Source organism: Erythrolamprus reginae, chromosome 3 (assembly GCF_031021105.1).
Source record: "Erythrolamprus reginae isolate rEryReg1 chromosome 3, rEryReg1.hap1, whole genome shotgun sequence".
Lineage (NCBI taxonomy): Eukaryota > Metazoa > Chordata > Lepidosauria > Squamata > Dipsadidae > Erythrolamprus > Erythrolamprus reginae.
In genome coordinates, this window is record NC_091952.1 from 200,829,508 (window position 1) to 200,901,596 (window position 72,089).

At 40.1% G+C, this 72,089-nt stretch overlaps 1 protein-coding gene across 1 annotated transcript; it reads right to left on the reverse strand.

Annotated features, from left to right (window-relative positions):
- Positions 1 to 31,695: 31,695 nt before the first annotated feature.
- ADCYAP1 (adenylate cyclase activating polypeptide 1) lies at positions 31,696 to 40,899 on the reverse strand. Its single transcript, XM_070749145.1, has 4 exons — positions 40,787 to 40,899; positions 35,499 to 35,633; positions 33,817 to 33,912; positions 31,696 to 32,002 (listed from the first exon to the last, which is right to left on the reverse strand). The coding sequence occupies exons 1-4, from the start codon at positions 40,897 to 40,899 to the stop codon at positions 31,819 to 31,821; spliced, it is 528 nt and encodes a 175-aa protein (XP_070605246.1). The 3' UTR covers positions 31,696 to 31,818.
- Between the last annotated feature and the right edge of the window lie 31,190 nt (positions 40,900 to 72,089).

The window sequence follows — 72,089 nt, forward strand, 5'->3', positions numbered from 1 at the left end:
GCATTGTCTGTCATTGACTGTCTCTGCCTGCTCTTTGCCTTGTCCTAGTAAACTCCTTCTCCTTTCTGGCCATTTTCCTTTCTGTTAGAGATACTAAAATAATCTGGACTATGCAAGGTTTCCTGCTGCGGCACGGAGTTGAAGTAGACGTCCTACGAGATATCTTCTAGCCCTAAATTGCTGTGCTATTTCAAAGTGTCTTATGAAGCCATGTCTAATGCCAGGTTTATGGTGTTTCCTTCCTCTTCTTTCTCTCTCTCTCTTTCTCTCTCTCTTCCTCTCCCTCTCTTCTTTTCTTGCTTCCTCTTTCTTTCTTTCTTTCTTTCTTTCTTTCTGTCTTTCTTTTTTATCTTTCTTATTCTTTCTCTTTATCTCTTTATCTCTTTTCTCTCTCTATCTCCCCTTCTTCCTCTTTTTATTTTTCTCTTTTTCTTTCTCTCTCTTTCTTTCTTCTCTCTCTCTCTCTCTCTGTCTTCTTTGGTAGCAGGAAGAAAAGCAAGATGTTTTGAACTGAAAACATGCCCATTGATCACCTGGCTTTCTTAGAGCTCCACTGTTTATTATCTTAGTCTCAGAAGGATAACTTAGCAGCCACTTACAATAAGCTCTCAACTCAAACTCTGTGCACATGGAGATCCCCAAACAGTGTGGATGATGTGTGAGTAAAAGATTTTACCCTTCCCTCCCTCCCTTTCTTCCTTCCTATGAAGAACCCCAGGAATGAAAAACTCCGTGCACATGGGGCTCTGCAAACAATGAGGGTTTCTTTCTTTCTTTCTTTCTCCCCTGAAGACCCCTTGTGTCCTATTTTGACCTAGAAAGCCCCATATAGTCCCCTGGGAGCCAAAGGGGTGAGGGGGGACCCTGGAAACAGGGGTGCTTCTAACTTATTTCACTGCCAGTTAGCTTCCTCCGCACCACATGAGGAAAAAACAAAGCTAAAAAACAGATGGTGACCTCATGCACAGTGCCAGAATTTGGCTTCTGTGCATGCTCGGAAGGGGAAAAGATTTTAAGTTTTTAAAAATCCAAAAAAAGATGGCAGCACCCGCAGACTGACGCTAACCTATCCGGTTTGGTGACATCATCATGACGTCACTAGCAGGTCGCTACAAGTTCAGGCAAGCTGATCCGAACTGGGAGGAACTCACCCCTGGTACACTTCTATATGTTTCCCCATTCTATTTAAAACTTGACAGCATTAATATACAGTGAATTCATTCCCAATATAGTCTTAATAAAGTTGTCATATAAAATGTGAAAAAAATCCTTCAAGGAATGACACTAAAATAAATGCTACAAAATCACAAGATCAATGTTACATGCATGGGAGGGATACCACTATAAAAGATAACCTTTTCAGGGTATTAAAATAAGTTATTTGTCAATAGAATGATGTACCACGGAGAATAGAACAAATAATGTAATTCTAATTAAATGTAATTGTTACATAACCATATTCCAAGCAACTTTATAATAAGATATCAGTGGACAATTTATTAGATCAGATTTTCTTTAACTTGAATATTGGACAGCTTTCTTATTTTGGAAATGTTGCTCAAGTCCTTTATAATACAGTGTTGTCCTTCTTACAATTATGATAACACTGCCCTTGCAATTTTTTGCAATATGAAACTATAATGAATAGAACTTGCATGCAAAGAGCTAAATTTACTCTATGGCGAAATATATAGTTTCATCTATGAAGGATTATATACTGGTGGAACTTTTTCTTCATCATCCTCTAACAGATTTTGCCATTTTTATTTTTATTTATTTATTTGTTTGTCTGTTTGTTTGTTTACTTATTTATTTATTTATTTTGTCCAATACACAATGAGGGTTTTAGTGGGTATATATCTATATACACATAGTAAAATACATGATGAAAGTTATAGAGGAGATACTCATAGTAAAATATATTTAAGAAATAATAGAAAAGAAGATATAGTAATAGAACATATCAATGAAAGAACAGAAGAAGAGATATGGGAATAGAAGAAGGGTATAGGAGATATAGGAGAGCAATAGGACAGGGGACGGAAGGCACTTGTACTTGTATTTGTGTTTAACTCTATTTTCCAAGCTTTCGTTTTCTGTTTTCCTAGCATTCCCTGAGAATGGAAGATTTGTTCCTCCCTTTGCTTTTTCTTCAGTCCTAAAACAAAATTTTAAGACCTTTATTTTTTTATCATATGACACCTTCCAATTGACAAATTGATGTTTTCTTGGTTTAGAATCCCGGGGACAACATTTGACCACTCGTGATCTTTATGTTGCTTCTCACCACCAACCCAAATTAACTCTGTGGGTAATCCAAGTTTTAGTTTATTATATATTAGTCATTTGTAAACTGTCAGCTTGAAGGCAGGCTTCCATAGCAACTATAACCAAAGCAGCTGGACTGTTTCATGCCAACTACATTGTAGTAAAATTGAACTTCTGTTAAATTACAACCCTATTTGGAGACCAGTCACAAAATGCAAACATCATCATAATAAATACAAAGGTTCTTCATGAAGGTCAATTCCCATGTAGCCTTATTTAGTTGTATCCAGACACTTCAAATTTATCCTCTTATTAGACAAAATGATTAAATCATGTCATGAATTTCTACATTCAGGAAACCGCTGTACCTATTCCTCTTGCATTCAATTTTTTTTAATGGATTACAGTATTTATTGGCCTTTTGTTTTTCCCCTTCATCCAAGACAATTGTCTGATTGTATATGCAAGCATTTTCTCTGCTACTTAGTTGACTGCTATCAAATGCCAAATAACAGAATGCAGAATAGATTTATGCACCATGAGACAGACGCTGCTGGGGTTTTGTATATGTGTGTTTTGATTCCAGTTAAACAATACCCAGAGGGCTGCCATACTAACAAGCTTTATAATGATTGACTTCACCAGCTACTTTGAGACCTTGGCTTCAGTTGAGTAGCTCAAAACCTCAATTAACATGAAATTTATGTCTGAGACAGGATTCTTGCTTTGAGCAGTTGATGCATGTCTTTGATTTTCCCCCACAAGATCTGGCTTTTCCTTATTTGGATATACTTTGTCTGCATTATCTACTCCCCAAAAAAAGAGTTAACATTGTGCATAAGTCAATAATTATGTTTAACTTTATTAGGTGATATCTATTATAAATAGTTTATAATGTGTAACTAGCCATTTTCATATAAAAGCTGAGATATTCACCATCTTTTTTACACTTTATATTTAATAATAAGTTATTTATTTATTTGTTGTATTTATATGCCGCTCACTCCAAACGGACTCTGAGTGGTTAACGATCGGAATAAATGCAACAACAATAAAAACAATGTAATCTAATAATAAAAATCAATAATAACAATAATATAAAAAACATGCATTACCTGCAATCAGCCTAATTCCAGGCCTACTGGAAAAGCCAGGTTTTAATGGCTTTCCGGAAGACCGGTAGGGTGGAGATAATGCGGATCTCTGGAGGCAGTTGGTTCCAAAGTGTCAGAGCCGCCACAGAGAAGGCTCTTCCCTGAGGTCCCGCCAGCTGACAATGCTTGGCGGACGGGACCTGAAGAAGACCGACTCTGTGGGACTTACTGGCTGCAGCGAGGTATGAGGGGGTTTCTCTTTCCTGATGCCAGTTCCTGAGATTGATGACCTGGTTTGGATAAGGACGTATCTGCATGCAGTGGTGGGCTACAAGCCGGAACGCTAAATTGCGCTTGCTGTCACGGCTCGTAAGTTCTTGCGGAACCAGCGCGATTTTACTGCTGCACCTGTGAAGGTAGCAAAATTGCGCACGGAGTCTCAGGTAAAACCTCGCCAAAACACGGGCGCAATTTTTCTACCTCCACAGGTATAGCAGCAAAATCACGCTGGTCCCACAAAAACTTAAGAGCTGCGACAGCGAGCGCAATTTAGCATTCCAGCTTATAGCCCATCGCTGGCTGCATGGGTAGGGGGACTGCCCAGAGTGTCAGCAGGGATTGCCATCATCCCCCTCTGCACCAGCCAGGGAATGGGAATTGCCAAAACCCTGTGGTCCAGAATCCGTGGATGTCGCCAGAAGATGCCATGGCAACACTTTTCTTGTGGCTATAGATGCTTATTCGAATTGGGTGGAAGTGGTCTGCATGAGTAGCACTATGGCAGAGTCCTTCACCATTTTTTTCCGCCCATGGGTTGCCGGACATAATAGTATCAGATAATGGACCCCAACTTGCATCAGCTCATTTCCAAGCTTTTTTAGCACCCCAAGCAATAGTAGGCTGCAGCTGGTACAGTCAGGTGCGCAGTCCCGGTTGGAAAAATGGAGCTGTGCATGCAACTCCAGCTGATCGGCAGGCACAGGAAGCCAAATCTCCACACCGTGCCTTTTAACCAACCTTAGCCCTGCTGAAATGTTAATGGGCTGGAAGATGAGGATAGTATTGGACGGAGTGCATCCTACCTACACCCCTGCAAGACCTATGCGCCTGCTCACTGGGGCCCATTATTTCAATGTGGGGGATGAGGTTTGGGGACGGAATTTTGAGAATGGCCCTAAATGGCTGCCAGGCACGATCACCCAAATGAAAGACGCCCGGTCGTGTATGGTAGAATTAAGGGATGGCCACCTGTGGCATAGGCTTAGGAGACGGCCCAGCCATGAGACACAGGAAGCTGGTAGGGAAACAGTGCTAGAGACAAACCCTCCTGTCATCGGAACAGATGATGAGATCATGGACAACCCCTCGCCTTACAACCTCACTGATCATTAAGAGTCCTGCATTGTCCCACCTACATCGACGATTACGTTTGTGCTGTCCAGGAGGAAGGAGTGTCACATCCCGCGAAACCACATGACATCAGAGAAGGCTGTGATTGGTCAGAGACCACCCCAGCCAAAGCGGGGACAATTCTGGCTGGCGATTGGTGGAGATGCTGACAGCTCAGGCTATATAAGAGCTGTCATGCTGAAGAGTTTTGCTCGTTCCCTCAGTTAGCTCAGAGAGAGCCTTGTTAGCTGGCCTGCAGCCCACAATAAAGAGTTGTTTCAGACCATAGCATCTCTCATTTAGCACTGATTAGCATATGCTTCAAAAGTGGCAGAAAAACAACCAAAAAATGAAACTATGAGAAAAAACTTGTGTGCTCCCTCTCAGGAATTTTATATAATATGTGCATTGGAAAATACTTTTTTTTTCTGCTTGCATTATTAATATTCCTTCCAGACTATAATGTTGTAAGTGGTCCTGAACACTTTCTGGAGTAACAGTTGGAAACATTCGTGTAAATGCAAGGAAGAAAATAACAGGATTTACATGGTGGTTTGGGAATTGCAGGATGTGTCAGTAGACAAAAGTGTTACTTTTGCAAGCTATTGCTCTCAGCTTCTGTCTCTAAAACAAGAAGCTCTTGAACTCCATTTCTCTCTTTGTCTTTAATTAAAGGGAAACAGAATAAAATCTTACCTGTTTGAAGATACAGAAAAAAGCTAGTTCTAATAGTACTACATTTACCATGATTACATAACGAACTGCAACTCCTTCAGTGTTAATAAGCTGTATTCCAAAGGTTTAATGAAGACTATCCAAACTGTTTATTTTATTTATTTTATTTATTCATTTGTCCAATAAACAAATACATAGGAAGAAAAATAGACATGTAGTAATATATATAAGGGTAAAGTGAACTTAGAGGAAAGGATATATGAAAGAAAGAAAATATATATGATAAGTGAGAGAAAGGAAAGATAATTGGACAGGGGACGAAAGGCACACCAGTGCACTTATGTAAGCCCCTTACTGGCCTCTTAGGAACCTGGAGAGGTCAATAGTGGAGAGTCTAAGGGAGAAATGTTGGGAGTTAGGGGTTGACACAATTGAGTCCGGCAATGAGTTCCACGCTTCGATAACTCGATTGTTGAAATCATATTTTTTACAGTCAAGTTTGGAGCGGTTCGTATTAAGTTTGAATCTGTTGCGTGCTCTTGTGTTGTTGCAGTTGAAGCTGATGTAGTCATTGACTGGTAGGACGTTGCAAAATATGATCTTGTGGGCAATACTCAAATCGTGTTTTAGGCGCCGTAGTTCTAGGCTTTTTAGGCCCAGGATTGTTAGTCTATTTTCGTAGGATATTCTGTTTCGAGTGGAGGAGTGAAGGGCTCTTCTGGTGAAATATCTTTGGACATTTTCAAGGGTGTTGATGTCTGAGATGTGGTATGGGTTCCAGACAGATGAGCAGTAGTCTAGGATGGGTCTGGCAAAACTGTCTTTTGCTCTGGTATAACTCACACTTTAAGCAAGCAGTTAGAATTCACCCAGACAGCAACATCCAATCAGCTAGTTTCCTACTTTAATATTAAATCAGAAAGAGGATTGTTTTTTTAAAAAAATAATATTTCTTATTGAGCGAAATCAGCAGTTATACAATCCCTTAGAACAGGAAATATTACATGGAGATAAGCAAATAAGTGTACATTACTACCTCCTGTTGCTAACCCCAGTCTTGAACATTTATTTCATCTTCCAATTTCATCCTTCCTTATACTGCCCATTCAATCTAAACTTGAAAAAAATGAGAAGATGCAACTTTCTTAGCCTTTGGGTACATACCAAAACATGGGCATGCCTAGAAGAAAAACTAAGTATGATTTAATTTACATCTAAATCTAATTCAATTACAATTAATATAATTTCATCTTGTATAATTAAATTTAGTTGAATAATACTGTACACTCTTTTAGCCTAATGGTGGCCTGCAGTGAATAACAACAGGGTTATGAGCCACGACTACAAATACTCCCCTCATAAACCGTTAACATTTTATATTATTTGCAACATGAAAACAATAAGCCAAAAGACAATTAAAAGTACATCGACAATAAAGATACCAACAATTAAAACCCAACAACAAATTAAGAATAGTTAATAGTTGCCTTTCGTAAACTCCTTAAAACCCACCTCTGTCGTCAAGCATGGGGGGACTGAGACATCTCCCCCCCACCTATGTAGTTTTTCTGCATGATATGACTGTATGTATGCTTTTTATATTGGGGTTCCTTGCTTTTTAGACTTTTTTAATGTCCTATTGTTATTTTAGATTCTAATTATCAGATTGGTCATTATGTATTGTTTTTATCACTGTTGCGAGCCTCCCCGAGTCTACGGCATACAAATCTAATAAATAATAATAATAATAATAATAATAATAATAATAATAATAATAATAATAATAACCATTTACCAGTGGCAAAGAACTGGTGGGATCATAAGCCCGAAAAAGTGGTCGAAAATGAGCAAGCAAAACTACTGTGGGACTCCCACTTCAGACTGACCGAATTCTGAAGCATAACACACCAGACATTGTGATCGTGGGAAAAAAGAAAGTATGGATCATTGACATCGCAATCCCAGGAGACAGCAGAATTGAGGAGAAGCAGCTAGAGAAATTAGTGAAATACGAAGATCTAAAAATCGAGCTGCAACGACTCTGGCATAAGCCAGTGAAAGTGGTCTCAGTGGTACTTGGCACACTGGGCACAGTACCAAAGGATCTCAGCGGACCTTTGAAAACCATCGGAATTGACAAAATCTCCATCTGTCAATTGCAAAAGGCCGCTTTACTGGGATCGGCAAACATAATTCGCCGCTACATCAGGCAGTCCTAGGTGCTTGGGAAGCACCCGACTGGTGATGAAATACGAAATCCAGCATAGTGATCTCGTTTGCTGTGTTGTACTGAAATAATAATAATAATAATAATAATAATAATAATAATAATAATAATAATAATAATAATAATAACAACAATAATAATAATAATAATATGAAAGAAAGCTATGCAGCAAAAATATTTCTTAAAATTGACCTGACCAACTGAGGGAAGGAATTCCACAATGTTCCACCACCAAACCGATTGTAGCTCTAGTTGATTTCATACAGTCAGGGGAGGGGGAGACACAGTGGGGTAGCGAAAATGGAGCTCCACCCTAGAGCACCCAATTTGCACTGAAAGATGTTGAAAGAAAATGCAGGGTGTCCTGCATAAGTCACGCCCACAGTATGGTAGTAAAAATTTTGGTAGCCCTTCAATGCATACAGTCATATGTTCAGAGCAGTGTACACAAAGGACTGCAGGTAGTCCTCAACCACAACCGAGCCCAAAATTTATGTTGCAAAGCAAGATATTTCTTTAGTGAGCTTTGCCCCCTTTAATGCCTTTTCTTGCCACAGTTGCAAAGTGAATCACTGCAGTTGTTTTATTTATTTGTTTATTTATTTGTTTGTTTGTTTGTTTTTCCAAAAACGTGTACAAGATAATAGGTATGGTATAAACATAAACAAAAACCAAATAGGTATAGGTAAATTTGAACAATAGGACAGTAGGGGAAGAGAGGAGTTTTTATGCATATGTTCTGGGAGTGTTCAGTAGTTCAGAAATTTTGGAAAGAAGTGCAAGATGAAATTAACAGAATGTTAAATATTAACTGGACAATCACAAAAGAAATGGCAGTACTAGTAAAAAAGGGAGATTTAAGAGAATTTAGAGAAATAAAAGTAGCAGCATTGGAAAACGCTCAAGCAGTAATTGTATTGGGTTGGAAAGAAGCAGCAAAATGGACGATACAGAATTGGTATCGGTACATGGTGGACCACATTCACTTTGAAATTATGGAAGCAAGGATGAATATATACAATGAAAATAAATTGAACAAAATGATGGAACGATGGGACATGGTGAGAGGTTATATGACAAGTAGAATTTGTGATCTAGCCCTAAAGAATAAATTAGAATCACTCTTTGATATGTAAATAAAATGCAGATCTTAGCTTAGAAGAATGTTAAAGATGTTGTACAGACCCTCCAATTGGTGGTGGGGTATGTATGTTGTTAGGTGGTGGGTGCACCCTCACAGGGCACTGTTTTATGTTGTATGATGTGCCATCTGTGTGTTTAACGTTTAAAAAACTAATAAAAGATTATTTTTTAAAAGGACAGTAGGACAGGGATGGAAGGCATGATGGTGCGCTTATGCACGCCCCTTAAGTTGTTAAGTATAACTAACTTAACTAGTATAAATCTGCATTTACTGTTGACTTTGCTTGTCAGAAGGGCACTAAAGGTGATCACACGAACCCTGGAATAATGTAACCATCATAAATATGAGTCAGTTGCCAAGCTTCTGAATTTTGATCATATGACCTTGGGAATGCTACAATGGTCATTAAGTGCTGTATGAAAAATGGTCATCACTCTCTTTTTTTCAGTGTCATTATAAATTTGAATGGTCACTAAATGAACTGTTATAAGTGAAAGATCATTTGCACAGCTGGGCAGCATTGCAGCAAGGAAACTTTACTTCACATAAAAGGTGCTTATATCATGAAGGGATTTACATCTGGTAAGAACAGATTATTGGATTTGGCTGAAAAGGTAACTGGAATGTAACTATAACAGCATGTAAAAAGAGGGGACAAGGTTTTAACTGCACAGCTTTGGCAAAGATCTTCACTTTTTTAACCCTCTCTGTGAATGTTCTTAAGGGCAGGTAATAATCCATAGTTACTTGAATAAAAAGGGTTTATTTATGTCAATGTATCCACAAAACTGCCTTATGTTTTAATGATGGCCAAACAATAAAAAAAAACATTATTGTCACGCTACAAAGTTCTCTTGCCATCCCAAATTTGAACCATCATAATGACTCGATCAATAGTTTAACCAGAGAGTCCCTGGAAACAGCCTTTGGGGAAAAGATCAAATTGATCCAAGTTGAATCACCATATTCTAAATCTTTAGACATCGCTCTCACAGGCAATATCTGTTCAATCAGAAATAATATTGTTGTAACCATTTGCTCTCTTCAAAGGTGGTAATTGATTCCACACTTCATCACAAAAACATTTGAAGCTCATAATTTTTAGCTTTCTGTTATTGATTCTCTTTCCCCCAGGTCCCAAACATATAGATTTTCTTTCAACTTTATGACACGTTGTTGCTGTGTGAATCCATTGAGACAGGTAACTAAATCTATAAAGGCGCAGTGACTGCCTACAACATCCTTTTGGTTCATTTAGAACATTTTCTTCTGAAGACAATTTATTTATTACTTATTTATTATTATTTATTTATTTATTACTTAGATTTGTATGCCGCCCCTCTCCGAAGACTCGGGGCGGATGACAATGCTAATAAGCAGGTGAAAATATAAAAAAATATATTAAGACAAACCTATTCAAGTCTGAATTGTAAATTTTAGAAGGCTCATTGAATTCCAAGAATGTATTCCCACATAAATTTTAAAAAACCCTTCCTTTTTGTTATTAGACTTTTCTGAGTATTTAAAGAGCATGCAGACTGTTTTCACGTGCCCCAATTTAAATTCTATATACTTCTGTGGTAATAAAGCAATCCAACAGAGTGCAGAACGCACAATCCTGAAAATCTCTTGATGTTCCTGAAGTAAAATTTTCAACACAACTTTGCTGATAACCATTTGCATCCAAAAAGCTTAGCCGCCACAATCAAAATAAAATATATCAATATCCCCTAGGTGTAAAGAAGCTGACAAAGACTTTGAGTCTATATCTACATGGTAAAAAGTTTAATATGACATATTTCTGCAAGTGTGAATGGATATGAGAATGCACATGGTCCTTCTTGTAAGGGTGATAGGCAATTTCTAAATTAAATAACAAATATTTACTGTTTTGATGCAATGTGTTACAGATTCAGACTAAAAAAGAAAAACAGAAAGTAGTGGGTACCTTACCAGTCACCTATAACACCTCATTAGACATAATACCCTCAAGCACCATGTCCTGTAGTACCTAAAATTAAGGGTGCACTGCTGGGGGTCAGGAGAACCTCTAGCTAAAATTCTGTGCTGGTCCCACCCTCCCCACCCCTCCCAGGAGTCCCCACGCGGCCTGTTTTGGATGCAGGTAAGTGCAGGGTGCCTGTGGAGGCTTGGGGAGAGCAAAGAACAGACCTATCAGAAATTGGAAAGGCTGGAAATGGGCCCATTTCCAGCCTCCAGAAGGCCTCCAGAGCCTGGGGAGGCCGTTTTCACCCTCCTGGAGGCTCGAGGATAGCCTCCAGAGCCTGGGAAGGGCAAAAACTCCCCCCCGCTATAGTGCAGGAGGCCAGCTATAGCCACACCCACCCACAAAACTGAACAGAGAATCTCTTGCTAAAATTTTTGAAGCCCACCCTGCCTAAGGATATCCTTCTAAAGTGGTACCTCTACTTACGAACTTAATTCGTTCCATGACCAGGTTCTATGACAATCATTAAGTGTTGTACCACATGATTCTTGACAAATGTATATTTTATTTTATGTACGTTGAGAGCATAGGCACCAAGACAAATTCCTTGTGTGTCCAATCACACTTGGCCAATAAAAATTCTATTCTATTCTATTCTATTAAGTAGAAACTTTCGTAAGTAGAAGCAATTTTCCCATAGGAGTCAAAGTAAAAGCAAATAATGCGTGCAAACCCTCGCTGCCTCGTCTCCACTCACCGCTTCTCCTTACTGCCCGTCTTCACTCCATTCACCTCAGCTTGTGGGGAGTTCCCCTTTGCCTCCCACCTTGCCCCCCCCCCCGGATTTTCTTTGTGCTTGCCGGAGCAGCTGGGATGCCCCGCCCCCAGACTTCCGGCAAGCACAAAATGAAGAGAATCCCAGCGGCCAACCCAAGCACAAAATGAAGAGAATAACAGCAGGGGGAAGCAAAGGGGTATTCCAACAGCCGGCCGGCAAGCATGAAATGAAGAGAATCCCAGCAAGGGATAGCAAAGGAGTATCCCAGCAGCCAGCCCAAGCACGATATGAAGAGAATCACAGCGGGGGGAAGCAAAGGAAAATCCCAGCGAGGCAATGATAGGCGCTTCAGCTAGCAACGGAAGTCTGGAGGCGGGGCATCCCAGTGGCGCTGGCTCAGGTTCGTAAGTAGAAAATGGTTCGTGAGTAGAGGCAAAAAAATCTTAAACATCTGGTTCGTATCTCAAAAAGTTCGTAAATAGAGGCGTTCGTAAGTAGATGTACCACTGTATTCTTGTTTAGCCATTAATAGTGTGCAGCAGCATTTGTTTTATATGACAATGTAATGAGAATAGGCATACAAAATTGTTTATTTAAAATAATATTTGTGTATTATGTTTATGAAAATACTAATAAAAAACATGTAGGGTATTCTTATTTCAATGAATCTTCATTTTTATGAGTTTTCTTTTTAAAAGTGCTGGAGTTTTGGCAACGAGCAATCTGAGCAAAATACTTAATTTAGCATGGGACTAATCCGAAGAACCATGTGCTGGATTGTAGCCAGAGTTTATTGATGTGCCTAAAATCTCCCATGATTCCCTAGTAATGCATTAATTATCTTAAATTAGGATACGTTCCAGTAAATTCACTGTTTTAAAAAGCTTATAGGTATAATCAAGTGCATGGTAGTCATTGCATTAAGAAGACTGCATTATAAAAGACTGTTAAAACACTTTAATGCATTATGTATGGTTGCATCAAATGATGGAAGCAAATACATGAGATCAATCAATAACATTAGCTTTACGTCATATCATTTTCTTGTCTGAACAAAAGAAAAGCAACCTTTTCACACATTAGGTTATTCCAACCTACAAATTTATTAAGCCAAATATCTCTTTTCAGACTTTTTTAAAAAAATAAGAAGTTGGCAAGCTTGGCGGCTTCATTTTCAAGAATGTGAAAGTTGCCTTGAACTGTGAGATCAACAGCAAATAAGCATGATAATAATTTTAAAAAATGATAATAATCATAATTTTCCAGCCATTCTCAGAAATTATCATGATCTTGAGTGCCTAAAACTGATCAAACTAAAAACAAAGATATAGAATATCCCGGAAGCTTAGAATACATATTAGGGAGCAGCTTGTTTTATTTTGATAAAATACTATTAGCAATAGCACTTACACTTATATATTGCTTTACAGCCCTCTCAAAGTGGTTTACAGAATCAGCATATTTCCACCAACAATGTGCTTCCACAGTTTACAAACCTCAGAAGGATGGAAGGCTGAGTCTATCTTGAGCCTGGCGAGATTCAAACTGGCAAATTGCGAGCAGTCAGCAGAAATACCCTGCAGTACTGCTTGCTAACCACTGCGCCACCACCTCTCTTAAGGACGTTTATGATTAGTTTGTGACTGATAATGACTTTATGAACAGGTAAGTCCATCTACAAAAAGTATTCTGTGAGAACATTCACAACGTTCTCCCAAATATCTCTACCACCCCAAATGAGGTATTATCATAAGTGCAATTTAAGTGGAGTTTGTTTTATGGCGTTATGGGGAATAGATATACCCTCCTACCAGTTTTACATAACCAAGTTTTCTTACAGTATTCATTGATAGTTAATCACACAGGAGTCCTCGGAAAGGGGCGGCATACAAATCTAATAAATAATAATTATTATTATTATTATTATTATTATTATTATTATTATTATTATTATGTCAATACAACACAGCAAACGAGATCACTATGCTGTATTTCGTATTTCATCACCAGTCGGGTGCTTCCCAAGCACCTAAGAGTGCGCGATGTAGCGGCGAATTGTTTGCCGATCCCAGTAAAGCGGCCTTTTGCAATTAACAGATGGAGATTTTGTCAATTCCGATGGTTTTCTAATGTCCGCTGAGATCCTTTGGCACTGCGCCCAGCGTGCCAAGTACCACTGGGACCACTTTCACTGGCTTCTGCCAGAGTCGTTGCAGCTCGATTTTTAGATCTTCGTATTTCACTAATTTCTCTAGCTGCTTCTCCTCAATTCTGCTGTCCCCTGGGATTGCGATGTCAATGATCCATACTTTCTTTTTCTCCACAATCAGGATGTCTGGTGTGTTATGCTATTATTAGTAGTAGTAGTAGTAGTAGTAGTAGTAGTAGTAGTAGTAGTATTTCAGATTTGTTCTTTCCTTGATTTCAATTGTTTTCCTAATCAGGACCTCAAAGTGTGCCTTCTCTGCCAAAGTGCCTGCATCTGGAACTAGATTCAAAAAATCGTCCCCTAATACTCAAAAGACCCTCTCTATATCACTGTTTCAAAGGGTCCTGAAAACTGGCTGTTGTCCAGGAATTTGGGAAGTTTGATTAAAGCCCCCTCTTTTCTCTTTTTATGTGGGTTAATTATCTTTACTAGCTTTGTGCTTTTTAATGCTGTCTTGTTTTAATTTTTTAAAAATATTTTGTAAACCACTAAGAATTACTTGGAGTCAGCATAAAAATTACATGAATAAATCTTTACTATTTTCTTGTTGTCCTTTTTTAAAATTAAAAATAAAGGCCTAAATTATATTGAATGCTATATCCTTTGCCCCTCTTATTCTGAACTGTTTACATTAAACATGTATTTGGATTCAACTTTTATTCAACTGGAAACTGAGCTTACGTTACTGCTTTAGGGATACTCAGAAACAAAGATTTTTTAAAAATAGGGAAATGCTATTCATTACTATGCTATTAAACACCATCAATCCCTTGAATTAATTTGGTGAGCAACCACTTAAATTGTTCCATAGTATATTTTTAAATATATCACCAACAAACTAACCAAATTAACACAAATCCCAGGAATTTATCAATGTACCTTGTTGTACTTATAGCTAATAATTAATAAGCCCAAACTCTTTAAATTAAACCTCAGCTTGTATTTGTTTAGGACATCTTAATTCTTGGAAGGTACAGTTATAAGAGCTCTTTGTATCTGCTACATATTTTCATTCATCCATGTTTGTGTGTGTGTTTCATTATAAACATACATTTTAAATTATTTACTGGTTCTTATTGTCCATATTTTAGCAGAAATTATTGTATTGTAAATTGTCTTTATTTACAAATAAGTATTTTTAACAGGGCATTTTATCTCTTCTGGTGTGGCAATAACATATCCACTAAAGTCTGATTTTTCTTTCTCCTAGCAAATTTGATGTTCCTCTCCCATATCTAACAAGCAGGAGTGATTACAGATTTCTCCATAGGTGAGTTCATTGTTTCTGTATATCTGTTGATGCCTATAAATATGCAGGCTGTGAACCTTCCCTAATCAAGATTAGATGACAGGAAGATGGTCCTCTTGTTTGTTTGTTTGATTATTTATTCAGTATTTTACCCAAGTGGAAAATAAGATAAGATTGATTTAACAGTTCCACGCTTTGCATTACAGACAAGGTGATTTTCTTTGTTTTTTATTGTTTTTCACATAACAACTATTATGTGCAAGCTACAAACATATACAGGTCATTTCTCAGATGTGAGTTAGGTCTAAAGTCCTTACAATTAATCTTAATGTCATACATCTTATACATATGCATTTACTGTATGTGTAAATAAAATTTGTTCTGCTGGCGTGTTTCAACTGCCCGTAATTACAGGGTAATTAGTCCAAGAAAACACACACCACACGATAAAAGGAAAACCGAAAAGTTTTTATAAACAGAAAAACAGAAACAGCTCCCTTTTTAAATGTCAAAGGGATTTTCTGGTACACATAAGGCACAGGTTAAATGCAATCCAATTGCTCACCCAATAACTGGGAAATTGAGTCCAATTCTAAAGTCCAGAGAGTCCACACACAATCTTGAACAGCACAAAAACCACGATCTTGACGAAACAATGAATCAGATAAACTGCCATGAAGCTAAAACACCAGGTTGCACTTTTATCTGTAGCACTAATTACAGAAGCCCCACCCAACCACAGATGGTCTCATTTTCTCTTGTAATAATCCTTCAGTTGTTGTCTCCTATGCATCACTCTACACATGCGTGGATGTGTCATTAATTCTTGTTCAGAATCCAAGGATGATACAGATGATTGATCTCCTCCTGGTCTGTCTGCCAAACTCCCCTCTTCTCTGTCACTCACGCTTCCTTGGTCAGAGGAAGCTTCGGCGGCAGATTCCATTAGGAGCAAAACAGGCATGCGGCATGTGGATGTTTCCCCCACATCCACCTGCACATTCCTTGGGGCAGGAGCTGGGGCAGAGCTAACCACAACAAAATTAATATTTTCTCTGCTTCTCATATGCTTAGGTTCCACTTGTTCATGGACTGTAATTCCCATTGTCTCTAACCAATGGCCATGACAAAAGCTAATACAGACTGAAATTCAGTAGTACCTGAAGAGCCATACCCAGTGAAGGGCTACCAAATTTTACTACCACACTGTGGGCGTAGCTTATGCAGGATGCCCGGCATTTTCTTTCAACATCTTTCAGTGCAAATTGGGTGCTCTAGGGTGGAGCTCCATTTTCGCTACCCCACTGCGTGTGTCCCCCATCCAGGTAGTAGCCCACCCCTGGCCATACCTTATCCACCAATATATTAGGATCTGCTGTTCGTTTTATGTTTTTGTTGAATTAATGTAATGGAAAAAATATATAGTACAGTGTGTTATATATACAAACATTATTGCACAGCTTGATGGGAGTAGAGTTATAACAAATGGCTTGTACTTTACTTTCTGCATAGCTTGCAAATTAGCATCTTAATAGTTTCTTCATCATGAGTATGTCAGACGTGCCCCAATAGAAAATTGTACAATTACTTATATTAAGTATCATTAGATATCTGACAGTCATGAGTCTGTCAATATGAATGATCTTATTCTTCTTCAGTTCTGAATAAAATCCAATGTTTTCTTCAAGCTAGCTGTTTTCTTCTTGATATCCCCACTATCAGAGATCTACTTTTGTTTATAAGAGATGGCAAATCTATTTTTATAATTAAAGCAAAGAGACGTAAATACCTTTTGTGGGGCAGACGAACCCACCACCATATAAATTTTATAGAATAAATTTTATAGAATTTTATAGAATATAAATTTTATAGAATAAATAAATTTTATAAATTTTATAGAATAACTTTCTCTCCCCCCCCCCAAAAAAAGAACACATCAAGAAACTGAAATTAATGTAAAATATTTTGTTCTTTTCTGAATTCTCTCAACTTTGACTTACAATATCAGTTCTCCAACATAGAGCAAACTTGGAAATCATAAACTCTGGAGCTAGTGCTTCTTTTATTATAAGATTATAGCAGCTGAAATCTTGTAAGCCTGAATGCACCTGCTCTCTTTCCCTTTACCCTCATGAGCACGGGGGCGGGTCGTGCCTGGAACACTTTCTCAAATAACATTTCTGCTTGGACTCAGATTTCTTTTATCCGACCATTGTCTTCCTTCTGTACCTCATTTACATTTACAAAAAACCTGAAGAGAAAGCAGAACCCATACCACATCTCGGACATCAACACCCTAGAAAACGTCCAAAGGTACTTCACCAGAAGAGCCCTTCATTCCTCCTCTCAAAACAGAATACCCTACGAAAATAGACTAACAATCCTGGATCTAGAAAGCTTAGAACTACGACACCTAAAACACAATCTAAGTATTGCCCACAAGATCATATGCTGCAACATCCTGCCTGTCAATGACTACTTCAGCTTCAACCGCAACAACACAAGAGCACGCAACAGATTCAAACTTAATATTAACCGCTCCAAACTTGACTGTAAAAAATATGACTTTAGCAACCGAGTTGTCGAAGCATGGAACTCATTACCGGACTCAGTAGTGTCAACCCCTAACCCCCAACATTTCTCCCTTAGACTATCCACGATTGACCTCTCCGGGTTCCTAAGAGGTCACTAAGGGGCGTACATAAGTGCACTAGTGTGCCTTTTGTCCCCTGTCCAATTGTCTCTCCTTATCTCATATATCATATATCTTTTCTTCCTTTCATATATCTTCTCTATTTTTATATCTTTTCTTCTATCCTTTTCTTTATATATAATACTACATTCTCTTCAATATGTATTGTGTATTGGACAAAATAAATAAAATAAAATAAAATAAAATAAAATAATAAAAATAAAATAAAATAAAAAAATGTATTATAGAAAAATATGAACATATACTGTCCTATGCACTATATAGATCCAATTCAAAACGTTAGACTGTCAAATTGTTGAACAAATCTAAGAATGGTAACGGGATATAATACCATCGCTGGAATTCATTAAAAAAATTAAAGTATATCCTTAATTATCCTAAATAATTCAATTATCATCAAAATTCATACAATGCTTTTATACAGACTGCTGAAGCCAGCAGGTTTCTTTGCCCAGCTCTTTCTTTCAGGAAATGTGGATGGGCTCTTAAACACTGATTAGAAAGCTCAATAAATACTGTTAATGAACCGGGGTCATATATCCCAGCTAAAACCCAAGAGGACAGGGAAAGTGGAGATCACAGATCACAGGATGAAAGAATAGACTTTTTAATAGAACGATGAAATATAGCTGTCAGATATGCTATCAGCCCATCACTGAAGCCTGCAAGCCTGATTTGTTTCTGTTCTAGAGCAACCAGCAAAATCAACGGCAATGATTTATGATTTATTCATTATGATAAGTGCATGGGGCTTCTGATTATATCATTTTCCAGTAGATTCTAATCCTTTCTTTTAAAAATTCCTTTTAGTTTTAACAATGATCATACATTTTGCTAGAATGACTTGTCTCAGAAAACCAATTCTCTAGAATTATTCCTGTTCCAGACAGTCTCGGGTTATTCAACTATCCTTCTTTTGCCTGTTTACATACATTTTATTTGTAAAATATTACACTATACAGTATTAGATTTTTTTTTTAAAAAAAACGCACCAAGTTTGCCATATTGGTATTATCACAGGGTCTTTTCTCTAATTATGCTTTCCACTTCCTCATCCAGAAAAATCAATCAATCAGAATAGATCTGTCATCGTCTGTCCAACTTTGTGATTGGAAAGCAGTGGCTGCTTTCAAAAGTCAATCTGCCATCAATTTACAATCCCCCTGCAATTCAGAACTCTGATCGGGTACACTATTTGGTCCTCTCTTCAATAGAGCTTACCAGCAGATAATAACACTGCTGTCTTCACCAGTTACAGTTTAAAGGGGAGGGGGAAATCAGATGAGACTATCAGTCCCCAGATATTAGCAAAAATGTCTCAAAAACCTAAAATTATTATAGCCAAGAACTGCAGAGTTATTTAGGAAACTATAGAAAAAGAAACATGTTTAAATCCATAATTTTGTTTAGTATTTATTTATTTATTCATTTATTTTTATTTATTAGATTTGTATGCCGCCCCTCTCCGAAGACTCGGGGCAGCTCACAACAATAATAAATGCAATAAAACAGTCGAACAAATCTAATATTAAAAGAAAAAATATATAAAACCCCAACAATTAAAACCATACAACACATACATACCATACATAAAATATAAAAGCTTGGGGGAGGTGTCTTAGTTCCCCCATGCCTGGCAATATAGGTGGGTCTTGAGTAATTTGCGAAAGACAAGGAAGGTGGGGCCGTTCTAATCTCCAGGGGGAGTTGATTCCAGAGGGCTGGGGCCGCCATAGAGAAGGCTCTTCCCCTGGGGCCCGCCAAACAACATTGTTTGGTCATTGGACCCAGAGGAGGACAACTCTGTGGGACTTTATCGGCCGCTGGGATTCGTGCGGTAGAAGGCAGTTCCGGAGGTATTCTGGTCCAATGCCATGTAGGGCTTTAAAGGTCATTACCAACACTTTGAATTCTGACCAGAAACTGATCGGCAGCCAGTGCAGGTCACAGAGTGTTGTAGAAACGTGGGCGAATCTGGAAAGCCCCATGATAGCTCTCGAGGCCACATTCTGTACGATCTGAAGTTTCCAAACACTTTTCAAAGGTAGCCCCATGTAGAGAGCATTGCAGTAATCGAACCTCGAGGTGATAAGGGCATAAGTGACTGTGAGCAAGGACTCCCTGTCCAAATAGGGCCGCAACTGGTGCACCAGGCTAACCTGGTGAAACGCCCTCCTCGCCACAGCCGAAAGATGATGTTATTGATTGATTGATTCAATTTCTAGCCTCCGTCTTCCGAGACTGAAATTTTGAAATTTTGAAATTTTGAAAGGGATCATTATAAAAAATAATTTCAGAGTAAAATATTCCATGGATAAGGATATAAATCACCTTGCTGTTACACTATGAGATAGAACAATATTGCAAGATCCAATCCAGGTTGGATCTTGCAATTACTCTGCGGCACATATATTTGCCTTCATTAGTGCAGAATATTGAAAATTCAACCCTTGTTATCTCACTCTGGACTATTTTTAGTTGATGTTCTGTTTTAAAAACGTATAAAAACGTATGAGTCCACGAGTCTACGGAGAGGGGCAGCATACAAATCTAATAAATAATGATGATGATGATGATGATAAATATAATCCTGTCAGGTTGAATATTGGTTTAGAAGCTTTGATACAGAATACAGGAAATTGGCCATTTTAAATTAGCACTTCCTTTCAAACCTATTCATATCCGTTTACACTTGTTCCATAGCCATCGTGTTCATTTTGCCTATGGCCACCTATAATTAACATAATTAATAACAGAATCCAAATTCAACTTCCAGGGCCTCAATTAAATTCACTTCCATAAATTAGATTGAAAGAAAACATGTCTTCCTATCTCTCTGAGGAAATAGAAAGATAGTAGGCAAGCAAAATGTCAGGATCATACCCTGAAAAAAATGAATACAAAGACCTCCTTCTGGATTAACAAATCTGCTAAGAAGATGTGTTCCTTGCCAAGGCCAGGCCTCCAATTGCTAAATTACCTCAAGGCAGCAACTCTGGTGTAAGTACTTTGGTGTGTCTGACAAGGAACCAGTATAAGTCAATCTTCACCTTATGGCTCTTATGAAAAAGTTAAGATTCAGATCAGGATTGCAGACAGAAGTTCTGGATCTTTTTCCTCTCAGACATTTAGCTAGCCATAAAATAATTCTTGGAACTTATGTAAAAGGGAGAGGAATTTATTCTCCACATATATGCCTCGAGCAAAACCATTCAATCAGAATATGATGCATTGTTAGAGATTTATATCTACAGCAGCAGCACTTAATAGAGTAGTGGGTCTCACATTTTCACAACCAAAGCTACTAGCTTGCCCCATGGATTTCTGAATGCAACTTTTTCTTCTGTCTCCTTTTTGCTTTCTCTCTCTCTTGCTTCTTTCACCTTTATAGAAAATATAGTAATGAGACCATTAGACTGCTTCTGAACCCAATCCGACTGCTTAACAACCAAGTCTATGGAGAGGGGTGGCATACAAATCTAATAAATAATAATAATAATAAATTAATAATAATAATAATAATAATAATAATAATAATAATAATAATATACTACGAAAGGCATAAAGTAACCTGAAAATTCTTTTTTTACTTGTACATAAAATTTTCTGCTTTGTCATCTAATAAATGTCTGTCTGTCTGTTTGTCTGTCTGTCTGTCTGTGAGACAGACAAACTCTTAACACCTACATGTTTCTATTTTGCATTAAATGTATTAAATATAAAAGCTAAATTTTAAGAGGAAAATGCTATACACAAATAAGAATTAAAATTTGTTATTGAGCCAAACTTTATTCTTTATTCTGCTACTAACTGATTCATTCTTCTGTTCTGGACTTAAATCTTCTCCAAAACTTGTTAAAGAAGGTGAATTAAAATTCTGTCTTAGTTTAGTTGTGGCCAGCATATAAATATTTTAACTTTTATGAGCGCCATTTGGAGAAATGGGGTACAAAGAAAGAAATGAAAAGCAGCTATAAACCATTAGCTTGAATGACCATTAAAAGAAGTGAGAACATGTTGCAGCCTGCATCCACATCTTTCATTCTTGATCAGTCCACAACTGATTAAAGTTTTAACCCTTTGGAAGTCGTTTCTCTGCAGCTCAATCAACTCAAGTCATTTCCACTGCTTTTCATGTACTGGTTGACCAAAATATTAGCCTTCAAAGTTTGAGTATTCCTTTAAACATGGCATTAAGAATTATGCCTGTACACTTGACCATCTTTTATATAAGTGTTTATATGCCTTATGTAATATCAGTGCTGTTAACAGAGGCGTGAATGAAATATCATAAAACAAACTCTTTTATTTTCTTCCATGGCTCATATCATGGGAAAGGCTGTTTCTGAGACCAACCTGAAGTTTCATCCCTATAAAAATTGTCTATATGTTTTGATTTTATTTAAATGTGTGTGTTTGTGTCATCCAATATTATCACTGCTAAAAAAACAATTCCAAAGCAGATTGCATCAATTACGTATGTTCTAAGAACAGATAAAAGCAGCCGGCCTACCAAAGGCCAAGTTCTAAGACTCATTGCTTGTATGGTCATGCCTTTTATCTTCTGGTTTGTTTGAGATAAAACACTCAAGAAACAGAAAGAACAAAAATAGAAATAAACAAATGCCAAGGTTTCATATTGCATAGGAATTGCTCCTTGGCAATGGATTGGGAACTGCACAGCAGCTCTTTACTTCTTCGGGATAAATAGCATTTATGGCAAGAGATACTGAGTAAAACATATCCAACTAATTTAAGTGATTAACCACTAGCATATGCCAGAGAAAGAGAAAGGAGGGAACCAGAAAATCTTGCACATAAAAACTATTTCTTCATTTCCAGATTAGAACAATTGGTGACCTCCCCTTTTCAAGTAGGTATCATCCAGATGTGTTGCAGCACATGGTCATTCTAAATGGGAATGAAAGGAGCTATATTATTAGTTTTTAAAGTTTTTTAGCTATATTAATTGGATTTTTTTAGATATGTAGACTGTATATCGTTTTGATATGTTGTGAGCCGCCAGAGTCCTCGGAGAGGGATGGCATAAAAATCTAATAAATAAATAAATATTGGAGCCCAATATATCTGGAAGGTTCTGCATTGTTAAGAAAGTAAATACAGGAACTAATAGCAATGTTTATTTACTGGGCCACAAGAAACTTTCCATGTTCAACAGATACGATTCCACAAACATATTCAAATTCTTCCTGACTTTTTTGAGGTACTTCTGGCTGAACCATCATTCACAGTTCCTATATTCAGAAGACTTTCTCTAAGCAGAAAAGAACAAAAGGGAAAGAAACTCTATTGGTAGATAATGAGGTTTATTTTACACTGGCCAATAATTCCAAATATTTTAGTGAGAGCAATTCACACAATTATGTTCCATTCCACACAGATCTTCTAGAAATATATTGTTATGGGACAGGGGGGAGGCGTAGAAGTATTAAGAAATAGGTTTTTCTGTTTAAGTGATGTAGACTTGAGTTGTTTCTAATATTCAGAAATCCTATGAATTTTATCTCTTCATGTCTCTTGCACTAGATAAAACTGAGAAGCAAATTAAATTTTACAAACCTGATGTTTGCCCACATGGTTCTGCATTGGCAAAAGATGACAGTTCCGGTTCTTACTACTGCATCAGCCATTTCTATCTAGAAATTTAGTTCAAAGGTTGGTTGAGGTACAACAGGCTTAGTGTATTTAATTATGAAAATTGTTTTTAAAAAATCATTTTGGAAAGGTGAAATTTGGAAAGAGGAAGCATAGATGCTTAACTTCCACTTTTAAACAACTCATCTCCCTGCTGGAATTTTTTCCTACCTGTTTCCCCGATAGTAAGACACCCCCGATTGTAAGACGTATCGGGGGTTTCAGGGGGGTCGGCTAATATAAGCCGTACCCCGAAAGTAAGACATATGTCTTACTTTTGGGGAAACACGGGGGTATTGCCGGGGGGGAGCCCGATGACGTCGCTTCCAAGCTCCCCGCGCACCCCTCGCCTTCGCCTCGCTGCAGCGCCACCGCCTCTTCCCCGGCTTGGCAAAGCGAAGGACGGCGCTGGTCCGAAGCCAGCCGAGCGGGTGGCAGCTTGCAGCGAAGGCGCTCGTCCCAGCAACCAAGTCCTGCCGAGGCTCGGCTGCAAGCGGCCAGCGAGGCCGACCAGCTCCGAGGCGAGCGGCCGGAGCTGCGCCCTCCTTCGCCCGCCTCCTTTCCGGCAGGCAGGTGGGGCTGCCCAACTGTGCAGAGCGGCTCCTCCCCTCCAGACACACGCTTCCCCGACACGCGTCTGTGGCTCCATGCGTGCACGCCGCTTGGAGCCCTGAGGTTGAACTTGGAAAAGGGCTCACGAGGCTCCTGTCCCGCGGCTACCCATCTGGACTCTGGGGAGATGCCTTCGGGAACACGACCCTTTCAATTTTTTTCCAATGTAAGACATACCCCGAAAGTAAGACGTAGTGGGGCTTTTGGGGGTAAAAAGAAAGTAAGACACTGTCTTACTTTCGGGGAAACACGGTAATACTCTAGAACAGAAGTTAAAGTAGACAGCAGTGTTTGTCTTACTGTCATCACTAGGACTGTCTATAATTTGATGTTGCTGAATGGAAGCAAACTTTTGGCAGCAGAGTACACAATCCATTAGTTTAATTATTACCTGAATACAAATAAGTGCAAAAATTATTTTTTCAGGACATATAATCTGCTTCTAATTTGTGCATTCTGCTGGGTATAAAATCAAAATTTACAATTCACCTAGCACATAACTTCATTAATGTTTTAAAAAATCACCCATCCCCCTGCAAGTTTTTCAATGTTTGTCTATAATGCTGGCATAACTTTTCCATTTAATTTCATCCTACTGATCCAAGATCAGTAGAAAGCTTTTATTGTTGGTGAAGCGAGTTGTATGATGCATGCCAGTCAACATTAATTAATGTTACTTGCCAAAGAAAACCCCCATGCAATCAGTCAGCTTCACTTGAACAGAAATTGACCACAGTTGTTTGCTGGGCTTTAATTATGAATTTATCTTTTGTTTCTTAGATTTATATCTCGCCTTTTCTTTTTTTAACATAAGGCAGAAGCCCTAGTGATACCTCCTTCTATTTTTTCACAAGTTATGTTAACCTAGCAAACTGCCAATATTCTCTGAACTAGAAAACTAATTATGATAGCACATGTGAACTAAAGTTCTGTTCTTGATAGGACTTTTGTTAATAGCCCAGTGCAATGTGTGGATAATATTGTGTGGATAATTTTAGAAGAGGATAAAGGTAATTATTAATATCCTTAATATCCCTGAGTCCTCGGAGAAGGGCGGCATACAAATCCAATTAAACTTAAACCAATATGGGTTTTTTTTAGCTGAAAGTACAGTTTACAGGTATTGTAGAACTTCCCTTAGGATGTAAGTTGCTAATAATTTCAGACTGTAGGTATCCTCCCAGCTGTAATTCCATAATGTTGTCTTAAAAATACCTCATTAAACACACACAAAATGTCCTATTCTTTCCACAATTAGAGATCAGTTCACCTAATCAAAATTATTTACATACTTGAAATTCATTGTTTGTGGGTTAACTGCTGCTTAACTATAAAAAAAATCACCTCGATGGAAATGTGCAGAACCTGTTGCCTAGGCAAAAAGAACTGTTGCATTTTTTTAAGCCCAGAACACAGTCAAATAAGATCCAGAAGTGCTAAGACACAGATCTAATTCACTAAATTGTAAGGAGTAGGTGGTATACAGTAGTCAAACTTGCAAGATTCTGTTCTTATACTCAACTTCAGTGAAAGTAATTGTACCCTTCCCATGGAGTTGATGGTTATCCTCTGGTGCGCCTTGCTGAGCTGACATTAACAACCCTCCTTGAGTACTGTTTCTCAAGTCAATTAATTTAAAATTGACATTCACTGGACTTTCTTCCAAGTATTCAGCATCATAGTGTAAAGCCACCATTTCTGTACATAGATTTAGTTATGAATTTGCCTATAATAGTTCCAGTTCCATTACCTATTTTTTCTTCCAAGCTTCTTAGTGTGCAGTTCTTGGGTGGCTTGATTACGCATTATCTTGAATATTTCATACAGTGTAGTCTTCTTAGAAGAATGGCACAGCTGTCTATTTGCTTTTTAATAAAAATTTGGAGAGAATTTAAGAGACTATTTCAATACAGCTCTTAATCTACTTTAGGAATAGCAATCATAGTCATAATGGGGAGCTGGAATGCTTCCAATTATACCTGAAACATTTAAATTTCCCTTTAGAATACTCTGCTATGAATTCTTATGCTGTCAAATCAACAAGCCACATTTTCCTAAGGAAAACCTTTAATTTTTTGCATACTGATGGCGCTGAAGACTCACACTGAAAATTTGAGGCGATCCAGTGACAGACTAAAAAGCTTTAAATTCATTGCTTTGTAACTTAAGATAAAACAATCAGGTCTAATTTAAAAGTATTTAAAACGTGTTATCACAGTATATCAGAGGCCACAGCATCAAGTGTATCCCTTTTATTATAAAAAGTATTGTGGTTCAGTGCTTTTTATTGAGCAAAGCTGGTTTATTTAAAGCTGTGAAGAAAGTTCCATTACACTAATCTTCATTGTGATTATTGTGAAGCAGGATTGTGAGATTAAAGAAGAGCATAGAGGTGAAGTTTGGCTAACCATGTCTGGGATATCTCTGAAATGCCTCCAGAAAGAAAACAGCAGGTTTTACTCCGGAATTAACCCACTGGTTTCCATTTGTTTTGCTCCAGAAGAAGTATGAACTCATTAGCATGTAATCTATAAAAAGATCATGCTTAATTCCTGTAGAAGTGCAGGATATTTCTCCCCAGTGCAGCAGTAAGATCATTTTAAATTCTGAATTTAACCATTTAACCAGGTAGCCATTGCCACTCCTCTTTTCTGTTGTTTGGACAATGATGTGCATGCCTTCATTCAGAAATGGGATAAACACCTGTACTTCCTTAGCTCTTGCATTCAACTCAGGTTCCTATCTTGAAGGCATCACTAATGTGATTTATTTTGTTTTAGTGAACCCGCTTAGGATAAACTAATGCTTAAAATAGCTTTTTCAGACTTGGTAGAGAGATCTGGTGGCAGTTTCCACAATTCCAAGCCAGATGATGCCTGTATATCGTGAAAGCAATCATCCATCTTTTCTATCACTATTTGAATATAAATTAATATTTTTAAAAATGTATGATAAAATAATTGATTGATCAATAAATATTAATATGTATTTAGATAAATTTAAATTGGTTCTGGAGTCTAAAAAAGTTACTTTAAAAGCAAGCAGCTGTTTGTGTTTTTTGTATTATATTGTCTTTTTTGTTTCATATATGTATTTTTTAAAGAAGAAATTTAATAAGAACTATTTTTTTAAAAAAGCAAACAGCTGAACATGTATGTCTTTTTTTTCAAGACAGCTGCAATTAAATAGCTGGGCATACTCTCATCTTTATTAGAAATCAGTTTGGGGAGAGTGGTTTTTTAATGATTTTTCTGATACCTACATGTTGCAGTGGAACTAAGAGGGACAAGAGAAGCAGGCTTTTTCCATAACTTCCAAAAAGGACTCCACATGTAAAGTTATATGGCTCTTTTGCACAGCCTTCCCCAAACAGTAGACAAAATAGCATTGTTTACAAAAATTTATTAATACAAACTTTACACACTTTAAAATAACAGTTGCTCAAAGTCCCAGCAGAGACCATGAGCGCTTATAATCATAATTTTGTTTTTAACTCTTGCCGCGGTGCTTTTGTGATACTCAAGTTGCTACACAGAAAAAGGAGAGGGGGGAAAATAGATATATATATATATACTGTATAGATATAGATATAGATATAAATGTTTCTAAAAGACTGACATCTAACCTCAGTGATCACTGGATTTCCAAAGGGGATCCACTGGATTTAAGGCTCTTGGCGATAGCTATTCTACAAACAGGCGATCACTGGCCGGAGAGAAAAACGTACCCCGGCGGACTGGCTGCAAGTTCAACTGGCTGTCTGACCGGCGGGGCGAAGCTGATCGCCACAAGCAAGTCAAAGGCAGAGCCCGCGAGGGCGCCCTCTCTGCGCCAAGCACGTGACGCGCGCGTGCGCGCACACACCCAGACGTACACCCACACGCAGCATTTTTCACGCAAACGTACATTTAAAAAATAAAAAATAAAAAAGGACCGCGCGCGGGATGATAAAGTTCTGCCCGCTGTTGTTGTTTTTCGTCAGAGAAGCGGCTCGCGAGAAAGTCAACCCAAAGGGGGGGGGGGGGAATGGGGCGGGAGGGGGGAGGACGAGGGCACAAAAAGGAAAGAAAGAACGAAAGAAAGAAAGGCAAGCGGATGTCTTGCAGCATCGTAGGGCCACTAAATAGCCATCTGTGATCTCGTGGCGATTTTAAAAGGCGAAGAAGGGGAAGGCACGGAAAGTTGCGTCTTTAACGGCACGTGGCCTGAACGGGAGGTTGAAACTCCTGAGGGAGTTGCGCTCAGCCACCACTACCCTACTGCGCCCACCCGCTCCGTCCTCGGGTCGAAGGGATGCAGGCGGCCCCTGTGGAGCCCTGAGGAAAACCGTCCTGGCTTCACTACTCCGGACCTCAGCTGGGCCCAGGGCGATTCCCTGCTCTAACGGGAAGGGGGATTCGAAGCCAAGCCTAGGCTGGGTTTAAAGTCTGCCCCATTTTCCCAAGGCCGTGGTACCTGCCCCAGGCCCTTCCAAACTGGTGCCCCAGGAGGGCTGACCGCGTTGGTGGAACAAGGGCGCCAAGGTCCCAAATTTGTCAGCCCAGGTCCCCGCCGACTGAGCCTGTGGGAAGGGGTCATTGGGGTAAAATCAAGTGGAGCGGTCAGTTCAGACTAAAATTCCACTGGTCGTTCAAAATCACCTTTGGGAAGGGAATTTAAAAAAAATACATGCACCTTAAAAGAATTTGTTGTGGTCGCTCCTTTATGCCTTACAACTAGAAGGAAAACGGGAAGCAGTTAAAAGCCTCTGTAAACAAGGACTTTAAAACGGAGCCTTAAAAGAATTAAGCTGTTTGAAACCATTTGTCACTTGCTGGATAATATACAAATATTGAGGAAATCAGCTGTAAGTGGCTGGGTATACAGCCAGCTTTTATCAAATGTGCAATGTGGGGAATGGAGCTATCTTACTACTAGCTTCCTCCACCTTATCATTCCTGTTTTGGAAATAAAATTCTCAAGGTTTCAACCCTTTTTTTGTCATTTTAAAAAAAGGGATGGGGTCATCAAATGTTTCATATCTATTAAATTATTTCTGTACATTCTGACCACCATATGGACCCAATTCAATCCAAAGCAATCTAACAAAAGTGGATTAACACCAATATATATAATTTAAAGGGAGAGGAGAAGAAAATATGTCTACAGTAAATAGGATTTTTCTCCCTCGTTGATATGACTTAAGAAATTATGAGAAGGTATGAAGATTTTCCAGGGAGAAGGCCCTGTAAACCTGTCATTTGAAACTACCAAAGGTCTGGTGACACCTTAAATACTAACGAATGTTGGTGTTGAAGGTGCCTCAACCTCTGTTTATGCTGAAAATCGTGCTGGTATTTAAAAAAAACAACCAAGTGTCCTTGATTCCAGTGGAAACCAAATGATTGGTTTACTGTTCTTTTTCCTAGTTATTTTAATAACTTCGGTTTATTCATATCTGTGAGAGGAATTGTGCTCAGGCCCCACCATAGCCTAGATAGGTGAATGAATAAGAGTTTAGCATGATTCCAATATAGGTAGGGAAAGCAGTTTTAAGATTTTTGATTGCAGCACTTTTATTGGATTAAATCCAAATTCTACCAACTGAATCAGGAGATACATTTAGCTGTTCATTCTCCAGATGAGGGAAGGGAAGAAAATAAGTACTTTCCTAGTCCATTTCTAAACCATTCCACTCCCCTCCCACCCCTCACCCACCTCCCCATCACATTTCCAAATCCCCATCCATACACATGATTGATAAATATCAGAAACTGAAGCGCAGATGGACACTACACATTCTAGTATGACAAAAGTTGATTGTATGAAATAAATTTTACTAAGCAGTTAAAGCCATGATGTAGAAAAATACATTTTAAACCTCCAAACTCAATAAATCAACAAGGAACCAAAAGAAGTAAAATATATATTTTTAAAAGAACCTTTTTTTTCTCTTAATAGTGCGTTAAGTATTTAGTAGTAGATATAGAGATATATAGTCGCTACAACAAAGGGGGAAGGGGGCCTGAAACGGTCTTACAATCAGAGCTCGCGTCATAACAAAACTCAAAAAAAAAAATGCCTGAGGCGTTCACAATATAATTTTGTTCGTTGTTGTTTTCAAGCCAAAACAAAACTGAAATGACCCGGATGGAAAACACAACATTGCGAGAGAGGCCATGAGGGAAGGGAATGTGTAAAATCTACGGGCAAACACCTAAGGCGGAAAACGTGGCTCCCCCCTGGCCAGGCCCGGAGGGGCGATTCCAAAGAGAAAAGGCCGGCCAATAGAGCAAGATGGGGGGGGGCTGGGTAGCACTGGAGAGGTGCACTGGATCCTTTGTAGCGGTGGCCCTAAATCTCTGGGGAGGGCTTGAAGATAACACGGTGCGAATTGGGGGGGGGGGTTCCCCTCGGATTATTTTGCGCCTGGCTAGAAAACGAGTTTAGCAAGGCGAAGGGTTCCGTTTGGGTCCCGTCTCCCTAATAAACTGATTTTCTAGCGGCAGAGCCTTTCTTTCTGCCCCTCCGCTGTGTCCCGCTCATCGCGCGGAAGCCTGAGAATCGACGCTTTTGACTTGGAGCCTGGATTGCCTCAATCCAAAACTCAGAAGGGTTGAGGAAGAGACATTCCTCCCGTTCTTTAAGGGGAAGCTGTCTAACTCCTGTGGTTATTTCTACGAAAAGAAAGTATGAATAGGTGCATGCGTGCAAACGCATTTGGAAACCAACTTACTCTCATGGTTTGGAGGAAGGGCTTCCCCCACGGCATCCTTCCCTGAAAAATGCATCTGGGTACGTTTTTCTCTTATTGAACGGGAGCAGCTGCAGTACTGGACAATACTGAGCACATCTTTAAGCGGACCGAAATGGGCTTGTTCTCCCATAGTTTTTCTAAGTAGCAGGAAGATCTGATGAGTGGAAGGAGGAGGGACCAAAATAAAATAAAATAAAATAAAAGACTGGAGGGCAGGAAGATGATTTATGCTGCATATTGTGCAGCCCATGAGTAACCTCACTCTTCATGGAGTTGGGGGGATTAATGCTTAGGAAGTAAGGCCATGCATTCTCTAGCCCGAGACGGGAAGGGGGAGTAATGGTCAAGGGTTTTGGGGGAAAGTCTCCCAGGGATTTAGGAAGCTCTCTGTTCAAGAGTATCCTTAAACCCCTAGGAACAATAGTTTTTTGTGAATGTACAATAGCAAGTGGAACACAGTTATTCTTTCAACCCTGTCATAAATAAAAAATACTCTCCTTTAATTGTCCATTACAAAAATAGGAATCATTCAAAGCAATGATTGTCTCCCTTTTACTCTCTCTCTCTCTCTGTCTCTCTGTCTCTCTCTCTCTCTTTTATTTTATATAAAAACATAAGCTTAGAAGAATGCCCTTGGGGGTTTTTGTGCAAAGCTAACCACTAAAGGACTATTAGTCCGGTCTGTTCACTACTCCAAAGTTTTACCCAAATCACTACCTTTCAAAGAGTAAGGTAGCTGACTGGGGATGATAGGAGTTGTAATTAAGGACATTTGAAGGGAATTTGGTTGGGGAAAGCTCTATCACTAATGTGTTCTTATCCGATATTTATTATTTTATATCTATTTATTTAAAGGGTTGGTCCACAAAGTAGATCTGTGCGTTTCTCTAGTGCTTATTCTTAATTTAATTTTTTTGTACAAAAGAAAAACAATATTATTATCAAAATAGTCATTTAATGGCTTTACTTCATACATAAATACATGTTTAGATAACATAGGAGAGTGGTGATTGATCAGTCAGTTTGGAAATGACTTTGGGGGTGGGGTGGTCCTCTCTCAGATTTTTTTTCCCCTGGGGTGGGGGACTCTTGTGTACACAGGAGTGGTTGGGAGCTCATCGCTACAAATAAGCTACTCGCCGTCCTTTGTTTTTAACTCTTTGTTTATACCTTTTACCCAGGACTGCTGCCAAGTATTTCTTGACAGCCATTTGTTTTCGGTAGCGACTGTAACTGTCTGTGAATATGCCATCCGAGTGCCTTTTAGAAAGGGGTTCTGAGTCGTCCTCCAGGCTGCTGGTCCCACTGCAAGGCAAAGAAAGAAAAGCAATCCATGGTTGGTGCAACATTGGGATCAACACAGCACCAGTAGAAGCAGAATCTCTAGGGAGGGCAAGGAAAAAGAACAACAATGTAGAGAATGGGACCATCTAACATCAGTCGGTGAAAATGGCAGACTAAGATCCCAATAACTGGGTTCTGGAGAGGCATTTTTCACACCTGGGTGGATTCTGTGAGCAGTTTCTTGAACTATTGTTTCTTTTATTAACAAGATCCTTTCAACATTAGATAACCTGCTCCCTTTGCATTTTAGGTTGCAATTGCTGAGAGTCAGCATTCCCTCTTTTTCTTCCAGGCCAAATGTCCAAACCTCCTCCCAGAAGCTTTGCCTGCTCCCGTTCCCTTTTTAAAAATTTCTTAAGGATTTTTTTTTCCAATCATAATTTGTCCGAATTCAAACATATCCCAGAGAATTTGGGCTGGGTGGGAATTGGAGTGTTGTTTTTGTTCTTCTTTACGTAGGTGGTTGGTGAACAGCTAAAGCAACACGTAGACCGTGGGGTAGAAGCAAAAGGAATCAGTGGTAGGCTCTTCCTTGAGGAGGAGACAAAGGATTTCTCTAAACCTTCTGCGGAAGTTGAGGACTGATCACAATGCAAGCCGGGGAGTCAGGAGACCAGCTCATCAAGTTCTGCATTATTCATGAATAAATTGTGTAATCCATTTTTCCCCTTCATTAAAATGTTGTCTTTTGATGATAGGTACAGTGACACATGTGCATGCTGGGCTCCTATCGGCCTGGGAGATTTGATTTCAAGCCACTAAGATTGGAGGTTCTATTCCCAAGTCCTTCTCTTGTCCTATTTATTTCATTTTTATGCCACAAAATTCTAAATAACTCCATAACTGGGAATGTGATCTTTTCTTCCTATGAGCCAGAGATCTTTAGCATTGATTCATCAAAGAGCTGGTTGGGGCAGCATCCATAAAGGACTGAAGTGTACAGGAAGAGGCTGTGTTTTTTTAATCACTTGAGCTTTTCCTGCATCTGGTGAGGTGATGCCAATGATATCATATTAAACATCATTTAGGAATAATAGTTTCATAATTCAGAGTTCCAAATCAGATAACTTTGTCCAACTGATTTTGAATGACCCCTCCAGAATACACCAACAATAGATTGCATACTAATAATATTCAGATTGGTATCCCAAGTCAAGTGTAACAGTAAAAGATTGTGGCATCTTGTTAAATGTTGTTCTGAATTTGACATCCAGACTTTGAGGAGGAGAAAGAGAGCAAGGAGATTATTGGCCAAGGAAGCAATATTATACAAAGGACCTGACTTTTGCATTCAAATCAATACTCCTGTCAAGTTTGTCCAGACAGAAATTCCACTGAGACCAAATGAGAGAAATTTATTTCCATAAAAATGCATTTTGAATTACAACCTTACAGCCCAAGCCTTGCACATTGCACAATAGCATCCAGGATGAATCAAGCTATTGGACCGCAGAAGGCTGGCAACTCGAATCAAACATTCATTTGCATGAATGAAAGAAATGTGTGTAGTGCATAGATGAAGGACTCTAATGCAAAATTTCTCCCATCAAGACTGCAAGAGATTCAAGCACATGGAAAGAAAGTCTGCACACATCTTAAGAAAAAGGAGAGGGAGAGATACACCGCTGATAATAATGATAATATATTCACGGTGTTTCACACATTTAGCAGTCCTGAGGGTGGGGTCGCCATTAAGCCTTGTTTCGGATTGTTTTCTCCCCTCTTAACACAAGCACAAACAAACAAGAACCCGCAGAGAAGAGACAGCATCTTACCCCACCCGCTTGGCCACCAGAGACCGCAGATACTTCCTTGCAGATAACTGGCCCAGCACTTTCCTGTAGGCTTTGTTAAGAATCCCATCTGCGTTCCTAAAAGGGAGAAGTGGAAAGAGCGCAGATCGATAAGCAACGAGGGATGCTGATTTCCCAATTCCCATAGACACCATAGACATCCCTCCAAACACACACACACACACGCCCCAGCCCATAAATCACCGAAGAGCAGGGAAACAGCCCCCTGGGAGGGCGCCGGCATCAGTCTGGCCCCTACTACTCGTCGCTTATTCCCCAAGGAGACCGGGGCCGCGCCTATCCTTGGCAGGAGCGTCTGGCTGTCCAGACCAGCTGCAACTTCCCCACCCTCCTCCTCTTCCCTTCGGTTCGGCTAGACAAAATAAGCCGCGATGGCTGCCAAACTCCAGATTCTCGCTTTTTCCCCCCAGGGCGGTGAAGTCTGATTTCGGCCGCCTTGCTTTGTACTGACGTCCCCTTCCCTTTGCTTACTCGCCCAGGCTGCCCCTTTTGCTGGATTCCAGAGGGACGCCAGTTGATCCTCCCTCCCTCCTTCCCCTTCATTCCTCCCTCCCACCCTCCCTCCCGCCGTCTCTCCCGCCCTCTTTCCTTCCCCTTCCTTCCTTCATTCCTTCCTCCCTCCTCTTTCCCTCCCTCCCTTCCTTCCACCCTCCCTTCCTCCCTCTTTCCTTGCCCTTCCTTCCTTCCCCCTCCCTCCCTCCCTTACATCCTTCCTTCCTTCCTCTTTCCTTTCCCTTCCTTCCTTCCCCCTTCCCTCCTTCCCTTCCTTCCTGCTTCCCTCCTCCCTCTCTCTTTCCTTTCCCTTCCTTCCTTCCTTCCTTCCTTCCTTCCTTCCACCCTCCCTCCCTTCCTTCCTCCCTCCTTTCGCCTGCCTTGCTTTGTACCGACCCCCTCCCTTTGCTTGCTCGCCCAGGCTGCCCCTTTTGCTGGATTCTTCCAGAGGGACGCCAGTTTTGATCCTCGCTCTCTCCCCCACCCCACCCACCTCCTTCAAGACAAAGCTCGGAAGCGCCTGGGAAACCCGCCCCGCCACACCCACTACAGACGTGGGCTGAGATGGATGGGAGCGCCGCCCCCGCCACCAGCCCTGGAAGCTTCCAAATACACTGCTCAAAAAAATGAAGGGAACACTCAAAGAACACATCCTAGATCCGAATGAATGAAATATTCTCATTGAATACTTTGTTCTGTACAAAGTTGAATGTGCACAACAGCATGTGAAATTGATTGTCAATCAGTGTTGTTTTCTAAGTGGACAGTTTGATTTCACAGAAGTTTGGTTTACTTGGAGTCAAATGGGGTTGTTGAAGTGTTCCCTTTATTTATTTATTTTTTTGAGCAGAGTACATCAAGGCGGAGGTGGGCTGCTAAGGTGGAACGTGTGCTCACCCCCATGGTCCAGAGGGCTAGCGGAGTCCAGAGCAATTCTGCTACTGCACCTGGGCAGGTAGTGAAATCGCGCGCGGGAGACGCAGGGGCGCCCTGGGCGCACCTGCGTGTCCGCGCGCGATTTCGCTACCTGCCTAGGTGCAGTAGCAGAATTGCGCTGGACTCCGCTAGCCCTCAGAGCCACGGGGGTGAGCACACACCTCACCCTCCCACCTTAGCAGCCCAGCTCTGCAATCCAGGCCGCCTGCGATCACCTTTTCTCCGGCGGGTAGTACAAAGTGTACACGTCGTCCAGCATGGAGGAAGGGTCGGCGATGCCGAGGGGTTCGCTGTCGAAGGCGTAGTCCGAAAGAACGTTGCCCTCTTCGTCGTACATTTCGTCTTCCAGCCTACTGAAAGAGAAGAGAGGCGCAAGCGCCGCCTTAATTTTTTTAGAGGAGGATGCAGCAGACGGGCGATTTGGGAAAGAGATAGATGAGGGAAGGGCAGCACCAGCCCTGTTTTACACACTTCTGCCGGCTGCTGCAAGAAGCCAGCAGAGTCCCTAAGGAGTTAGGCGGCATACAAATCAAAGTAAATAATAGGGTAGAGTAGAATAGAATACGGTAGGGTAGAATAGAATAGAATAGGGTAGAGTAGGATAGGGCTGAATAGAATATAGTAGGGTAGAGTAGAGTAGAGTAGAGTAGAATATGGTAGAGTGGAGTAGAATATGGTAGGGTAGAATAGAATAGGGTAGGATAGGGCTGAATAGAATAGAAAAGGATAGAGTATACAGTAATAGAATAGGGTAGGGTGGAATAGAATAGAATAGAACAGGGTAGGGTAGGGTAGGGTAGGTAGGGTAGAATGGAATGGAACTGAACAGAACAGAATTCTTTATTGGCCAAGTGTGATTGGACACACAAGAAATTTGTCATTAGTGCACATTCTCTCAGTGTACGTAAAAGAAAAGGTACATTTGTCAAGCATCATGAGGTACAACACCTAATAATTGTCATAGGGGTCAAATAAGCAATGAGGAAACAATATTAATAAAAACCTTAAGGATACAAGCAACAAGTTACAGTCATAAGTGGGGGAAGATGGGTGGTAGGAATGATGAAAAAAACTAGCAGTAAGAGTAGTGCAGACCTAGTAAATAGTAGTGCAGACTTAGTAAATAAATAAACCCGCTGCCCTTCCCGACAACCTCCAAATGAGGGAAACGGCGGTTTCCCTGTGCAAGGTGGGGATTTTGGAAGCCTCTCTCCAGCTAACTTCGAGACGACCACCTACCTTTTGGGGGAAAGGCGGGAGTAGAAAGACTGGGCAAAAAAACACCAGCCTTCCACCTCTGAGCAAGAGGTTTGCTCTCCCTAGGCTAGACACCTTGTAATCGGCCTTCCCCTTTTCAGTCTGCCAAAAGACCCCCTTCTTTTGCAAATGGACAAAGGCGGATCTGAGAGACCGGCACACTTTGGGGGATAGGGACAGCGTTCTTGTTTTTTTTAAATAAGCCAAATAAATTAAATTATTATTTTGTCTTTCTCAAGTCCAATGGCGTTCAGTCAGCTTTCACTTAACCTTGGGGGGGGGATTTCTACACACACCCCCACACTTTCCCAGGAAATCCCTCCAAAAAAGGAAGAAACGGGGTCTTGGGCACCAACGCTGGCACTGGAAGGGCAACGGAGACAGGGGCTCTATCGGGTTGGCCTCCGGAACCCCAAAGCTTGCCCCGGGAACAAAGAGCAACGCAGACCGCGGGGCCGCCCCCGGCGGACTTGCACTTTCTGGGAAACCGGGTTTTTCCCTTCCGCCCACCAGCCTCCTAATGGCGAGGAAAGTCTCTCGGGGCGCCTCTGCGCGTTTCTTGGCGAGGCGGAGTTGACAAGGTGCAGGAGCCCAACACTGAAAATCGTTGTCGGGGGAGGGGGGGGGGGGACGGGGCACACACAAACACACACAACTCTCCCACATACAGAGGACCCTTTCCTTCCTGCCTACTACGCCTTCCTTTCATCCCCCTACACACACAACCACACACAGAGAGAGAGAAACACACAAACAACTCTCCTACATACAAAGGACCCTTTCCTTCCTGCCCACTTCGCCTCCGCGCAGCCTTCCTTTTACACACAAACAAATACACACACACAAAACTCCCCCATATATAGAGGACCCTTTGCTACCGGCCCACTTCGCCCCCTTGCAGCCTTCCTTTCCTCCCCCTACACATACAAAAACAGACACACCACACGTCTCCCGTTCCCTCCGCCCTTTCCCTGCTTTTAGGTCATTGTGCATCTCGGGCGGTAGTTTCCGCTGGCAGGAGCGATCAATAATAGATGCTCCTCAAGTGTTTCTCGGCGGCTGCTAATTCGGGCGTCTCTTGCAAGGCTCGCCAGCGCCCTCGGAGCCCAGGAGGGATGGGAGGTCCCTCCGCCGGTTGCCAATGCCCGTTTCCCCCCCTCCCCCTCCCACTCCGTCTCATACAGGGGGAGAAAAAGGACGAGCGGGGATCGCCGTCCCGAGAAACGGGTGGGTGTGGACCGAGCCGGTTCGTTTCAGGACAAGCTCGGAGTCTGCGCAATTTGCGCTCCCGGGCCGCTCTTTTCTGCTCTGGCCCAGAGCGCGCCGCAGTCCCCCTCTTTCCCGTGGGAGGGGAAAGCCTGCTTTTATCCCCAGGATTGGTGGAGGGGGGGAGGAAACCCCCAACCTTTCCCCCTCCCTCATCTCCCGGCGCCAGAGGCGCCTCCCGATTCGTCTGGATTAGAAACCAGCAACGCCTTGAACTTCTTTCCAAGCTTCCCTGAAGGACTTCGCAGCCTTTTTCGTCTCCAGAAGCAAATCTTTCCTCGACCAAAGCTGGAGGTTTTTCCCCCCTTAAGTAGCTTTGGGAGATTTTCCCAAAGGTTCCAACTAGGTCCACCTTCTATTCCTTGCCAAGCCTTCATTTGATTCGTTTGGGATTTAGCTGGCAATTAATGTAGACTGCCACTGAAATAGCCAAAAGCGAATTCTCTTTTATTTTTATGTTTGCAGCATAGAAACATAAAACAGTGTTTCCCAACCTTGGCAACTTGAAGATATTAGGACTTCAACTCCCAGAATTCCCCAGCCAGCGATTGACGGCAGAAAAAGACCTCATGGCCCATCTAATCTGCCCTTATACTATTTCCGGCATTTTATCTTAGGATGGATATATGTTTATCCCAGGCATGTTACTGTGGATTTGTATAAACAAATCTGTATAAATCTTATTAGCTGTCCTCTGGTCTCTGCTTTGTTTTTTTCAGTCATGTACTACCTTGGTTTCTCTCCTATCCCTGGAAGTTACCTTTTTTTTTTTTTTGGAATATTAAAAAGTGCAAGCGGGATACCACAACAGCTATCCTTTATTGATCCCCCACTGTGGATTGTGAAATAAATCGTATGGCACATAACATTAACTAGATTCCCACACTAAATCCTTCTTCGCTGCTTTGGGACCAGTCTGGCAAACTAGCCACTGTTTGAAATTAATAGCACTAAATCTTCCAAGTAATGTGGGTTTTCTTATTCAATAGACTGTTGTAAATTTATTTTAAGGAATCGATCGATTTTTTTTAATGCAATACATTTAAATTTGGGGAAGAAATTGTGGGAAGAAAGTGACTTCAAGGCGGTAGTGAAACAACCATCCCAGTAGGAGAATCACGCCCTTCTAAGGCATGTTGGTGTACTAAACGTTTTGGGGGTTCCCCCCCCCCCTAAGAATTCCAGAAACAAATTACATAGGGGGGAAATAACTGACATGCCTGGAGGGGAGGAGGAGTCTAACATTTCCTTACAATGACAGGAAATGAGATAAGAAACCAACTGAACTGAACAGAAAATCATTGGGGATCAGATAACTCCACTGTGAGAACCTGTGTTAGCCAATCGTTCAAATCTTACAAGAAAGTCAGCAGACAGAAATCATTAGCCAACCAATGCTGACGTTTTGGCCCTATACCATGTACTGCTTGACTTCCATCTCTGGACTACACTTCAGTTCATTTAAATTTCATAGAATTAAAATTATTGGCCGCTACAAAATTAAGACACCAATGAACCTATCTCAGTTTCTGCGGTTTTATTTTTAGTGACAGAAATGTTTTTGCCACTGCTTTCTTCCAAGATAGGTTTCCAGCTTCCCATGCTAACCTACATCCCTGGGATGACCGGAATCAAACCTCTTTCAAATTAGCCAATTTACAGGCATCTACTGAAATAAACAAGCCTTGAAAATCAGGTAAGTTAGATGATATGCCAATTCTCTGAAGAACTACCGTGTAGAAAAGGAATCATTTCATTGTACATATTAGATATGATTTTAAACTTTGATTCATACTACCAGCAAGGTGCAGTGTTTTAACTGCCGCCAAATACCTTCCTCCAGTAACTTCTTTAATGCCTTCCAGACGAGATATGACTCCAGGCAACCAAATTTCAGATCAGAAATAAATAAGAGGTCTAGTGTATACACGTACAATTATATCCTGGAATCTACATAGATATTTACATAGTTTCATTGTAAGGCTGCTAATTAACACACACTGATCTAAGAGTAATATTTATTAAACGTTTTAGGCTAACTTCTGGAAAATTATGTACATTATTTAGAAGTATTTAGAAATAATATTTAGAAATAAATATTTAGAAATAAATTCCATTGGTATAACTGTCACTTACTTCTGAGCAAGCATGGCGGACATTAATGCCTAGCCTAATGATGTCTATATTTCCCCCCTTCATGTTGGAGATAAGCTCCAAGATACTCAGATAACACTTACAAAGGCTTTTTCTCCTAAACAAACACCTCGAGAGTACTATTCTAGGATTATTTGGGATTCTAACCTGAAAAGGGGAAACCACTGACTTTCAATCAGGGATTCCCAAGAGACTGTGAGGGGAAAACCTAGCCAGAAGGAACTCCCCCACCACCATCCCTTCTCCAAATTAAAATTATTGCTGCTCTGGTGGAAAGACCAGAGGAAGAATAAATCTTGCCAATTTGGGGAGGGGAAGATGGAAGAGATGGAAGTTTCCACCGAGCAATTAATTAAGCAAAACGCGTGCGCGCGCGCACACACACACATATGCACTCAAGCGCGCACGCGCGTTTTCTCCTTCTTCTTCCCTCTCAAACACGCATATGTACACACACCCCGGTCCAAATACTTGAACTTCGCACGTTTTCCCGGATGTTCCGTTTTCACAGGCTCCTAAAGAATCCCGGGCGGCCCTTCTTGGAATCTTAAGAGTCCCAGTGGACTTCGGCCCCCAGGCAGGAGGTGCAAGTGGAAGGACCGGGCAAGGACCAGCCTGTCTTTAGGAGAAGTTGCCCTCCCCCCTTTGCCAAACGTGTCGAAGTCGCCTTGGACCTGGGATTAAGTCCGCGAGCCTTAACCCGGGACAGCTCCGAGCGAGAGGGTCGCATCGCAAAGGAGCAGGCGAGCCGGGAGCGCCGGGCGGGCGAATGGAGCCAATGCTGGACTCTGGCTAAGGGGCGGGGAAGACAGAGTAGGGCACTTACCTCAGCGTGGGGTACTGAAGTCCAGCGGCGGCGGCGGCGGCAGGTGAGCAGTAGACGCTGCAGTGCATAATCAGCCCATAAAGCAGCAGGGCGAGAAACGCTTTGCTGCACATCGCCACTCTGGGAAGGAAAGAAGGAAGGAAGGTAAAGGAAAGGAAGGAAAGGAAAGATAGAAGGAAAGGAAAGGCAGAAGGAAGGAAGGAAGGAAGGAAGGAAGGAAAAGGAAAGGAGGAAGGAAGAGAAAAGAAGGTAAAGGAAAGGAAAGGAAAAAAGGGAAAGGAAAGGTGGAAGGAAAGAAGAAAAGGAAGAAAGGGAAAGGAAAGACGGAAGGAAAGGAAAGGCAGAAGGAAGGAAGGAAAGGAGGAAGGAAGGAAAGAAGGAAGGAAGGAAGGAAGGAAGGAAGGAAAAAAGGAAGGAAGGAAGGAAGGAAGGAAGGAAGGAAGGAAGGAAGGAAGGAAGGAAGGAAGGAAGGAAAGAGAGCGACTGTTACAGTTGGGCTCTTCTAGGGGCTCTGGTCCCCGCTAAGAAAGAGGCTCCCTAAGCTTGGCCCACCAGGCGCAGAGACAGCCGCCTTTGGGATGGCGCCTTTCCCCCTCCCCCTTTCCCCTCCTCCATCCCTTCCCCTCCCTTCCTGATTTACGAGCCATTCATCCCGCTTAGCTGTCCCCAACCTGGCGCCCTCCAAAGCTCTCGCGCTACAACTCCATTTACACTTTCGGCTGGCAGGATGCACATTTTAGCCCAGAGCAACCCGACCATACTGGGACTTACCATTCAATTGGAGAGAGTGAGAACGAGACTGAGTCTGGGATCCCAAAGGGCTTTCTTCCGAAGTTTCAGCGGCTAGACTCAATCCTCTTGGTCTTGGAGCATCGCTGCCTCTCTCTCTCTCTCTCTCTCTCTCTCTCTCTCTCTCTCTCTCTCTCCTTCTCTTGCCTTCCGTCCTCTGATGGGCAAAGGGAAACCGCAGAAAGGGAGGGGGCGTGTGGGATAGACAGCAGAGCGACTGGTTGTCTGGCTAACTTAAAGGGGGGGGGGAATCCGCTCAAATTACCAAAAGAAAAACAAAAGTTTGCAGAAAGTGGAGCCTGCCAGGGAGTGTAGAGAGAGACAGAGAGCAGGGAAATAGAAGCAGCAGTAGAAGAGCGGGCTCGTTGTGGGGGAAGAAGAGCCCCAGGCGACCAGAGCAGCAGCAGGTGAGAGCTAGCTGGGTTCTTCCGAGGTTGCCGAGCTTGGATCTTCCCCCGAGCTGCTTCTGACGTTCCTTGAGAAATTTTCACCGCTCTTCTTTTCTGTGTCTTCCAAGGTTGAGGAGCCTTCCGCTGTTTGCCGCTGACATCCACCCGCCTTCTCAGCTGTCAGATCTTTTGCACACTTGGCTTTCTGATCGACAGCTCTCGGTTGCACACAGGAACCTCTCTCTCTCTCTCTTTCTCCCTCTCTCTCTTTCTCTCTCTCTCTCTTGTTGTCTTGCTGAGGGTCTAGCTTATTTTCCTTCGCTGTTGATGTGGCATTCGGATTTTTATCTGCCGATGACTTTTCATTTTTGTTGTTGCAGTCACGTAATAATCAGTATCAGAAAAGACGTCACCAGTCCAATTCCTCAGGGGACATAACGACTCTATGTCCAGGATGATGCGAACAGGAGTCATAAGCTTCTCATAAGCACTTGTTCTAAGTTGCACTTCCTCCTTCTCTTCCCCCCCCCCCTCCGCAACCCCTTCCGTAGCCTTTTCAAACTAAAGTTTCAGTGAAACGCCTTTCTCAAATTTCACTTTTGTTCTCGGATTTCATTCCATTGAATGATATATTTATTTATTTTATTTATTTATTTTTAGACTGTTCTTTTACTTCTGGTAAGCCGCCTAGGGTAGCTGAGAGCGAGAGGGTGGCCATATACATTTTCTAAATAAAATAAATATTTTTTAAAGAAATTATCTTGCTCCCAAACTCCTTATTGAAAGCAGAGTGGGTGGAGAGGATAGAATTTAGTAGAAATTAATTTCAAATAAAACTCAAATAAATCATATCTTCCCAACAGTGTCTCCCTCCCTCTTTTAAACTGAAGGTCTGCCACACAATTCCTAAATACTGTATTCTTGATTACAGAATAAAAACATCTTAGAAACCGTTTGCTGGTTCAGTTCAATGCTATAAAGAGGATTGTTGCTCTTGTTCTTACTATAATCAATATTATTAGTTTGCATAAAACTGAGGCTTCAGATTCTTAAGATATTTTTAATTAGGAATGGCAATGGACAGTTTCTAGCCAGAGGGTGCATTTATTAATACGTTGGGTAGGAGAACAATTTCTTCCCTGGTGGAACTGTCCAAGCACAGTGGTGCTGAACTGGTCTTGGCAAACAAGTACCTCGGGGAAAGAATGCCATTCCGAGCTCCAATATTGGCAGGCAAAGCAATGTTAGACATTCATCACCTAGTCTGTAAAGTCCATAAACCTAGTCTGGCTTTTTGAAATTAAATTTATTTCAAATTCCTCAAAGTGTCTTGGAAAAAAAATGTTTTAAATATATTCCACGTGGCACTCCAGACTCAAAATAGGTTTCTTCCTTTTAGATGTGAGGAAAATTGCACCAGATTTTATGCTTTTTTAAAAAGATTCCATCACAACATATAATGCAATACTTTTAACAAGTAATTGTTTCTATGTTTGAAATCATAATGTCAACAATATGAAAACATAAACAAGAAGCAAATTATTAGAATGATATAATGCTGCTTTTAAAAAATTATACTATTTTCTACACGAAAGCAGTTTGGCAGTTTGAAGACTTTTCAAATCAGCACACAGATTTTTCTTAAATTGTCAAATCCAGGAAAATTCTTCAGGAAATCCTTCAAGACTTCACGATCTATTTCGTGGTCACCATCCCTCAACACCAACTATGAGCAAACATTCTTTTAAATATGAATTTCAAATAATGTCCTGTTGTTCATTTGCTTCCCTTTCAAAAGTGAGAAAAGATGATGAACACTAAGAATGAAATTAGCCATCAGGTTTTTACTTTCTGATTCAGTTATTCAGTTTATATGGGCAAATAGGAGTCTCTTGGAGCTTAAAACACAATTTTCTGTTTTCCAGCAGTGAAAGAAATATAATAGTGTAGCAATACTGTAGTAGTAAAATAATAATAGTAATAACAGCAAAAAAAAACCTCTAATTTGTGTTTGACATTTTTGTGTTTCAAAAGATTATAAACTTTTTTCCTAAGGGTGTACTGGGAGGTTTTTGCAAATCTGAAGTTTTCTGATAATAATTGGTGGAATTCTTGTGCCATCACCCTAGCTTTCTTTTCAAAGATTTCTATCGATTTTAAGAATTATGGAATCCTTCATGGAATATTTCACCACCAAAAAAGCTCTTGTTAGCTGCCTCTGCCACCTTGTGGGTAATTTAAAATCTGCATGTTGAATATTGTGCTTCAAAATCTGTTATCTCCACCACCATCAAGGTCTTGAAGATGCCCATGTCAGTTCTGTTCATGTTTTCTACCAATATTGTTCACAATAAGTAATTTCATCACTCATATAATACTCTTGTACCAGATATCTGTAATAAAACTGTGGGATAAATCAGAAGTTCAAAAATCAAAAACAGAGATTTTTTTCCCCCTGAGATTACACCAATAAACTTTCCTGTTTGGATAAATATTTGGACTATACAATTATTGCATTGTTCCTAAGTATCTTCATTTATATTGTTTATATTTTTATGATTGCTTATCACATTTTCACCACAAATAATTTTTTTTCCACCTTCAACTTGAAAAGCTGATTTTCTCGGGTCTATGTCTTATTATTTGTGAGTATGATTTATGAAAAGTGAAAATGTCTAATAAAATCAATCACATAAAATATTCACAAATACTTATTATAAAAAGACATGTGTAAAATCAAGATCAGTCTCTTACATAAAACAATACAATCAAAAATAACAATGATTAAAAAAAAGATTGCAGTCCTAAATGTGCTTATTTACAAGCATGTCTCACCGAATACAGTAGGAGCTCCTGTTTAGCAAACAAGCATAAAGCTATTGATATTCAAATTATAATTAAAATAAGCTTTCTTTCATGTGCACAGAAAAAGATTATAAATCTGGAAGAAAAAAGTCAAAGCAGAATAAGGATTGCTCCTAAGAAAGCACAAATTTATATTTCATTAGAAAGACATAATTGCTAGGTACACATAATCACTCATAATCATATGTTTAATTAGGCACACATGTGGTGTCATTAGACATTCGCAGTTGTTCAGAAATTTGAATGAAGATGCAGTTTGAAATCACAGTGAAAATTCTCTTCCATTTCTTTCTTATTACAAACTGTCAATTGAAGCGATATCTCTTCAGTGCTTCCTTTTACTTGGTTTCATCCACTTCATTTCATTTGTCAACCGGCCTTTTTAGAAAACTGAAAACAAAAAGGGAAAGTATGAAGTAGAACCTTTTGTGATATTTGTACTGCAGTATTCATAGTAAACGTAGTAAACCCGGTCCCTCAAACAGATTCCATGAGCTTCCCTTTAATAAGACAAATCATGAAATGAAATGTGACATGTTAAAGACACAGAAAAGCAATGCAGAATCATCTAGATCAGGGGTCCCCAACCACCGGGCCGCGGACCAGTACCGGGCCGCAGGGCATGTTGCACCGGTCCGTGGAGTCAGCAGCTACCGGCCCTCATCCCGCCACCCCCCTCCCTCCAGCGCTTCGCCTCCCGCCGGGCAAGAGGCCTCGGGAGGCAGGTTCTGCCGGCCACAGGACGATGGACGGGACAGAGAGGCGGGAAGGACCGAGAGGCTCAAGCCTCTTTTGGCTTCTGCGGCGGGGCGCTTTTGCGTTTTTGGCTGGGGGGAGGCAGGAGGGCCAGCCTGACCCCCTCTCTCCAGCGCTTAGCTCCCGCTGGGCAAGAGGGCTTGGGAGGCAGGTTCTGCCGGCAACAGGGCGATGGTGGGAAAGAGGGGCAGGGAGGACGAGCACCCCCATGCTTAAGCCCGCCCCCAACCACACCCCTTTCCGCCCCCACCGGGCCATAGAAAAATTGTCTTGCTGAAACTGGTCCCTGGTGGAAAAAACGTTGGGGACCACTGATCTAGATCACAAGTGCCGTACTCGCCACATCACATTGCCGTTACATGACATATTGTGATGTTTTTCCCTTCACAGAGTTGGGATGGGCATGGACTGCGCATGACACATCTGACCTGTTGGTTTGACACCCCTGCTCTAGATATATCTCAATATCTGCCTCTGTTTATCTCTCTCTCTCACACACACACACACACACACACACACACGTCACAGTACTTTCAAATCCTTTTCCTTAAATGTTGTCCTATCAAAGATTTTCATTCTCATCTCATTTTGCTCACTAATTTACTGGTCATTTTTCTCGAGAAATCCTGCTACAAGCCAACTATTAGAAATATATGTGGGCTGCATAATTACCATTACCCCGTGGCCAATGAATGTATAATGAGTCCGTGTTGTGGTTGGCTCTGGGCCAGCTCCTGCAACAGGGAATTTGGACGTTGGTTTAGGGCAGAGGTCCCCAACCGCCGGTCCGCGGACCGGCACCGGGCCGTTGGGGGTTTTCAGCCGGTCCGCGGCGCCAGGGGCCCCTCGGCCTTTCCGCACCACCAGCGGCGCTCCCCCCGCCAGCCAGCCAAGCCCCGCGCCCGCCGGAACCGGCTCCTCGCTCTCTTCCCGCCGCCCGCCGCGTTTGCAGGAGGTGGGGAGGGTCGGGCGGCCCGCCAAGGCCAGGAGGGACGCCGCTGCCCCCCCCTTCCCTCTCTCCGCCCGCCGCTGCGCCTCCTTGACGCCGAGAGGAAATGCCGGCAAAGGCTTTTCTCAGTGGAGGTCTTCAATGTCGGGGGCGCACGGGCGGTTGCACGCGCTCCCTATCTCCCTGCTAGCCCACTCGGAGTATTCAAAATAAGAAAAACCTTTGCCGGCGAAGGCTTTTCTTATTTTGAATATTCCGAGTGGGCTAGCAGGGAGATAGGGAGCGCGTGCAACCGCCTGTGCGCCCCCGACATTGAATATCACCTTCGCCGGCCCCACCTCTCCTGCAAACCCCCTTGCTGAGAGCCCGGGGCGAAAGTGCTCTCGCAAAGGTGAGGCGGGCAGGGCGTGCGCGCGTCACCGCTGAGAAGAACGGAGAACGAGAGTGAGTGATAGCAACAGACAGCAAGATAGAGAGAAAGTGAGAAAGAGAGAGTGAGAGAAAGGGGGGAAGAAAGAGATAGCAAGAGAGAGAACAAGAGAGAGAAAGAGCGTGAGAAAGAAAACAAGAAAGAGTGAGAGAGAGAGAAAGCAAAAGAGACAGAAAGAAAACGAGAGAGAAAGTGAGAAGAAGAGAGAGAAAGAGGGGGAGAGAGAGAGAAAGAGAGGGAGAGGGAGAAAGAGAGAGGGAGAGGGGGGAGAGATAGCAAGAGAGGGAGAGAGAGAAATAGAGAGGGAAAGGGGGGAGAGATAGCAAGAGAGGGAGAGAGAGAAAGAGAGAGGGAAAGGGGAGAGAGGGGGGAGAGAAAGAGAGAGGGAGAGAGAGAGGAGATAAAGGAAGAGGAGAGAGAGAAAGGAAGAGAAAGAAAGAAAGAGGGATAGAAAGAGAGAGAGAGTGAGAGATGCTCAGTGAGCCTTTCTTTGAAGTTGCCTTTCTTTCTTTCTTTCTTTCTCTTTCTTGCTTTCTTTCTTGCTCTTTTTCTTTCTCTCTTTTACCTTCCCTTCCTCTATTTCTTCTTTTCTTTCTCCTTCCTACCTTCTTCCCTTACTCTCCCCTTTCATAAGTTTCCTTGCTTCCTTCCTCTGTTCCTGTCCCTTCCCCCCTTCTTTCTTTCTTTCCTTCCTTCCTTTCCTCCCTCCATTTCTTGCTTTCCTTTTCCTTCCTCCCTTCTTTCCTCCCTCATTCCCTTCTTTCACTCCTTCCTCTCTTACTCTCCCCTTTCACACCTTTCCTTGCTTCCTTTGCACCCTTCTTCTGTTCCTGTCCCTTCCCTCTTTCCTTCCTTCCTTCCCACCCTCCGTCCATTCATTCACCCATTCCTCTCTTGATCGCCCCTTTTACGGCGCCGCTGACAGCTAGCTCCCCCCCCCACCGGGCCATGGAAAACTGGTCTAGCTTAAAGCCGGTCCCTGGTGCAAAAAAGGTTGGGGACCTCTGGTTTAGGGGAATCCTCAGGGTCACAGAGACCCTGTATTACAGTGTTCCCTCGATTTTCGCGGGTTCGAACTTCGTGAAAAGTCTATTCCACGGTTTTTTGAAAATATTAATTAAAAAAAACTTCACGGTTTTTTTCCCTATACCACGGTTTTTCCCACCCAATGACATCATATGTCATCACCAAACTTTTGTCTGCTTTTAATAAATATTTTTTTAATAAACTTTAATAAATAAACATGGTGAGTAATAATCTAAATGGTTGCTAAGGGAATGGAAAATTGCAATTTAGGGGTTTAAAGTGTTAAGGGAAGGTTTGTGATACTGTTCATAGCCAAAAATAGTGTATTTACTTCCGCATCTCTACTTCGCAGAAATTCGACTTTCGCAGGCGGTCTCGGAACACATCCCCCGTGAAAAGCGAGGGAACGCTGTATTGCCAGCAGCTTCTGATAGTGAAGATTCATTGTCAAGGTCAGACAGTGGGGAAGCAGAATCAGATGGTGAGATGGGTGCAGCTAGCCCATTAGTTAATGACCATATTAGTGAGTCATCAGACTCGGAGGAGGATCGGTGGATAGATACCTGAATGCACAGGCTCATGGCTAGAAGGAACCAACTGCGCAGGTATCATCAGAGATAAGGGAGAACACCTGCTGCTAAGGCAATTAGGTTAATGGGGTTGATGATAAATTACGGACGTTGAGAAGTGCGCATGTGGGCGTTTATTCGTTTGGAGAAGGTTCATTGCCAAGGTTTGGACTATTCCAGATTTTCTGTTGACTCTTTGGACAATTCACAGTTAACTCTTGTGGACTCAAAGAAGGGGGAGTTGTGAGGAATCACAGCTGCCTTAATTTGTTCTCTTTTGTTCCAGGACTATAATCTAGGTGAGAGAAATTTGACTCTGCTTAAACGTGTGTGCTTTTAACACTGTTTCAGATAAATTACTTTTATTTCTTTTGGCCGTATGTGTGTTTGACTTTGCATTCCTCTCTCACTGGGGGCTATTAACTAGAAGCCTGACATAACAAGTTTGTATGAATGGATATGTGTGTATTTCAATAGGGGGTTTTTTCTAGTTTTTTAAATGTAACTTTTAAAAATGTAACTTTTAATTCAAATTAACTATATCTAGATATATACTGTCTTTTTATATGTTGTAAGCTGCCCCAAGTCTTCGGAGAGGGGCAGCATATAAACCTAATTAATTAATAATAATAATAATAATAATAATAATAATAATAATAATAATAATAATAATAATAAATGTGTGTGTGTATGCATGTAGCATATTTTTGCTGAATTGAAAATGAAGGGAGTATAGATCTACTTTGAGTATAGATCTAGTACAGATCTATTTTGAAGTCATTTCCTCTCATCAGCTAGCCATACCCTCACTGGGATTTGAACTTGCAGGCTTGGCAGAGAATTAACCTCTCTAGGCCACAGGATCTCATCCCCTCAGCTTTGTGTGAAGCAAGTGTTATATGATTTTTCTGTCGAATTATCCTGGCATACCCAAATATGGGAGGAACTTAATGCTTCCTTTAGCCTATATATATAGTTTTGTTTCTTTAATATAAACAAATTTTCAGAATAAACAGTGGAGCTCTGTTACACTAACTCATGTTTTGTGGTCCCCTATATTTTCCTGTGGGCATTATTAACCTGTTACCTTGACCGAAAGTTGAAAAAGCAGCAGAAATGAAAGCTTGGATATTAAAAATAATAATAATTCCCAAAGGAGTGCAGAGGTATCAATCTCATTATTATTATTTTTCCCCACCATTTCTTAGAATATAGGAAATTGTGGTCAGGGAATTCTCAATACAGGCAAATGTTTGCTGGATTGCAAAGTTTTCACTTTGCTAGGTAATCCATGTGAACTGGTTATTCCACAGGATTGCTATAAAAATGCATCAGCCATGCAACCTACTTTCCTTCAATTAGAAGTCAGAGTATCATCTGAACAATCATCGTGACTTATTATGTTTGGAATACCAACATTTATTCATCTTTCATATCCTGCGCAGGAGTGAATCAAATTATGAAATACTCAAGAACCTCCTAGAAATTTCTTTTCATTCCAGTAAATCAGTCTATCAATAACCTTGTTCTACTTCATCCTAAATGTATCACAATATTACATCACGTTTTGGGTTTTGTTCTGAACTTTTGATGCCAAATTGTTTTTCCTCCTGTCTTAGCATCAGTTTATGATCCTAGCTTAGGTGTAAAGCAAAAAGACACGATCTCCAAGGATTATGTTCCTTTTTAAAACTGACTCCTCACCATTTTTCCTATTCTTCTGCCAAGTTCAGACTGTCTCATATCTTTTTTATTTGCTTCCACATTAAAGCACCTCATTGAGTCCAATTTTTGGTTTTCTATATTACCGGATAGATCCTATTAAATCCCTACTTCATTTTTCGATACCTTTAAAGTAGCATAATCCTATATTTGCCTTGCTTTTGAATGCAACAGTGATGGTGAAGCCAAAAATTGAGAAAGTTTGGAAACATAATCTTTAAGAAAGATTAAATATCAGCACCTTCCTTTGTCTCCAGTTGTTTGAAATATGATTCCTTACAATGATAGAGATCTCTGTTTAGTCCTGTCATTATTGCTTCAAGTACTTATATAGCAGAACTCTCTTTCTATATACCATCTATTGAATGTTTATGAGCAATGACAATCTATAAGTAGTTGATGCCTTGACTTTCAGTGAACCTTAATTAACATTTAGTGTTTAATTTTATTTTTTAATTTAATGTTCATAGTTTTCATTTAACTGTGTATGACTAAAATGGAACTGATAATTATGAATTTACAGTAAAATCTTCATTGCAATATTTGTTCAAAAACTTTTCTTGTTTTTAAACATCAAGATTCTACATATCATGATGCCAGCAATGATAGCACTGCCAGGAATGGAACCACTGAGCATTGGATTTATAATTAATTACTTTTATGTAATTGTGATGTTTCTGATGCACTTCCTTGAAAGATACTCTTATTTTTAAAGTCTTACAATGAGCTGATGAGCACTTAGCCAGAAAAACAAATGGCCCAAATTTTAATAATTAATCAAAAGGCCATTTCATCTCATCAGAGCATCTATTTGCAAAAATTACATCCCTGAGAGTATTTTTGCTTCAAAATGCATTATGTATGGGAGCAGAATAGCCACTTCCTCTGCTTTTTCTTGTGGCATCGCTTAAGAAAATAGATCCTTGTTTTAAAATGTGAATAGTTTGCAACTTTGGTTTTGGTAAGGTGGGATTAATAAAAGCCTTGGCTTTTTTTTAGAAGTTAGAACCTTCTTAACAGTCCAGATACTGTAGATATCAATCAAAGGTTCATGACCATAACAGCTGTTATAATTGATTGTAGAATCAAATTTCCTCTACATTTTCAATATAACTTTCAACAGATATCCTCTGAAGTGCTTCAAATTATTTTTGTCTTAGAGGCAAGGGGTAGATGTGGCTTAAAACCTAAAGAGTCAATATTTTATAATTTTCATATTTGTTTTATAAACTAATGATAGTGTTTTAAAACCTTTAATATATATAATATAAAATTAACTCTTTAAAAAGGTAAAATGTTGTCTTATTTTCACTTAAGAGGTTTTTTTATATTATTTCAACTATATTTGGTTACATTAAAAATGTATATGAGCTTTTCAAAAAATTAAATATTTCCAGACAAAATGGATGTTGATTCAGGTTATGGTACTTGCTCAGGAAAAGTGATCACAATCCCACTGCACCTTTCTCGGTGACATTTTTCTCAACCACGGGGAAAGAATAAAATTCTGCCTTTCTGAATATTCTGTCTATTCAAGTTATTAGCACAATAATTAAACATAGGTATAGAATTACTTTAATATTATATTTTAAATGTTTTAAAACACTATCATTGGTTATATTATGTTCGAACCCTTAGTTCTCAAAATTATAAAATAAATAAAAATACAGTAGTATTTTGTGACTTCCTGAATGAATGGCAGGAATACATTTCCAGATGCAATTTTCCGGACGCAATTCAAAGTGTTGGTTATGACCTGTAAAGCCCTACATGGCATTGGGTCAGATTACCTACTGGACCACCTTCTGCCGAACAAATCCGACCAGTCAGGTCCCACAGAGTTGGCCTTCTCTAGGTCCCATCAACTAGACAATGTCGTTTGGAGGGTCCTAGGGGAAGAGCCTTCTCTGTGGGGGCCATGGCCCACTGGAATCAATTCCCCCTGGAGATTTGTACTGTCCCCATCCTCCTTGCCTTCCGCAAGAGTCTTAAGACTCATTTGTGCTGCCAAGTTTGGGCCTCTGAGATTCCTGCCCCCTGGCCGATGAATGTGTTGAGAGAAAGTTGATTGAATGGGAATTACTGTTTTTTATGGCTTGGGTTTTTTAGATTTTATATTTAATTAACAAGATCTAAAATATTATACATTGTTTTATTATATGTTGTAAGCCACCCTGAGTCCTCGGAGAGGGTCAGCATAAAAGTCCAATAAATAAAATAAATAAATTTAAGGTTTGAAAATGTCCACTACAGAATACCTATTAACTGTGAAGCTCTTAAATGACTACCTTGGAAGTCCTCATATAGATCAGGACAACTTTTAATTTGCATCTAATTTGATGAAGAATTGAATTTTGGTTTAACCATACAATATTTCACCATGATAGCTTTTGTGGCATGGATTTATTTTTATTTTTACTTTTTTGCTTTATATCCAGTATAAATCTCTGCTTCCCCATTCCACAAAGAAAAATGCCATGGAAATAAAGACACTATTTTACTGGAAAGTCATTATTTGGTAGTCTTTCCTAGTCCTTTCACAGTCAAGGAACCCATCTGTTTTCCATGGAATGCTTCCCATGCTGTCATTCCTGAATGGTTCAGTCTTTCTTTCCTCAAACATTCTATTAAGATATTCATGTCTGGGAGAGCCATTGGTAACAAGGTCAACCAATGAATAGGCATAGCAACTCAGTCAGCCAATGGGAGCTAACCACTTCTGAGTCTGTGCAGGGAATCGAAATAGAAATCTAAGCTTAAGGCTGGGTGTGACTCCAGTCTCCACTCTGCTCAGTCTCCACTCTGTATTCTTCCATTCTGAACTCTGAACTGGAAGCTTCTTGTGTTTTAGTTTTAACTGTTGCTACGAAGCAGAATTCTGAAAATGGAATTGTAAAACCATCTGTTATTATGTTTATAAAGAAGTTATTAAATCCAGCTGAATCAGTCATCTATGTGAGCTTCTGGTTTGATTTTTGCATTGAACTTTAATACATTCCCCATATTGGTCACTAGGCTATTATTTTTCATTTCATTTTTGTCATTGAGTTTCCTTTTTGTAAGCATTGTTTACAACATATTGTCCTTCTTCAATGTGTTTCATCCTTTACCACTTAGAAAGATTTCATTAATATAGGCTTAATACCCATATTATCAGTCAATTCCAAAGAGTTTAAATATGAATATGTGTTTTGGTGGTGCTGTATCATGAATAAGTCATTTTTTTATTCAATGGAGCATCATTTCAGCAGATAGACAGAAGCAGAATAAGACACATAGACAAATACTATACTGAGGCAGGACAGGACTATAGAAATTACCTTTTTTGAAAAAGGATAAAAGGAGGTTTGTGCATTAAAAGTCTAATCAAATGTGAGATTTTATTTAGCTCAATTTTGAGGCAGCTACATACTTTACATTTATAAAATAAATGTAATGAATATCAGAATTAAAAATAATATTAATATCCCAAGTATTGTTCTTATTCCTTGTAAAAAGTGGAAATAGATAGGCCTGATGACTCAAAAGCCTGAATGAAACCTGATTAGGCAAATATAGTCTTCTAACCACTAAAAAGCAGTTATTGTCACTAGGTTATTACAATAATTTTGGCTTATTGGATTACAACAGGGAAAAAATCTTTATAAACAAAACAAAATATTTCATTATACATTAAAAGCTATTAATATATTTTTGTATTTCAGTGCAATGATCTAAAAATATTAATACCACATTACTAATTCATAGAGGACAAACAAATGAAGATGATTTTTAATATGCCCTTCATGATATTTTCTTTTTCTTGTTGCTATACTTCAACAATATTTGTCATTCCATTCAGTGGTAAACTTATATGGCTGAAAAAGGAGCAGATGTTAAGACAAGATAACAGCATTATCTAATAGGACAATACAATACTGTTATTTTAACAAATTCCACAATACAGTATGTAATCATAAATAATTTTAAAACCTGTTAAAAATAAAACTGTTTAATTTTCTAGAATTTTGTGGTATGAAAAATATATTGTTGAAGAACTGTCAAGTTCTTTAGGATGAATAGAGTAGGTTTAGGATTTGTACAGAAACAGATACTGTATTTACTTAAATCCTTACAAATATTGTTCTAAACTCATTTGATTTATTATTCAAAACTCAAGAAAACTCTATGGCTGATGACAAGAAAATTATTATCTTTCTAATTGCTTTGTGAAAACCACTAAAAGGATCATTTCATACCGCAATGTATTTTGAAGTCAGCTTGTCACCAGGAAGAAAGATGTTTGACAGGAAATGTTTTCAAAAGATTCAGACTTTCAAACTCTGGGAAAACCATTTCCTTGAGTTTATATTTCATTCTCTGGTCATTATTTCCATTCATTGTGAAGAGGAAATCGCAATAATCATAATTCCTTGTTAACACGGAAGCATTTTTCAGAAAATAAACTTATGATATTTCCAAAAGTTAGAAACAGCCTTTAATATTTTATATAAAACAGTTCTGTATCTTTTAACAACATGGAACCAATTTTCATTATGAAAAGTGAAGATACACTATATTAAAGAAAAGATGCAATGAGTAAGACCGCAGAAGGTGGTCTCGGAAGTATCTTATCCCAGCGACCGTTTAGGTCCTACAGAGTCTGCCTTCTCCAGGTCCCATCCACCAGACAATGTCGCTTGGTGGGTCCAAGGGGAAGAGCCTTTTTTGTAGCCTTCTGGAATCAGCTCCTCCCAGAGATTCGCACTGCCGCTACCTTCCTCATCTTCTGCAAAAGTCTTAAGATTCACTTATGTTGCCAAGCTTGGGGCAATTAGATCTAGACGCCCCTCCCCCCCTGGCCAATAATTGTGATGTATGGCTGCAATTTGAATTTGTTTGATTGGTTTTTATTATATATTGAGTTTTTTAGCTTACATAGTTTTTAATTAATTAGATTTGTCTCTGTATTCACTGTTTTATATTGTATGCTGTGAACCACCCCGAGTCTTCTGAGATGGGCGGCATACAAATCTAAATAATAATAATAATAATAATAATAATAATAATAATAATAATAATAATAATACATTAATGCAGGGCTCTCAGATGTGTCACGTGCTGGTCACGCCCATGTCCGGTTTAGCGAAGGAGGGAAAAATCTTGATTCATCACATGACTTCACCATGATGACACCCCTACATTAATGTAAATATATAAACTCCTGCAGACAAGATATAAAAACTTAATCTAATAGTTAACAAAACATAATTGCTATGTTCGGTTAACAAATTGATCATATTATGACTTAACAGTATGGCTTGGTTCACACAACTGAGTCTGGATTTGCATACCAAAGGAAACTTAACTTCAAGCCCATTTTAACCTTGTTAACAGGGGGTGACATTCAGAGTTTAACTGTGACCCAATGTGGGTGAAGTAAACTACTATTTATTATCTCTAATTGCATGCCTGATATTTCCATATAGTTCCTTCTTTATTTTTTTACATTTACTCTTAAAAAAAACCCTACAAACATTCTCTTAGATTCTTAAACCTTCTACTGCATGTGTCTCTCTCAACTTCCTATTTTTCATCTGCCTAAGTAGAAATTGATAAAATTTAAGTCTTTGGAACCTTAAGTCTGCCTGTCACTCCTAGAATGGCTTATTTGTACATTCGCTAATTGTAAAATTCTTTTCCACACTCTTTGGAAGGAAAAGTTATTCGTTTCAACAGTACAGCACCTACAAAACTTTTGCCAGATCCATCCTTGAATACAGTTCATCTGTCCGGAACCCATACCACATCTCAGACATCAATACCCTAGAAAATGTCCAAAGATACTTCACCAGAAGAGCCCTTCACTCCTCCACTTGAAACAGAATACCCTACGAAAGCAGACTATCAATCCTAGGTCTAGAAAGCTTAGAACTACGACGCCTAAAACACGATCTAAGTATTGCCCACAAAATCATATGCTGCAACGTCCTGCCTGTCAATAACTACTTCAGCTTCAACCGCAACAACACAAGAGCACGCAACAAATTCAAACTTAATATTAATCGCTCCAAGCTTGACTGTAAAAAATATGACTTTAGCAATCGAGTTGTCGAAGCGTGGAACTCATTACCGGACTCAGTAGTGTCAACCCCTAACCCCCAACATTTCTCCCTTAGACTCTCCACGATTGACCTCTCCAGGTTCCTAAGAGGTCAGTAAGGGGTGTACATAAGTGCACTAGTGTGCCTTTCGTCCCCTGTCCAATTGTCTCTCCTTATCTCATATCTCATATATCTTTTCCTCCTTTCATACATCTTTTCCTCTATTTTTATATCTTTTCTTTGTATATAATACTTCATGTCTATTCTCTTCAATATGTATTGTGTATTGGACAAAATAAATAAATAAAATAAAATAAATAAATAAGTACCTAAACTGTAAAACAACAGAATATTTTTCTTCCTCTCAGGCAGACAGAGCTTCTGGAATAAATGACTTTGGTTCCCCAAAGCTGAAATTGTTATTCACCAAGCAATGGTTCTTCCTCCCCATTCCCTTGGCCCTCACTACTACCCCCCTGCCACCTTTTTTTAGCTGCAAAGACCATGAAAGTAATTTGTGGCCTTTTACATCTTTAATGCAGGACAGGCTTAGTCATTTCAGAAGAAGACAGATGAGTTCAGTGCGGGTCAGTACCTTACGGGCAAGTTGTTAATTAAGAATCAACACAGCTGAATTCAAGATGAGCATTCTGGCAAAGACCATGATGGATGTGAGAGAAGAGCAGGAAGAATCCTAACTTTGCAAACCTGATATTGCATTGGCATCGCTTAGTGTACAACTCTATTCTTCTTCCAAAGATAAAGCCTCAATTGAAAATATGCAACTCCTTGTAACTGTGTTAATTTGCTTAGCCCTTTCTCTCTTTTATAACATTTTCCCAACATCCACATTCAACGGTAGATCCATTTAAGGTTAATCTAATGATGGAGTGGTGTACAGGATTTCTTTTGAGTAAAATGGGCCTAACCTCTGTACTTTATACGTTGTTGTTTTTTAAAAAACCCTCAAAATAAACATGATGTCAGATGTGCTTCCGTTTAACGTCCAGGAAAGAAAGACCCCCAACTCCATTTTGGCAGAGAAGAATACTTTTACTTGACGAGAACTGATAGCGACAAAATGAAAGCAAGATATTGTTCAGCCGGGCTCTATGGTATGAGCCTCCCGAAAATTCAAGGGTAAAAAATTCAGACACACACACACTTGAAAATTCAGACACAATGTTTTTTATCACAAAATTCAAAAGAAACAAAGCACCCTTTTTGTATGGCAAAGAGCACTATTCCCAAAACAAACTTGTAGGCTGTAATAACCCCTTAAGCAGTCCTTAAGTACTTAGCTAGCAGCTGTGAAGAAACGTCCCAACCCTCCTTCTTCCACCAGTTGAAACACACATGCTTTACTCTGCCTTGGTTTCAAAGTCTTTAAAAATCAACAAACAGAGTCCTGAAACAGCAAGTCACAGGCCAAACCAGTACGATCAGATAATCTCCACACTGCGAGACCAGCACGCTGCCAATTTAACAGCAGCTCTAATTACTTGAACCCCACCCAACCACAAGTGGACTCAATTATCTCCTATAATACTTTTCAAGCTGTTCACTCCTATGCATAGCTCTATGCATGCGTGGGTCTATCATTATTTCCTCATCCAAATCTAAGGAAGATAAGGATGATTGACTTCTTCCTAGGCTGCCTTCCAAGCCCCCCTACTCCATCTCACTGTCACTTCCTTCTGCAGAGGACAATTCACCGTTTGACTCTGTTGGCAGCAAAACAGGCCTATGACATGTTGATGTTTCCCCTGCATCTACCTCCTCAGTCCTTGGGGCAGGAGCTGGGCCAGAGCTAACCACAACAGATATGAGGCAAAAGGTGCATGAATGCATATTCAAATAATCCCCAAATCCTCTCCTCATAACCTCCCTGGGCAAATCACCCAATCCCAATGTCCCAAGATGCCAGGTGGATGCACCAGCCATTTGGACTTCCACATCTGGTCAGTCGAAGCCATTGACCTTAAGCAGGCTGTAAACATGTCCATGTAGTCTGGCAGTACGTGATGAGAACTTTCTTCCCTAGGCCTCTAATCAAACACTAGTAGAGACATCTCCAGCACAGCTTCCCTACCACCACTCCCAAATACCTAATCTTCCCTCTACCACCCCTTACCCCCTGTTTCTATGGCAGCCGAAGCAAGCGGGCAAGGTGGAAACTGACACTTGATGACTTATGATATTCTTCACATGAAAGGAATTCATAGAAATACAGAGCTTGACCCAATTGTAGAATGATGTGATCAGTCCTTTCCTTGTAATGTGCTGAAATGAAAGAGTTAAAATTATCCAAATTGAGGTTGGGAAGAGTTCATATTTTATTAAAAGATGTCTGACAAGGCTGAATGATAATTTCACCCACTCTGACAAAACATTTCAATCTTATCTAGTATTGTCTCTTAATGCAATATACCTTAAATCAATCATTCCAGAATCTGACCCTTAAGTCAAAAAACATTTCTCAATCCAAGCTAGCATTTTAAAATGTTCATGTTGTAGTTCAGTTTCATTTTAAAAGCCATTTCGTTTTGTGAATCTATCATTTGTATTACTCAAATAATGCCTGATTGTTAAAATGTGGGTTCATTTATACAGTTTCCTTCCTCCAAGATTAAAGAATGATTAAATGTACTGATTCCCTAAAAACACATTAGAATAATCTTCTGTTGCTCAAAACATTTGTGAACAGGGAAGGTATGTACTAGCAGTAGTGGGGTGATATTTTATTTCATAATTTTGATTTGCTTTCAGTATTCAAAATGTGAATAAAATGTTCAGCTTAAAAATATGATAGATCATTATAAATTTTATTAGAAAGAATCTAATTCCAAGCAAATTTCATTTGCATGCAGAACAGTTAAATGTTGGCCATAAACCATCAGTGTCATTGGATACTATTTTCAGAGTTGTACAGAATTGCAGCCGAAATGAAGAATAAGTTAAAAATAGCAAAAAATTTATGATGTTCCGTGGAGTAGATCTGAGATGCAGAAAAAGATGCTATTAAAGTCTAACATAGCCAGTGTCCAGAGTTTGATAAATGGTGAGTTGAGGTTTTGTTCATTTTTAATGTGCAATTGAAGCTCTGCTTAAAAAGGAAATATCTTTGATTGCCTATCTTGACCTCTTTCACTAAATTCTGCAGATACCCTTGCTATAGACTTCCACAACATTTAAACCAATTCTCTATTCTGAAATAAACGCATAGTATAATTCTATACTGACAAATATCTATGCTTCTGGCGAAGGAAGACATAATCACTAGGGCAGTGGAAAATGTTCCCATGTACATGCATGATAAAGTCTTAAAATCATAAAATTTAATGATGTTGTTGTAAATGCTTTTAAAAGTTGGATTGATTTGATGTGACATTAATTATATGAAACTTGGAATCTATAAGAGTCAAGTTGAAATAATTCTATGGAAATCTGAGAAACAGAAGAAATTTTTATTTAATCAGGGTAAAGTCTACGGAGTCTACGGAGAGGGGCGGCATACAAATCTAATAAATAAATAAAAAAAATACATAAATATATTATTATTATTATTATTATTATTATTATTATTATTTATTAGACTTGTATGTCGCCCCTCTCCGGAGACCCGGGACGGCTCACAACAATAATATAAACAGTATAAGTACAAATCTAATAATTAAAACTATGACTAAAAACCCATCATCTTAAAAAACAATCAATATATCACACTCATATCCACACATAACTTTTAACTTTTTTCTCAGTAAAATATTATGCATTTGTTGTTACCTAGCTGAAAATCCTTGCTTTTCACAAGAAAAAAATATTTATTCTTGTTTGTTTGTTTGTTTGTTTGTTTGATTTGTATGCCGCCCCTCTCTGTAGACTCGGGGCAGCTAACAACAGTAATAAAAACAGCATATAACAATCCAATATTAAAGCAGTTAAAAACCCTTATTATAAAACCAAACATACATACAGACACACCATGCATAAAATTCTTCTTGTCAAAGAGATAAATGAATGTTTTTATTTTTAATAAATATTTTATGGGGTCATTTCAGACATGGACAAAAGATGCCACCATAAGAGGCATAACAGAATAACTAAGTTGGAAGGAAGTTGTCATAAAAATAATTCATATTATAAATAAGATTAATAAAATAAAGGACTGCTTACAAATCTAACACATTCCCTTCACAATATTTAAGTACTCAAGGTTCCAAAGCAAAATATACACAAGAATACTTCGTAGATTGTTAATGGGGCTTTTAGATCGGCAAAGGGCAGTATATAAATCCAATAAACAAACAAACAAACAAATCTGCAATTTATTTCAACACACCACTTATTTTTATTCGACAACAATTCATCTATCAGATCAAACATGTGGATAAAAAAAATGAAAAGCACACATAAAAATCCATTAACCCTAAGGTTCTATAGGACACTATTTCATATTTTTAAAAGGGTGTGCTGTAAATAAAACCATAGAAATGGAAGGAACCATGACCATCATATGTGCTAATGTGACAACATCATATAACACATTGTGATCGAGAACCCGAATGGATACACTTATTTGCCAAACACATCATTTCTTACCCCTCTTGTTTTTCAAGTTGAATCCATATTTTCTGTAGGAATTGATTTCTGTTAGAGAAATGTTGCCATGCTCAGCAATTTCCTCCCACTCTCTAATTAAACATCAATTTGTTATTTAATTGCATTTGCCCTGTTCTAGCATTCTAGGATCACAATTATACTCCATCCGAATACATTGTTTGTTCTGTCAATTTTGTGGGTATTAATTATTTGTGTGTAAAAAAAGCTAGAAAGTATCAACACCTTATATAAAAATTTGTATGAACGGCTGCACACAAATAGTATACACAAACTTTTGCCAGACCCATCCACGAATACAGCTCATCTGTTTGGAACCCACATCTCATCTCAGACATTAACACCCTTGAAAATGTCCAAAGATACTTCACCAGAAGAGCCCTTCACTCCACCACTCGAAATAGAATATCTTACGAGACTAGACTTTCAATCCTGGGCCTAGAAAGTTTAGAACTAAGATGCCTTAAATATGATCTAAGTACTGCCCACAAGATCATATGCTGCAACGTCCTGCATATTTAAACTTAATATTAACCGCTCCAAATTTGACTGTAAAAAATATGACTTCAGTAACCGAGTTGTTGAAGCGTGGAACTCATTACCTGACTCCATAGTGTCATCCCCAAACCCCCAACACTTTACCCTTAGATTATCTACAGTTGACCTATCCAGATTCCTAAGAGGTCAGTAAGGGGCGAGTACAAGTGCACTACAGTGCCTTCCGTCCCCTGTCCTATTGCTCTCCTATATCTCCTATACCTTTCTTCTATTCCTATATCTCTTCTTCTACTCTTTCATTGATATGTTCTATTACTTTATCTTCTTTTCTATTCTTTCTTAGATATATTTTACTATGAGTACATCCTCTATAACCTTCATCATGTATTTTACTATGTGTATATAGATAATACCCACTAAAACCCTCATTGTGTATTGGACAAAATAAATAAAAAAAAATAAAACATAAATAAAACATAACCACTCTAATTGTAATTTAGCAAAGACATGAAGATGTCCCTGGGATGAAATTCAAAAATTTCCCCTATTGGTTCTGTAGGCGTGGCTGAGGAAGGATGCTGAAAAATCCCCATTCACTCCCCACTCCTGAGGGAAGGATATTGCAAAATCTCCCTTCCCACCTCAATCTGGGACCAGCCAGAGTTGGTATTTGCCAGTTCTCTGAACTACTCAAAATTTCCATTACCTGTCAGAACATGCTAAATTTAACCCCTGAGATGTCCCCTTTTTGCACTTGTCTTGAGAATGACATTTTATCCTTTGTGTTTAAGAAATGTCAAAATAAATTGAAATATAGATAAAATGTGAATGTTATGTATATTTTCCAAACCTGTTCTATTCATTAAGGGAAGGCCTGCTGAAAATCCCTTCCCATCATGGTGGTACCAGGATGGGTGACTGTAATGGTGGGTGGGTGTCCTCTGAAAGAATATCCATGCCCTTATCACCTTGAGGCTCGACTACTGTAATGCTCTCTACATGGGGCTACCTTTGAAAAGTGTTCGGAAACTTCAGATCGTGCAGAATGCAGCTGTGAGAGCAATCATGGGCTTCCCTAAATATGCCCATGTTACTCCAACACTCCGCAGTCTGCATTGGTTGCCGATCAGTTTCCGGTCACAAAAGCCCTTCATGGCACCGGACCAGATTACCTCAGGGACCACCTTCTGCTGCACGAATCCCAGCGACCAGTTAGGTCCCACAGAGTGGGTCTTCTCCGGGTCCCGTCAACCAAACAATGTCGCTTGGCGGGACCCAGGGGAAGAGCCTTCTCTGTGGCGGCCCCGGCCCTCTGGAACCAACTCCCCCCAGAGATTAGAATTGCCCCCACCCTCCTTGCCTTTCATAAGCTGCTTAAAACCCACCTCTGCCACCAGGCATGGGGGAACTGAGATACACTTTCCCCCTAGGCCTTTACAATTTTATGCATGGTATGTCTGTATGTATGATTGGTTTTTATATAATGGGTTTTTAACTGTTTTTAGTATTGGATTATTGTTATATACTGTTTTATTACTGTTGTTAGCCGCCCCGAGTCTGCGGAGAGGGGCGGCATACAAATCCAATAAATAAATAAATAAATAAATATGGCACAATCTTCCCAGCTGAGCCTACAAACCTATATTGCCAATGAGTAAACATTAGTGAATGTCAACTGAACTTTGTTTCTACTGTGAACACGTGTGAGCTTTTATTCTTGCTTTTCTTTACAGATACCCTTTGGATTTTGTTATTATTATTGTTGTTGCTGTTGTCTCATTATTGTGTTTCATTTATGTTATGTGTTAAAAGTCTTTTGGGATTGTAACAGTAGAGGGTAGCATTTTGTGTGTGTGTGTTTGTGTGTGTGTGTGTTTGTGTGTGCATGTGTCACATATTTTTGCCGATAATGAAAAGGAAGGGAGACTAGTATAGATCTATTTTGAGCTTATTTGCTGGAAAACCCTATGGTCATAAATTGTCTATTGTGTAATCCAGATATTAAATGTTAGTTACAGGGGTGGGTTCTAACTTACCTCACTGCCAGTTCACTTCTTCCTATGCCACATGGGTGCTCACTATTTGTACATGCGCATGTGCAGTGTCAAACACCAAACTTCCGTGCATGCGCAGAAACCAAAAATATAACGGCAGCACCTACGGAACCGCCAAGAGTTCCAGTTTAGGGGCCTGGTTAACCAGCGATTACTCCTGGTTCGGCGATTACTCCTGGTTCAACTACCCAACTGGTAGCAACCCATACTGGTTTGTTAATATTATATCCTTTCACATATCTGCTCTTTCTGACAGATTAAACAACGTCCTTTCTATCAAAAAATACATTCTGCTGTTAAACTTTTATTTATTTTATTTATTAATTAGATTTCTATGCCGTCCCTCTCCGAGGACTCAGGGTGATTTATGATTTATAGATGACACTGAAAAATAGAAATGGGGCCATTTGCTTTGTTTTCTAAATACCAATACTATATTTTTAAACATGTAAGGTTTTTTTTAAAAAGAAAAATAGCTTTAAAACTGATTTGTAGGAGAACTTGTTTATTCCATTGAAAACAGCACCAGCACAATTTCTTTCCTCCAGCTACCTCCTTTGCAAATTACATTCCTCTCCTTGCAGATAATACCACATCTAGGTAGGAAATAATAGATATTCTATGATAAGATTTCGGTTTCAGATGTGATATTAAATTTCTGAAAATAGCAATTGATCTGCGAGGGTCAAGCTTCTTGAACTCTATTTGATCTTACTAGATAGTTATCCCTCAGCAGTCTTTTCAAGTGAGACGCCAATAATCTCAGAATATGCATAATGTAATATTGCTGCCTTTCTGTAGATGAAGGATCTGACATTTTTCCTTTTTTATATTTATAGGCAAGCAGTACAGATTGTAAAACTAGTGAAATACTTTGGGAGTTGCATTAAAACAGGAAGACTGAATACAGAGCTTTTGCAAACTAGACATAATATGACTTATTCTGGCTCATGGCAATTTCCATATCCATTTCAGAACCATTCAGTAGAAACTAGGGTATTTATTTTGGTAAATTTAAAATAAAGATGAAAGGTACAATTGAGACAACACAGAATACACAGAATAAGCCAACAAAGGGTTGTATCTAGGCTAAATTATACTTACATTTAAATTTAATTATACACAATGAAATGAATGAGATTTAAAGTACTCATAACAAACCTTCAAATTATATTAGTCATTTAATTTAATTAAGAACAGATCTAGATTAAGTCTAGGCACAATGTATAAATATTGAAATAAAGTTGATACTGTTATCCAGCTTCAAAACTAATATATAGTAATTAAATTTTTGCTGGAGAAGTGAGCTGGTTGTCATGCAGACTACTCATTGCATTGCTCCCAATAGTGTTTTATCAAATGCGCTACAGCTCATCTGCAAAGATAAATACTGGAACAATTCCTGTTTCGGATACTCTCTCTTCTCTAGATGAAAAGAATCAGTCAGGTATACCTAATTTTCAAAATTATGAAGTTAGCAGTCAGGATATTGGTTTCAAATATAATCGTTGTTCAGTAGACAACTGATAATAAAATATGATAAAAGAATCAGAACACAAAATACAAGCTTGGAGGACATAACCTTGTCGATGACCCTCATTCCCTCAAAGACCTTGGAATACTCATTAGTAATTAGTTATACTCATAACTAATTACCTAAGTGCCAGAGCCCATTGTAACAACATTGCCAAAAAGGCATTAAGAGTTGTTAATCTAATCTCGCGTAGCTTCTTCTCTGACAATATTACACTGCTAACCAGAGCATACAAAACATTTGTTAGACCAATTCTTGAATACAGCTCACCTACCTGGAACCTGTACTGAATTTCGGACATTAATACAATTGAGAGAATCCAAAAATATTTCACATGAACCTTATTCTACCAGACTTGAAATTTTGGGCTTAGACAATTTAGAGCTACATCACCTTCATTATGATCTAAATGTAGTTCATAAAATCATCTACCACAATGTCCTACCTGTTCTGCGGGGCTCTCTGGTAGGAGCCTCCTGAAAATTCAAGGGTACAAATTTCAGACACACACACGTTTGAAAATTCAAAACAATGTTCTTTATCCCAAAAGTCAAAATAAACTAATCACTCTTTTCGTATTACAAAGAGCACTCATCCCAAAACAAACGGGTAGTCTGTACAATTAACCTTAAGCAGTCATTAAGTACTTAGCTAGCAGCTGTGAAGAAACTTCACACCCCTTCTTCTTCCAACGAAGTGAGACACACACACACACACACACACACACACACGTTGCTCTGCTTTGTTTTCAAAGGCGTGAAAAATCAACAAGCAAAGTCCAGAAACCAGCAACCCAGGATTCCTGATGAACTACAATCAGATACTCTTTCACAAGGGCCAAACCCACATGCTGCTATTTATAGCAGCAGCCCTAATTACTGGAGCCCCAGCCAACCACAGGTGGCCTCATTTTTTCTTGTAATAATCCTTTAGTTGTTGTCTCCTATGCATCACTCTACGCATGCATGGATGTGTCATTAATTCTTGTTCAGAATCCAAAGATGATACAGATGATTGATCTCCTCCTGGGCTGTCTGCCAAACTCCCCTCTTCCCTGTCACTCATGCTTCCTTGGTCAGAGGAGGCTTCGTCAGTAGATTCCATCAGGAGCAAAACAGGCCTGCCACATGTGGATGTCTCCCCCACATCCACCTGCACATTCCTTGGGGCAGGAGCTGGGCCAGAGCTAACTACAACACTACCTATCAATGAATATTTCAGCTTCAACCAAAACAATACACGAGCACTGTAAGGATGGCTCCACTCATTATTTAACAAAAGTAAAACTCAGAGCCTATTTGAACTTTAAAAGTGAACTTTACTAAAATCAGAAGTGAATGCATCAGAAGCAAAGTCTGAGGAAAAAGGCACGATTGTTGCCCATATCAAAGTATCCCACTTGCCCCCCTTTGGAAAATAACCAATCCCCACTGTCCATCTCTATCAAGTGGATGCATCTTCACCATTGCATCATGTTTATGGAATGCAGCTACCAACGGACTTTCTTCTTACCTCTTCTCAGGGAGAAATGAAACTCATTCTGGCCTTCGCCAGAAGAAGCAAAAGTTACCAGGGCCCCTCCAGAACCTCCCCCTCCCAAATCCCCCATATCCCTCCTCGCATTTCTTATGACAGCTGAAGCTTAGTGGAAAGATGAAACATGGCGAGGCTGACAAGCACATAATATATTCAAACTCAATGTAAACCACTCCAAACTCGATTGCAGAAAATACGACTTCAGCAACAGAGTGATCAAGGCTTGTAATGCACTAGCTGACTCTGTGGTTTCTTCCCCAAACCTCAAAAACTTTAACCTTAGACTATCTACAATCGACCTCATCCCATTCCTACTGCGTTTTTAAGAGGTGTGCATAAGCGCACCATTGTGCCTACCGTCCTTGTTTTACTATTCTATTGTCCTAATTTACCTGTACCTACTTGTTTATGTTTATACTAACACCTGCAATCTTGTACATGTTTTTGACAATAGTAAACAAACAAACAAATTACTACAGTATAAAAATTGTACAGAGATATCTGTGTACAAGAAACAGGAAATATTCATTTAAAAAAACCAAACCTATAGATTTAGAACTCTACACTAGAATTATAACCATAATTGGAAGTGAATGTAAAAACCTGCAGAGGAAAATTAATGCTGGTCACTCACTATTCCACAATTTTGCATGAAGCTACTGACAAGGCTACAAGATCTGGACTACAGCCACTAAATAAAAGAAGTGGGTTAGTTTTTTTTAATCTCTTGGCTGTAAAATGGCTACTGTGGAATTCTGCACCACAATGTGATACTTTTACACAGGAAACAATTTGTCCTCCAAACATCTCATCAATTTGTGTTTTTCTCTAGGCACTCAAAGAAGATGCAGTTTCAACTTCAAGCACTATTACCAACCCCCTGGAATAAACTATCCCATTGATGGCAAACCTATGGCTTATGTGCTACAAGTGGCACGCAGAGCCCTCTCTGCTGGTATGTGAGCCATTGCCCCAGCTTAGCTCCACCGCACATATGTGCATGCCTCCCGCAGGCCAGCTGATTTTCAGATCTCTGCTGTGCATATAACCCCTAGATGCTATTCCAGGCAACCACCAGGGACTCAGCTGGATTGTGGGAAAGGGAGTCCAATATTTCCCCAAGCTCCCTCTGGAACCATGTAGAGTCCATTAGGCATCTGGGGCGGAACCACGTAATCAGCTCTTCCTCCCTGTGATGAGTGAGCGGGAAATGATCTGACCATGACAAGGGAGAAACGTCTATACCCCTTAATTCTAAATTAAGGGGCTCATGCTGTTTTCCAGGGCACCAGAGGGCCAGATGAGGAACAACGGTTGGAAGCTGACCAAGGAGAGATTCAACATAGAAATAAGGAAGAACTTCCTGATGGTCAGAGCGATCAACCAGTGGAACGGCCTGCCAGCAGAGGTTGTGAACTCCCCAACTTTGGACAATTTCAAGAGGAGATTGGACTGTCATTTGGCTGGGGTGCTGTAGGATTTCCTGCTTAAGCAGGGTATCGGACTTGATGACCTGCAAGGTCGGACCCTGAACTACTTGGGACAGGTCTATGGTTGTCATGGAAGCCATGAACTCCTGAGCTGCATCTGAGGATTCCCTGAGTGATGGTAAGTTAAAGTCCCCCAGCACCATAAGCCTGGGGAATTCCACCACCAGCCCGGTTACTGTCTCTAGCAGCACAGGAAGAGTTGTTGTAACACAGCTGAGAGGCAGGTACATCAACAACAAACTCAACTGAACCCCTGAGTGAAACCTCAAGAAGAGAGGCTCGCACCCATCAAACTCTGGGGCAGGGATCCTGCGAGGACAAAGACACTTCTGGACAATAATTGCCAATCCTCCAGCCCTTTCCTGGAGTTGCAGCTGATGCAATACTTGAAACCCAAAGCACGTCTCTGAGAGGTGAACACCCCACCACCACCACCATGGCCCAGCCAGGTCTCAGTTATACATGCCAGGTCTGCCTCCTCCTCCAGGAGTAAATCTCGAATGAGGGGGGTGGCTTGTTAACAACAGACCTGGCATTAATCAGCAGCAACCTGCGGCCCATCCCATGTCACCAGACATATGAGATGAGCTCGATGAACAAGAATCAGAGGGGCCGGAACAAGTAATGACTTGTGGCAATTATCCCAAAGAAATATCAAAATTGAAATTGCAATTATCCTAAAGAAGTAAACAAAACAAAATCGCTTGTGCACTTTTTTTCCATAAAACAATGAACTTGTAATTTATAGTTTTAATCATCAGACCAAGGAATGATCATAGAAAAGAAGATACCATACAGTTTTCTTGCCAACAATAGAGAAGATGTCTGCCATTGTGTTTTCCCGCAATCTCTTTTTAAGTTCCCAGCCTGAACTCTAGTGTTTCTTGTTGGTCTCTCATCCAAATGGAAACAAAGACCTTTCCTACCTAGTTTTTTTAGCATAACCAAGGCTAGCTAGTGTTATACCGGGCTCTTCGCTAATATCCCCCTAGTGAGTTAGGAATGCAAATCCAAACACACGCACACCGAAACAATTTTGAAAGCACACACTTTAAGAAGAGCCAAATTTCACCCAGATAACAGTCCTGGAATGCAGCCAAAAGCAAAAACAAAAGAGCAATTAAGGCAGCTGTGAATCCTCACAGCCCCCCCCCCCTTTCTATGAGTCCACAAGAGTTAGTTAACTGTGAAGTGTCCAAAAAGTCAGTAGAAGTCCTGGAACATTAGCAATGTCTTTCTCCAAACAGATAAACACACATACACACACTCCCCAACGCCTGTAATTTATCACCAAACACATTAACCTAATTGCCTCAGCAACAGATGTTCTCCCTTATGTTCGACGATACCTGTGCAGCTGGTCCCTTCTTGTCATGAGCCTGTGCATACAGGCATCTACCAGCAGGTCCTCCTCCAAGTCTGAGGTCTCACTAATGGGAACATTAACTGATGGGCTGGCTGCACCCATCTCTCTGTCTGATTCCCCTTCCCCACTTTCTGACCTTGGCAATGAATCTTCACTATCAGAATCTTCTGGCAATAACACACATCTCTGTGAACCTGACAATTCCCCTGAAGCAAGGTCCAAATTCCCCATTGCAGAAGCTGGCCCAGAGCCAACCACAACAGCTAGGAGTTGCTATGGAGATATAATTAGGTTAACTGTATTTCAATTGATTTACATTAAATTCAACTTCATTATCATTTTTGTCATGGTCATATCTATAGTACTTTATTGCCTTGGAACAACTCACTTTTTGAATTGGGGACCCTGGTATAATAGTCACCCTCTTTGTGCACTCCAGTTGTAAAATGAAATGTGAAAACTTATTGTGATTCATCTGAACCATTTTAAATATGGAAATAGCTTTTAGAATTGGAGAAACATGATAAAATAATCCAAGGTTACCACTCACAGCTGATCCATGCTGTTATAATTATTTTTTTTTTTTGACATCCTGGTGGCCTGCAGATAAGAGTTTTTAATTTTTAATTTTCACTTTGCTTGTCGCAATAACAGTGTTCTATTATTCCCCTTTTGAATGGAATTCTAAATGCCTGCATTTCTCTATAATAAAAGGAGAAGTTCTACTAAAAAGCTGCATTCAGATGTCTTTACTATTGATTAGGCATGAGATATTGCTTTAGTGTCATGATGCACATTTTTGCTGCAATAATTAAAGTAAAAAAAACAGGATAAAACAGCTATGCCTTTAATGAAACAACCTGCTACATTTTATGAGGAAGATTGTAGCAGTCATCTCATTTATTTCTAGTCTGTGGGAACAATATCCGGATATAAAAAATTATAAATGCCCAAGAAATGTTTTCCATTGAAATGATCATTATGACCACAAGATGGCATCTGGAAACTAAGCTATAGACTCAGAAAGTATTTTTAAAGAAGCTTTTAAATGAGATTACAGTGATCCCTCGAGTATCGGAGGGTTACGTTCCAAGACCCCTCGCGATACTCGATTTTTCGCAATATAGTGGTGCGGAAGTAAAAACACCATCTGCGCATGCGCGCCCTTTTTTTCCATGGCCGCGCATGCGCAGATGGTGTTTTTACTTCCGCACCTGGCCCAGGGAAGGTTTCTTCCGCCGCCCAGCAGCTGATCTGCTCGGCAGCGCCGCAAAGGGGAAACCCCGATCTTCGGCTCCTCGCTGCTGCCGCGCCCACCGCTTGTCCGGCCGCCGCTTGTCCGGCCGCCGCTTGTCCGGCCGCCGCTTGTCCGGCCGCCGCTTGTCCGGCCGCCGCTTGTCCGGCCGCCGCTTGTCCAGCCGCCGCTTGTCCGGCCGCCGCTTGTCCGCCCACCGCTTGTCCGCCCGCCGCTTGTCCGGCCGCCGAACTTCCGCGTTTGGCTTCAGGACTCAGCTGGGAAGCGGCGCGGCTGTTTTAAAAGGTCGCAGCCGGCCTGGAGGGCTTCCCAGCACCCCCCCGAACCTGGGTTGGGGGTTCGGGGGGGTGCTGGGAAGCCCCCCAGGCCGGCTGCGACCTTTTAAAACAGCCGCGCCGCTTCCCAGCTGACTCCCGAAGCCAAACCCGGAAGTGGGGGTTTTTTTAATTAATTTTTTTTTTTAAATCGCGATATAGCGTTTCGCGAAGATCGAGATCGCGAAACTCGAGGGATCACTGTCTATGTTTTTTCCTGACTCATGATAACTAAGTCACTAAGAATAAGGTCTAGTCACGCAGTGGTTCTCAACCTGGGGCTTGGGACCCCTTTGTGGGTTGAATGACTGTTTTACAGGAGTCGCCTAAGATCATGGGAAAAGACTAATTTCCCATAGTGTTAGGAACTAAAGCTTTTATTCTGGCGCCTTGGAACATATTTTACAATCCGACCAATCAGGCATTTACAGGAGGCGTGTCCCTCTGACATTCCTGGCAATCAGCTTAAAGCTCTCTTGGGAGAACTGGCGCTAGACCTATGGTTGTGGGTCACCACAACATGAGGAACTGTATTAATGGTCACAGCATTAGGAAGATTGAGAACCATTGGTAATGGAACTTCATTTCTTTGGGCTGATTGTTATGACATCTACTTAAATACCTCATATATTGTTCCAGATAATGAAAAGCATTATCACCCATATCACATATTTGATGATAAGCAACTCACCACCACCACCACCACCACCACCACCACCATCTACCTTTACTGGGGATGCTCAGGAGAAGTACGGTATATATTAACCACGGGTATTGCACATTCTCCTGGCCTGATACAAAGGAATTAACTATTAAAGTGGGATAAAAGTCAATAATGAAGAATCCTTGGTGCTGTCTAAACTTGCTTGTTTTCTTGCAGAAATTTCACTACCCTTAACTAAGTAACATCATCAGTACTAGCTCATCATTAGCACACCACTAGCACAGATAATGTTTCCTAGTTGTTTCTTTGTTTGTTTCTCTGTTCGTTTATTGGAGTTCTATGCTGCCCTTCTCCGAAGAATCAGGGCGGCTTATAACATATAATAAAAACAATA

Excerpts from the sequence above, each read along its gene's own strand:
- ADCYAP1 (XM_070749145.1), bottom strand. The coding sequence starts at position 40,899 with ATGTGCAGCAAAGCGTTTCTCGCCCTGCTGCTTTATGGGCTGATTATG. Across the intron at positions 35,634-40,786 it reads CTTCAGTACCCCACGCTGAG|GCTGGAAGACGAAATGTACG; the intron begins GTAAGTGCCCTA and ends CTCTTTCAGTAG. Across the intron at positions 33,913-35,498 it reads TACTACCCGCCGGAGAAAAG|GAACGCAGATGGGATTCTTA; the intron begins GTGATCGCAGGC and ends TCTCCCTTTTAG.